Source organism: Mustela putorius, unplaced genomic scaffold, assembly GCF_011764305.1.
Source record: "Mustela putorius furo isolate JIRA1106 unplaced genomic scaffold, ASM1176430v1.1 tig00537227_pilon_pilon_pilon, whole genome shotgun sequence".
Taxonomy (NCBI): Eukaryota; Metazoa; Chordata; class Mammalia; order Carnivora; family Mustelidae; genus Mustela; species Mustela putorius.
In genome coordinates, this window is record NW_025422368.1 from 568,510 (window position 1) to 640,598 (window position 72,089).

Consider the following 72,089-nt stretch of genomic DNA (forward strand, 5'->3'; position numbering starts at 1 on the left):
AGATCTAGAGTTCAGAATGACAATTCTCAAGGTTCTAGCCAGGCTCGAAAAAGGCATGGAAGATATTAGAGAAACCCTCTCGAGAGATATAAAAGCCCTTTCTGGAGAATAAAGAACTAAAATCTAACCAAGTTGAAACCAAAAAAGCTATTAATGAGGTGCAATAAAAAATGGAGGCTCTCACTGATAGGATAAATGAGGCAGAAGAAAGAATCAGTGATATAGAAAACCAATTGACAGAGAATAAAGAAGCTGAGCAAAAGAGGGACAAACAGCTACTGGACCACGAGGGGAGAATTCGAGAAATGAGTGACACCATTAGACGAAACAACATTAGAATAATTGGGATTCCAGAAAAATAAGAAAGAGAGAGGGGAGCAGAAGGTATACTGGAGAGAATTATTGGGAAGAATTTCCCCAATATGGCAAAGGGAACGAGCATCAAAATTCAGGAGGTTCAAAGAACGCCCCTCAAAATCAATAAGAATAAGCCCACACCTTGTCTCCTAATAGTAAAATTAACAAGTCCCAGTGACAAAGAGAAAATCCTGACAGCAGCCTGGGAAAAGAAGACTGTAACATACAATGGTAAAAATATTAGATTGGCAGCTGACTTATCCACAGAGACCTGGCAGGCCAGAAAGAGCTGGCATGATATTTTCAGAGCACTAAACGAGAAAAACATGCACCCAAGAATACTATATCCAGCTAGGCTATCATTGAAAATAGAAGGAGAGATTAAAAGCTTCCAGGACAAACAAAAACTGAAAGAATTTGCAAACACCAAACCAGCTCTACAGGAAATATTGAAAGGGGTCCTCTAAGCAAAGAGAGAGCCTACAAGTGGTAGATCAGAAAGGAACAGAGATCATATACAGTAACAGTCACCTTACAGGCAATACAATGGTACTAAATTCATATCTCTCAATAGTCACCCTGAATGATAATGGGCTAAATGGCCCTGTCAAAAGACACAGTGTATCAGAATGGATAAAAAAACAAAACCCATCTATATGTTGCCTCCAAGAAACTCATTTTAAGCCCGAAGACACCTCCAAATTTCAAGTGAGGGGGTGGGACAGAATTTACCATGCTAAAGGACATCAGAAGAAAGCAGGAGTGGCAATCCTTATATCAGATCAATTAGATTTTAAGCCAAAGACTATAATAAGAGATGAGGAAGGACACTATATCATACGCAAAGGGTCTGTCCAACAAGAAGATTTAACAATTTTAAATATCTATGCCCCCAATGTGGGAGCAGCCAACTATATAAACCAATTAATAACAAAATCAAAGAAACACATCAACAATAATACAATAATAGCAGGAGACTTTAACACTCCCCTCACTGAAATGGACAGGTCATCCAAGCAAAAGATCAACAAGGAAATAAAGGCCTTAAATGACACACTGGACCAGATGGACATCACAGATATATTCAGAATATTTCATCCCAAAGCAACAGAATACACATTCTTCTCTAGTGCACATGGAACATTCTCCAGAATAGATCACATCCTCGGTCCTAAATCAGGACTCAACTGGTATCAAAAGATTGGGATCATTCCCTGCATATTTTCAGACCACAATGCTCTAAAGCTAGAACTCAACCACAAAAGGAAGTTTGGAAAGAAGCCAAATACATGGAAACTAAACAGTATCCTTCTAAAGAATGAATGGGTCAACCGGGAAATTAAAGAAGAATTGAAAAAAATCATGGAAACAAATGATAATGAAAATACAATGGTTCAAAATCTGTGGGACACAACAAAGGCAGTCTTGAGAGGAAAATATATAGCGGTACAAGCCTTTCTCAAGAAACAAGAAAGGTCTCAGGTACACAACCTAACCCTACACCTAAAGGAACTGGAGAAAGAACAAGAAAGAAACCCTAAGCCCAGCAGGAGAAGAGAAATCATAAAGATCAAAGCAGAAATCAATGAAATAGAAACCAAAAAAAAATAGAACAAATCAACGAAACTAGGAGCTGGTTCTTTGAAAGAATTAATAAAATTGATAAACCCCTGGCCCGACTTATCAAAAAGAAAAGAGAAAGGACCCAAATAAATAAAATCATGAATGAAAGAGGAGAGATCACAACTAACACCAAAGAAATACAAACTATTATAAGAATATACTATGAGCAACTCTACGGCAATAAATTTGACAATCTGGAAGAAATGGATGCATTCCTAGAAACATATAAACTACCACAACTGAGCCAGGAAGAAATAGAAAGCCTGAACAGACCCATAACCAGTAAGGAGATTGAAACAGTCATTAAAAATCTCCAAACAAACAAAAGCCCAGGGCCAGATGGCTTCCCGGGGGAATTCTACCAAACATTTAAAGAAGAACTAATTCCTATTCTCCTGAAACTGTTCCAAAAAATAGAAATGGAAGGAAAACTTCCAAACTCATTTTATGAGGCCAGCATCACCTTGATCCCAAAACCAGACAAGGATCCCACCAAAAAAGAGAGCTATAGATCGATATCCTTGATGAACACAGATGCGAAAATACTCAACAAAATACTCGCCAATAGGATTCAACAGTACATTAAAAGGATTATTCACCACGACCAAGTGGGATTTATTCCAGGGCTGCAAGGTTGGTTCAACATCCGCAAATCAGTCAATGTGATTCAACACATCAATAAAAGAAAGAACAAGAACGATATGATACTCTCAATAGATGCTGAAAAAGCATTTGACAAAGTACAACATCCCTTCCTGATCAAAACTCTTCAAAGTGTAGGGAGAGAGGGCACATACCTCAATATCATCAAAGCCATCTATGAAAAACCCACCGCAAATATCATTCTCAATGGAGAAAAACTGAAAGCTTTTCCGCTAAGGTCAGGAACACGGCAGGGATGTCCATTATCACCACTGCTATTCAACATAGTACTAGAGGTCCTAGCCTCAGCAATCAGACAACAAAAGGAAATTAAAGGCATCCAAATCGGCAAAGAAAAAGTCAAATTATCACTCTTTGCAGATGATATGATACTATATGTGGAATACCCAAAAGACTCCATTCCCAAACTGCTAGAACTTATACAGGAATTCATTAAAGTGTCAGGATATAAAATCAATGCAAAGAATCAGTTGCATTTCTCTACACCAACAGCAAGACAGAAGAAAGAGAAATTAAGGAGTCAATCCCATTTACAATTGCACCCAAAACCATAAGATACCTAGGAATAAACCTAACCAAAGAGGCACAGAATCTATACTCAGAAAACTATAAAGCACTCATGAAAGAAATTGAGGAAGACACAAAGAAATGGAAAAATGTTCCATGCTCTTGGATTGGAGGAATAAATATTGTGAAAATATCTATGCTACCTAAAGCAATCTACACCTTTAATGCAATTCCTATCAAAGTACCATCCATCTTTTTCAAAGAAATGGAACAAATAATTCTAAAATTTATATGGAACCAGAAAAGACCTCGAATAGCCAAGGGATATTGAAAAAGAAAGCCAACGTTTGTGGCATCACAATTCCGGACTTCAGGCTCTATTACAAAGCTGTCATCATCAAGACAGCATGGTACTGGCACAAAAACAGACACATAGATCAACGGAAAAGAATAGAGAGCCCAGAAATAGACCCTTAACTCTACATCAACTAATCTTCGACAAAGCAGAAAAGAATGTCCAATGGAAAAAAGACAGCCTCTTCAATAAATGGTGCTGGGAAAATTGGACAGCCACATGCAGAAAAATGAAATTGGACCATTTCCTTACACCACACACAAAAATAGACTCAAAATGGATGAAGGACCTCAATGTGCGAAAGGAATCCATCAAAATCGTTGAGGAGAACACAGGCAGCAACCTCTTCGACTTCAGCCGCAGCAACATCTTCCTAGGAACAACGCCAAAGGCAAGGGAATCAAGGGCAAAAATAAACTATTGGGATTTCATCAAGATCAAAAGCTTTTGCACAGCAAAGGAAACAGTTAACAAAATCAAAAGACAACTGACAGAATGGGAGAATATATTTGCAAACGACATATCAATGAAGGACTAGTGTCCAGAATCTTTAAAGAATTTAGCAAGCTCAACACCCAAAGAACAAATAATCCAATCAAGAAATGGGCAGAGGATATGAACAGACATTTCTTCAAAGAAGACATCCAGATGGCCAACAGACACATGAAAAAGTGCTCCATATCACTCGGCATCAGGGAAATACAAATCAAAACCACAATGAGATATCACCTCACACCAGTCAGAATGGCTAAAATCAACAAGTCAGGAAATGACAGATGCTGGCGAGGATGCGGAGAAAGGGGAACCCTCCTACACTGTTGGTGGGAATGCAAGCTGGTGCAGCCACTCTGGAAAACAGCATGGAGGTTTCTCAAAATGTTGAAAATAGAACTGCCCTATGACCCAGCAATTGCACTACTGGGTATTTACCCTAAAGATACAAACGTAGTGATCCAAATGGGCACGTGCACCCGAATGTTTATAGCAGAAATGTCCACAATAGCCAAACTATGGAAAGAACCTAGATGTCCATTAACAGATGAATGGATAAAGAAGATGTAGTATATTTATACAATGGAATACTATGCAGCCATCAAAAGAAATGAAATCTTGCCATTTGCGACAACATGGATGGAACTAGAGCGTATCATGCTTAGCGAAATAAGCCAAGCAGAGAAAGACAACTATCATATGATCTCCCTGATATGAGGAAGTGGTGATGCAACATGCGGGCTTAAGTGGGTAGGAGAAGAATCAATGAAACAAGATGGGATTGGGAGGGAGGCAAACTGTAAGTAACTCTTAATCTCACAAAACAAACTGAGGGTTGCTGGGGGGAGGGGGTTGGGAGAAGTGGGGTGGGGTTATGGACATTGGGGAGGGTATGTGCTTTGGTGAGTGCTGTGAAGTGTGTAAACCTGGTGATTCACAGACCTGTACCCCTGGGGATAAAAATATATGTTTATAAAAAATAAAAAATTTTAAAAAATAGGCTAAAAAAATTTAGAGGATCTGTGATAAATAACTTGTAAGTGACAGTCATCTTAAAATATGTAAGAGAAGATTTTTCACAATAGCTCCAAATGAATTAGTGGCTAACTTGAGGAGTATGTTATTTTTTCCTTTTTTTAAATTTAAGTTCAATTAGCTGGTATATAGTACGTCACTAGTTTCAGATGTAGTCTTCAATAATTCATCAGTTGTATATAACACCCAGTGCTCATCACATCATGTAACATCCTTAATACCCATCATCCAATGACCCTATCCCCCGGACAATATGTTTTAAGCAAACTCATTGTGTTTGGCGCCTTAATAGGATCAAAATAATCAGAATATTGAGACAGCTTTAGTTTAGGCTGTTCTTGTACAGCTGACCCTTGTACAATATAGATTTGACATTCACCATTCCATTTATATGTAAATATTTTGATAAATACATACAGTACTGTAAATGTAATTTTCTTATGATTTTCTTAATAATGTTATCTTTTATCAAGCTTATTTTATTGTAATATTACAAGATATAATACATGCAATATAGAAAATATATATCAATAAACTGGTTATGTTATCAACAAGTCTTCCTGTCAACAGTAGTCTATTAACAGTAAACATTTTAGAGAGTAAAAAGTTATACATGGATTTTACTTTGCAAGGGGCATTGCCCCAAATTCTATGCTCTTCCGGGATCAACTGTATTAGACTGTCTCAATATGGATATACATATATGTATGTGAACACATATATGTACATGCACACATACTTACAACATACACACATACACATGTACATACTATGTGTGTATATGTATGTGTATACACACACACATATAATTACAACATTCTTGAAATCATATTTGTAACCCAAATACCTTTTAAGAAGCAGTTCATTCTACAAGCTTTACATAAACATATAATATTTTCCAGTTGATCATATACGTAGACTTCCTCCTGCTTATATTTTATTCAGTTCCTTAAGATAGCATTATTCAAACATATTTTCTTCTAAATAGCTAGTTCCTACAGAACTAACTTTAGCAAAACAATCACATTTCTAATAGACAATTTCAAAGATGAGCACCACCACTGATGGCTAATCTCTGTTAAAATTTTATTATAATTACTTTAAACATAATTATTGCTAACAGATTGTATTTTAAAAATATAAATGAATATGTTTTATTATAAATTAATGAGTAATTTCTGTAAATAAACTCACTGTGTTTAAGAAAATAAGCCTGATCACAAATAAAGATAGTAATAACCTTTGAATTGTGTGTTACAATAAGTATAATTCAAATTAAACAATATTTTGTAGTCTTGAGTAAGTAGGAATTATAGACAAGAGAGATAGATTGAAAAATGTGGCTCGATTTCTTTCCTATATCTAGAGGAAAAGGAAGTGAGATGAGAAAAAAAGATATATCTCATGAAGAATATAGGAACATGAACATTAAAAGCAAAGGCTTTTGTGGATAAAACTTGAAAGAGATTAAGATGAGTATTATAGAGATAAAGGGAAAAAAGAGGAAACTATGTACTGAAAGCTACTATTGAATACACTGATATTATATAAGACAACTTTGTTCATTTCCAGTATGTATTATGCAACAGGAAACTCATTTGTTTGAAAAATAAACAATTTTGTGTACTATATTCATGAAGCCTTTCTTCACCTGTGGGTTCTTCAAAGTGTAAATGAAAGTATTAAAAAGTGGAGCCACAGAATTATTGAGGACTGCAATTCCCTTGGAAAAAAAGATGTTCTTTGTTTGACTGATGGTTTAACATACATGAAGATGCAGCTGCCATAAGAAAGGGATATCACAATCATGTGAGAACATGTTGAAAAGTTTTTTCTTCTGCTTACTTGAAGGGATTTTTAGAACTGTTAAGGCAATATAGATATATGATATTATCACCATCACCAATGTGAATATTTGTGTCACCAAAGCAGAGATGTATTCAATTGTCTCTAAGAGCTGTGTGTCTGAGCAGGAGATCTGCAGCAGGGGAGTTGTATCATTGGTCAACAATGTTGGAGGCACAGAAGGCAAGATTTATGCCTAAGAGGAGAGGTGGAAAGATGACAAAAAACCCAGCAAACCAACAACAGAAGACAGGTTGAATGCAGATCTTACTGTTCATGATGGTTGTGTAATGCAGAGGCTTACAGATGGCAACATAGTGGTCATAGGACATAGCAGCCAGCAAGTAAAATTCAGATGCACCAAGAAGGAAGTCAAAAAACACATGAGTTGCACAGTAATTAAAGGAAATGGTTTTGTTTCCAGTTGCCATAGTAACCAACAATTTAGGGATGCATGCAGTAGTATAAGAAATTTCTAGGAAGGAAAAATTCCGAAGGAAAAAAATACATGGGGGTCTTGAGGTGAGTATCCACCAGGGTGAGTGTGATGATGGTCAGATTGCCAGTGATGCTCAGCAAGTAGGTGAGAAGCAGAAAGACAAATAACACAACTTTCAATTGTGGGTCATCAGTCAAACCTGCCAGGATAAACACTATCACTTGTGTGCAGTTTTCCATTACTGACCGTTACATTTACAGGTCTAAATAGAAAAGAAAGGAAGAAAAATTGATGATCCCAATGGAAAAATAACAGTGATTTAAGTGTTTAAAGTTAGTAAAGTGATATTTCAGATAGAAAAAAATGCTCATTCATGTTTCGAAGATGGATATGCCAGGAAGAACTATAGTTTGCATTTCCACAGCAGCGGGACAGAGAATTTCTTTTTTTTTTTTTCTGGTAATTTTTTTTTTAATTTTTAATTTTTAATTTTTTATAAACATATATTTTTATCCCCAGGGTACAGGTCTGTGAATCATCATGTTTACACACTTCACAGCACTCTCCAAAGCACATACCCTCCCCAATGTCCATAATCCCACCCCCTTTTCCCAAACCCCCTCCCCCCAGCAACCCTCAGTTTGTTTTGTGAGATTAAGAGTCACTTATGGTTAGTCTCCCTCCCAATCCCATCTTGTTTCATTGATTCTTCTCCTACCCACTTAAGCCCCCATGTTGCATCACCACTTCCTCATATCAGGGAGATCATATGATAGTTGTCTTTCTCTGCTTGACTTATTTCGCTAAGCATGATACGCTCTAGTTCCATCCATGTTGTCGCATGGCAAGATTTCATTTCTTTTGATGGCTGCATAGTATTCCATTGTGTATATATACCACATCTTCTTGATCCATTCATCTGTTGATGGACATCTAGGTTCTTTCCATAGTTTGGCTATTGTGGACATTGCTGCTATAAACATTTGGGTGCACGTGCCCCTTTGGATCACTACGTTTGTATCTTTAGGGTAAATACCCAATAGTGCAATTGCTGGGTCATAGGGCAGTTCTATTTTCAACTTCTTGAGGAACCTCCATGCTGTTTTCCAGAGTGGCTGTACCAGCTTTCATTCCCACCAACAGTGTAGGAGGGTTTCCCTTTCTCCGCATCCTCGCCAGCATCTGTCATTTCCTGACTTGTTGATTTTAGCCATTCTGACTGGTGTGAGGTGATATCGCATTGTGGTTTTTATTTGTATTTCCCTGATGCCGAGTGATATGGAGCACTTTTTCATGTGTCTGTTGGCCATCTGGATGTCTACTTTGCAGAAATGTCTGTTCATGTCCTCTGCCCATTTCTTGATTGGATTATTTGCTCTTTGTGTGCTGAGTTTGCTAAGTTCTTTATAGATTCTGAACACTAGTCCTTTATCTGATATGTCATTTTCAAATATCTTCTCCCATTCTGTCAGTTGTCTTTTGATTTTGTTAACTGTTTCCTTTGCTGTGCAAAAGCTTTTGATCTTGATGAAATCCCAATAGTTCATTTTTGCCCTTGCTTCCCTTGCCTTTGGCGTTGTTCCTAGGAAGATGTTGCTGCGGCTGAGGTCGAAGAGATTGCTGCATGTGTTCTCTTCAAGGATTTTGATGGATTCCTTTCGCACATTGAGGTCCTTCATCCATTTTGAGTCTATTTTTGTGTGTGGTGTAAGGAAATGGTCCAATTTCATTTTTCTGCATGTGGCTGTCCAATTTTCCCAGCACCAATTATTGAAGAGGCTGTCTTTTTTCCATTGGACATTCTTTTCTGCTTTGTCGAAGATTAGTTGATGTAGAGTTGAGGGTCTATTTCTGGGCTCTCTATTATTTTCCGTTGATCTATGTGTCTGTTTTTGTGCCAGTACCATGCTGTCTTGATGATGACAGCTTTGTAATAGAGCTTGAAGTCCGGAATTGTTGGCTTTCTTTTTCAATATCCCTTTGGCTATTCGAGGTCTTTTCTGGTTCCATATAAATTTTAGAATTATTTGTTCCATTTCTTTGAAAAAGATGGATGGTACTTTGATAGGGATTGCATTAAATGTGTAGATTGCTTTAGGTAGCATAGACATTTTCACAATATTTATTCTTCCAATCCAGGAGCATGGAACATTTTTCCATTTCTTTAGGATCTGGAAAAAGAACAAGAAAGAAACCCTAACCCTAGCAGGAGAAGAGAAATCATAAAGATCAGAGAAGAAATCAATGAAATAGAAACCAAAAAAACAATAGAACAAATCAATGAAACTAGGGGCTGCTTCTTTGAAAGAATTAATAAAATTGATAAACCCCTGGCCCGACTTATCAAAAAGAAAAGAGAAAGGACCCAAATAAATAAAATCATGAATGAAAGAGGAGAGATCACAACTAACACCAAAAGAATACAAACAATTATAAGAACATACTCTGAGCAACTCTACGGCAATGAATTTGACAATCTGGAAGAAATGGATGCATTCCTAGAAACATATAAAGTACCACAACTGAACCAGGAAGAAATAGAAAGCCTGAACAGACCCATAACCAGTAAGGAGATTGAAACAGTCATTAAAAATCTCCAAACCAACAAAAGCCCAGGGCCAGAAGGCTTCCCAGGGGAATTCTACCAAACATTTAAAGAAGAACTAATTCCTATTCTCCTGAAACTGTTCCAAAAAATAGAAATGGAAGGAAAACTTCCAAACTCATTTTATGAGGCCAGCATCACCTTGATCCCAAAACCAGACAAGGATCCCATCAAAAACGAGAGCTACAAACCAATATCCTTGATGAACACAGATGCGAAAATACTCAACAAAATACTCGCCAATAGGATTCAACAGTACATTAAAAAGATTATTCACCATGACCAAGTGGGATTTATTCCAGGGCTGCAAGGTGGTTCAACATCCGCAAATCAGTCAATGTGATACAACACATCAATAAAAGAAAGAACAATGATACTCTCAATAGATGCTGAAAAAGCATTTGACAAAGTACAGCATCCCTTCCTGATCAAAACTCTTCAATGTGTAGGGAGAGAGGGCACATACCTCAATATCATCAAAGCCATCTATGAAAAACCCACCGCAAATATCATTTTCAATGGAGAAAAACTGAAAGCTTTTCCGCTAATGTCAGGAACATGGCAGGAATGTCGATTATCACCACTGCTATTCAACATAGTACTAGAGGTCCTAGCCTCAGCAATCAGACAACAAAAGGAAATTAAAGGCATCCAAATTGGCAAAGAAGAAGTCAAATTATCACTCTTCGCAGATGATATGATACTATATGTGGAAAACCAAAAAGACTCCACTCCAAAACTGCTAGAACTTATACAGGAATTCAGTAAAGAGTCAGGATATAAAATCAATGCACAGAAATCAGTTGCATTTCTCTACACCAACAGCAAGACAGAAGAAAGAGAAATTAAGGAGTCAATCCCATTTACAATTGCGCCCAAAACCATAAGATACCTAGGAATAAACCTAACCAAAGAGACACAGAATCTATACTCAGAAAACTATAAAGTACTCATGAAAGAAATTGAGGTGGACAGATAATTTCATCCTTAATTCAGTTCTACCAGAGACTAACCCATGTGATTACAGCAATTGTTGAGCATTTTTATATGAGGAAATATCACAGGGAAATTAGAGTGCATTTAAAACTTTGAAAAATGCTTCTTCTCTCTTGATTTTATGCAAGAGTTGAGATAGAATCCATTTCCTATTCAATTAAGAGATTTTTATTCTAGAACCAAAACGATTATTGTCATTAAAAGTACATCAGAAAATGTTTTCATAAAACATACAGCACTTGATCCTGTCAATAAACAGGGTTACTATAGCTTTACCATTTTACTCAACTAATCAAATTCAAGTGCCTGATTCTTCTGTCATTTCTTTCATGGCTAATGAGATACAATTTCAGAGAAATTAATATGAAATATCATGAATGGGTTTATTTTCTATTCTTCTTAGTACTTCCATCCCATCAATCTCTGTTATCATCCCTTTCTTCCCATGTTGTACTCTCAAATACATCAGTAGGAACAGTCTGGTAATGTTGGTGTGTGTAATTAAAAAAAAAAAAGTGCAGTTTTCCTCTAAAAGTTATGATTGTGAAAAATGAAAAAAATATAAATGATAGTAGTGGATATATAGCAGATAGAAATAAATAAATAGGGTTTCAGGAAATTGCATGAGCAGGGAGAAAGATAAAGATAAAGCTTATGGAAACCTAGAGATGCTATGGTTTTTAGAAATAGCATGGTGAAGGGTGCCTGAATCAGATAAATGGCAGGCTCTTGATTTCGGCTCAGGTCATAATCTCAGGATCCAAGATTAAGTCCCACTCCATGCTTAGCATGGAGTCTGCTTCTCTCCCTCTCCCTCTGCCCTTCCCCCTGCTCTCTATCTTTTTCTTTCTCTCAAATAAATAAATAAATAAATCTTTAAAAAGAAAGAGAGAATAGTGACTTTATGGGGAAAATTAAAAGAAGTAAATTAGTAAATAAAAATTAAAAGAAAATTAAAACAAAAATTAGTGTAATCTTAAAATTAACAATATGTAAATTATTATTAGTAAATAAAAATTACACAAAAATGTTTACCATAAAATTTCTTTCATCTGTTCTATGCTTTACACTTACCATTTATTCTTTATCTAAAATACAGACTGAAAAGCTGAACAATTTGAGGTCAGCATGGCCTAAAAGAGATGAAGGGTATTTTTTTTAATTTTTTATTTTTTATAAACATATATTTTTATCCCCAGGGGTACAGGTCTGTGTACACTGTACACAGTTAGTAAAGTGATATTTCACTTTACACACTTTACAGCACTCACCAAAGCACATACCCTCCCCAATGTCCATAACCCCACCCCCCTTCTCCCAACCCCCCTCCCCCTGCAACCGATGAAGGGTATTTGGTAAGTTTCAAACACAGTGAATCACAAAAGAGTGCTGACAAAATTTTAGAAGACATGTATTTCTCTATTATAAGGATATTCAAATAATAAGTAATTAAATAAATATTAATTACAGATAACTATGATTATCGCAATACATGGCGTATATTAAGTGAGACCAAAATTTGAGATCAGGATTAAGTTTGAAAGAGGATTTTTCCTAAATTGTCCTCTGAAAAGTACAATCTGTACCAACAATTATGGGGCAACTTATAGTGCTTTTTTTTTTAAATTAATGTATCTAAGGAAGATTTCTTTTTTCAGTATCTTCATATTAAACATGTAAAATAATTAAGGTTTAGTAACGGGACCAAGATAGAAAATATTTTCTGTTTTGAGAATTTTGATATAATTATTTCCAATCTCTAAAACATACATTATTATTTCAAGGACATATACATAAAAATAACCATACAAGTACAAACAAAATTTGTTTCCAGTTATACCTGTAGGCATTTATAGGAGAATTCTCAGATTAAAAAATAAGATCTGTTGTCAGTCATGTTAATAACTGAGTGGATAGAAGTAAGGACTGTTGTTTTTCCTCCACAGTTCTTTTACGTTCACATAATTGTAAAGTGATGAATTATAAATTTTTCTTCATTTACACAAATTACTCCAATGGCAACAACTGTAGGAATGCTTATATCTAAATCACCTTAATCACAGTTTTATTATATAAGGTTATTTATTTGTCCAACTTCAACAGTTACACACACCAACAATCCCCCCAACATGCATTGTATAAAAGTTAACAAGGTCACATTACAAAACCGTTAGAAATCAGAACTAGGTTAGATATTGTGAATATTAGTGAAATTTTTGAAATGTAATGTTTTTTAATACTTAATTTTCATTGTATTCTTTTTCCATGATTTTTCTTAAATCACAGTTTAAAGGTTAGAAAAAGTAGGGCTAATACCATAATGGTAAAAATAGGAGAAAATGGGTTAAAACATATCTCATGGAAATATGACCTAAATAAACTTTAGACATACCAATCCTTTTCAACCATTTGAGTCATAAGTCAGTCTGCCAAAAACACCTAAAAATTAAACACTCTTTTTGGAAAATATTAAACAGACTTATTCAGACAAAGTATCTCTGTTTAAATATTTAACTTTTTTATCATCAGGCTGAACAAACCACACTGACATTCCATTCCTTTCTGAAGGAATCTCCCTTTATCCCACAATCTATGATTATTTTTTGTTTCTATTCATAACTACTTTGTAAATGGCTTTAGAGCTTTTTTTCCAGATTTGTAGAGTAGTATATTAAATTTCCCCATTACTATAATTTACTTATTTATGCTTTGAATGCTTTTCTTAGTATTATTTGCAGTGCCATAGAATTCATGAACACTTGATCCCATTGAGTATTTATGCCTTCTGGGCCCTGAAGGAAAATATCTAAAGATTATGACGAGTTCCCAGAAGTTATGAGATCCAAGAACACCATTCCCAAGGGTTGCAAATTTATACATTATACATGAGTTCTCCCCGGGCACTAAATACTTAAAAAAATAAATTATATATATTTTTTCAAAGCTACTTTTAACTGTGTCTCCAAAGCTTTCAGTATAGATGTCCCTAATCTGAGCTTGCCCTTCCACACAGATGTGTTTTAATATCCCAAATACATAGATAAAAAATTGGAAGTTTTAAAAGCAAAGATTATTTTAGTTGGTAATAACAGGTGACAGTATTAGCTGGAGAATTTATTAGCCAGTCATAGAAAAAAACTGTACCTGAAATAGCTAAAATTTTATGTCCTGTATGTTATTTTGTTTCTATTCTAAATTTAGTCTGTCCTCCAAAAGTCTTTGTAAAATGATCTAGTAGATCTTAAACTTATATTTCATAACACCCATTCTTCACTTCTTCAGTATTAATAGAATATTTATCTATGTCTATAGCTAGACTTCCTTGCAACTTGTTGTGACCATGTGACTAAATTATGAGCAAAGGTTATAAGTGGAGATATGCAATTTCCATGGACTATCGTTTGATGAAAGAGATTTGCTCTTTTCCATTTAACCCCCCTCTCATTGCTGTGATATCAGCACATGGGAAGACAAGCCATTTAGAGCCATGAATATGAGCAACCATACTAGGAGTACACTGGCTGTTCAACAAGAGGGAGTAAACCCAGGTTCCTGACACCATTGCATTAACTTAGAAACACAGTGACTTCATAGAGGAGTTTCAACATACCAGACTGAACATTTAAATAAGATAAAAGTAAAGCTATTAGTGATTAAAGTGCTACAATATTTGTCTTTCTTATAATCTACCAAATCAATGGTATATTTTTTAAGATTTTATTTATTTATTTGACACAGAGAGAGAGAGAGATCACAAGTGCACAGAGAGGCAGACAGAGAGAGAGAGGGAAGCAGAGAGTCCAATGTGGAGCTCAGTCCCAGGACCCTGGGATCATGACTAGAGCCAAAGGCAGAGGCTTTAACCCACTGAGCTACCCAGGCACCCCGAAATCTATGGTATTAATCAAAGCCTGATATTTTACCTCGAGTCTAACAGGTTGGCCAACCATCATTTCACAGATACTGAACAGAGGGATCCTATTGGGTAAGTGACAGAAAGCTTTATTATTTATTATATAGCAGGAAGCAGGAACTTCATATTCTTATCAGTTCCCTTTCTCTGCAGAGAAGGGCTCTAATGGGTATTGTGTTACACAGTGCACCTACATCTAAAGCAGAGGAATCCCTAAATTAGTAAATTCTCAGTCTTTTCAAGAGGAAAACCTTCCTAGTTTTTCCCTACTAGAAGGCAATATCTTTTTTAAAAATTATTATGTTCAGTTAGCAGTCAAAACCACAGGGAGATACTACCTTACACCAGTTAGAATGGCAAAAATTAACAAGACAGGAAACAACAAATGTTGTCAAGGTATGGAGAAAGGGGAACCCTCTTACACTGGTGGTTGCAATGGAAGCTGGTACAGCTACTCTGGAAAATAGTATGGGAATTCCTCAAAAAGTTAAAAACTAGAGCTACCCTATGTCCCAGCAGTTGCACTACTAGGTATTTATCCAAAAGATACAGATGCAGTGAAAATAAGGAGCATATGCACCTGAATGTCCATAGCATCAATGTCCACAATAGCCTAAATGTGGTAGGAGACCAGATACCCTTCAAGAGATGAATGGATAAAGAAGATTGTTCATATATACAATGGAATATTACTCAGCCATCAGAAAGGATGAATGCCCATCATTTACACTGACATGGGTGGAAGTGGAGAAGATTATGCTAAGTGAAAGAAGACAAGCAGATAAAGACAATTATCACACAGTTTCACTCATATGTAGAACATAAGGGATGGCATGGAGGACATTAGGGGAAGAAAGGGAAACCGAATGAAAAGATAGTATTTTTAATATACTTCTAAGGGGAAAAAATCTACCAAATCTGTTGCAAAATATTCCTGAATAGAAAGTCCAGAGCAAAAGCTATCACATGTAGAAATGTTTCAGAATTTCCACCCACAAAATCCATCCCTCATTTCTAAACCAACTCAGCTTCTGCTGCAAATTCACCTAAGTATGTTCCTCTGTTGTCCTCTCTGATTATTCTGCAGGTCTCTTTTATCACTCCCAAGATGCTAGTCACAGAGTTCTCCAAAAGGATGCAAGCCAGTGACTAGCCCTCACACAAGTATAAGCCCTCTTGGGGCTAAGGTCTCCTAGAAAGAGTTTACAATTTTGGAGGTTGGCAGCTGAGTTAAAAATCCATCATTCATATTACAGGTTAGTAATGCTTCTGACATAGCTTTCAGCTGGCTCTCAGGGCTCCCAATTCAATAACTTGTTTTTGGAGGGACTGCTTACGTATATTTAATACATCTGTCCTATTTGTTCAAGCCATCATCCATGTGACATTTGTCTGCTCCACTATATGACTTAAAATAGGAGTGAGGAAGACATTTGGAAGCATTTTGCCTGACTAAAGTAAAAAAACACAAGAAAGAACACATACTGGTGAGGATATGGATAAAAAGGAACCCTTGTACACTGTTGGTGGGAATGCAAATCAGAACAGCCACTGTGGAAAACACTATGGAGATTCCTCAAAAAATTAAAAATAGAACCACCATATGACCCAGCAATTCCACTACTGGGTACTTACCCAAACAATTTTAAAGCATTAATTTGGAAGGATATTGTACCTCTATGTTTACTGCAGCACTTTTTATAAAAAGCCAAATTATGGAAGCAATACAACCCAAGTATCCATTGATAGATGAATTGATAAAGAAGATATAATAGTTATCTTTCTAGTATCTATCATCTATCTATATATCCATCATCTATCTTCAAATATATATATATATATATATATATATATATATATACAATTTGATATTACTCAGCCATAAAAAGAATGAAATCTTGTCATTTGCAACAAGGATAGATCTAGCGGATATAATGCTAAGTGAAACAAGTCATTCAGAGAAAGATAAATAACATACGATTTCTCTCTCACATGTGGAATTTAAGGAAGAAACAAAGAAAAAGAGACAAACCAAAAAGTGGACTCTTAACTATAGAGAACAAGCAGATGGTTATCAGGGGGTAGGTGAGTGGAGGGACGGGTGAAATAGGTGAAGGGAATTTAGAATACACCTATCGTGATGAACAATGAAAAATGTATACAATTGCTGAATCACTATATTGTACACTTAAAATGAATATTGCACTGTCTGTTAATTTTACCGGAATTAAAATAAGTTTTGAAAAGAAGTATTTTGCCTGTGGGTGAAGGTAGTTGTGTGGGGTGACTAGGAGGTGCTGGAGTGGTTCCCTATTATCTCTGTTATCTTCATCTGATGGAGGATGGCTTACCTAAAAGTCAAGCAAATTTAAAATTCTTGTCCTGAAGTATTTGTCTTTTGGAGAAAGGCTCCAGAGACAGTTCTTAGCGGCAAAGATCATTAAGTCTTCTGGGATCTAAAGTGTCCTCTTCCCTGATAATGGGTTTTCTCTCTCTTCCTCTCTCTCTCCACTTCCACAAAATCTGAGTAGTCCATTCCACAACTATAATTTCATCCGGTTTCCAGTCATACCCTTCTCATACTCAGGAACCCCTCATCTAGAGGAGTCAGGGGATGAGGGACAAGGACAATTTTATAAAACTTACCAAGAATTAAGTTTGAATCTATGTGGCCATGTTACCATCTGGAATTTGTACCAACTAAACAGATTTGAGTTTGTTAAGGCAATAATAAAACAATGTATTGGGTGATATTATTAAATACGATAGGTCTGTGTCACAACTGAGACCCTGAGCTTAGAAAAATACCAGTACTTTAAAGAGGTTGCCAGTAAACCTGCCCAGTCTTGCCCAGTACAGGACATTATCTTAATTCCAGTTAGGGAAAAAAAAAACAAAAACAAACAAACAAACAAAAACACCTGCCTTCTACCCTTGAAGAATAAATGATCTCTATCTCCGTTGCTGAATGATTTAAAAACAATTGTAAAAGTAATGTAGAGCAAGAGCTAATACAAGATATGTAAAAAGTCCATGGAAAATTGGCACTCAAAAGTCATGACTGCACAGCTGGTTGCATCAAATAAACTCTTAAGGAGGATTTTTTTTTTTTTAATTAGCTATCTGAACTTGAAGTGTTTGAAAACAGTAAGAAGATAAGATATCAGGAATCCTTGGCATCAAGTATTGATGAGTTACTTAGATTATCACTTAGAAAGAAGCTTCTATTGGGGCAACTGGGTGGCACAGTCAATTAAATATGTGCCTTTGGCTCAGGTCATGATGTTGGGGTCTGGGATTGAGCCTTGCTTTGGGCTCCCTGTTCAGCTGGGAGCCTGATTCTCCCTCTCCTTATTTCCCTCCCTCTGGTTATGCTCACTCTCTCTCTTTCTCTCAAATAAATAAGTAAAATCTTAAAAAAAAAAAAAGAAAGAAAGAAGCTTGCTTGAAAGGATAACCTTTTTCAAAGTAAATAGAGATGATACAAAACAATATAAGCATGTGAAATATATTCACATATCTATGGTGGCTATAACTAATAATGTTTTATGACATATTTGGAAGTTGCAAAGAGAATAAATCTTAAAATATCTCATCACAAGAAAAAAAAATGTAACCATGTATGGTGACAGATTGTAAATAGACTTATTGTGGAGATGATTTTGCAATGTATATAAATATCAAATCACCATGTTTTACACGTGAAACCATAACAGTGTTATATGTCAACACTTCAACTGAAAAAATAAAAAAAGACCAGAACCTCCTTTGTTTTCAGTAACAACTGACATAAAGCTATAAGAGATAATAAATTTCTTGAGGGTAGTCATGGGAACTTCATTTTGCTGAGTATAAATCAAGCTAAGAATTTAAAGCCACAAACTTGTCATTTTCCTTCTCTCTATATAGTTAGATACAACCTTTCTGCCTTGTAGCACGATAGTGAATATATTTCACATGCTTATTGGCTAACATTCAAACCTCAAAAAAGAAAACTTAACTACCAAAAATTATTGTAGTAATTGTTCTAGTCCATTTGGACTACTATAACAAAATATCAGAAGACTCTGTGTCATACATAAAAAGAAATGTATTTCACACAGTTCTGGAGCATGGAAAACCGTGTTCAGAGTGTCATTGTGGTCAGATAAGGGCCTTCTTCCAGTTTTCTGTTTTCTCATTGTATGCTTACATGGTGGAAGGAGGGGGACAGAATTCTCTGGGGTCCTTTCATAAGAGCACTAATCCTGTTAGTGGTTTCACGCCTATGATCTAACTACCTCCCAAAGGCCCTATCCCCTACTACCATCACCTTTGGGAGTTAGAATTTCAAAATATGAATTTTGGGGTTCCTATTAAGACCATAGCAATAATTCACCAACTTACATTAACAAAAGCCTGGGGGAATATATGTGATAATAGATTCTAAGGGTGATATACCAGAAAGAAAGTAAATATAATTCTATATCAGGGTGAATTTATTGATATATTTTTAATGATTTGGGGTTTGTTGGTTTGTTTGTTTTTGGCTCTAAATTAGGGTTTTACTTTCAGAAAGCTAGTTTACCAGCATATCATAGATCAGGGTGAGGACTGAGTAGTGATTGTGGATTTAATGGAAGAGTTCAAACTTCTGATGATGGCTATAATTTTTTGTTCAATTAGATAACTACTTGAATTTGTGAATGACTTATCCTGATTAAAGCTGAAATATTAGAGAAATAAGTCCAAAGATCTATAATGACAGCAATATGGAACATTTTTTAATGCACAGGAGGGTATTAACATCATTGAAAGGTACTGTAATTGCTGGTCTGAAGTGAAAGTGGGAGATAATTTCATTACAGTGAGTTTCCTCATTTCACTGGAAATGATGGGACTATGGGAAAGCAGAGGTCATGTAATAACAATTAGCTGACATTGGCAAGATGGGTATGGTTACTTATTAGTTGGTAGAGGTAGACTGAATATCAAAATTGTGTGATATGCATTAGTTTGAAAAAGACATCATGCTGCTCCTAAGGCTAAAATAGACAATCCATTAAGTTCCTATTTGACCTCAATAATTGAAAGAACTCTAGTTTGGGTGAAAGCAAGGATGATATAGCCATCGAATGGTGTTAAACTCCTTATCCAAATAAAGACTTTAGTCTTCATTCATAGAGCCAGAACCCGTTAAGGAAGTTATCCTTAAGGAGGTGTCATGCATTGATATTAATATCTTAATCACCTTCCAATTTTCCTGAAAGGATATAAATTCTTTTGTCAGGAAAACTGTCCACTGAAGAGGGTAAAATCTGGAACTTTCCGGGATTGTTTCACCTCATCTCTGAGCTAATCTTAATTATTACGATGATAGAATGCCAGGGTACAGACATATTAGAGTGGAGAATAATGAGGGTGGAGAAAGCTTTATTGATAAGTGGCAGCTATGTGTTAGTCTCATTTACAGTGATTCTATTGCGTGTGAGAAATCATCCTGATATATTGTTAAAAGAGATATACTCAGGACCAAGTAGAAATCCATGGAGTTCACCCTCATAAACAAATAATAAATCAAAGCATCTTTCCCTGGAAAAATTGCAGTACTTGATACTACCATCAAATAAATACTTAAAAAATTATGCAGGAATGGTAATCCATTCCACATACCCATTTAATTCAAATATTTGCCTACCCTATCCCAGATGAATTTTAGAGGGTAACAGTAGATTCATATGATGAATTAGATTACGATACCAAATGCAATATGTGTTAAGTTATGGACCACTTATTGGTTTAAATCCAAACAATATTGGCACTAAATATTGAGTTATTGAATTTTAGATTTTTTTGATTAATAGAACATAACAGGTAGATTGCATCACCTTGAAATAGTAAAACAGATAAGAAATCAGACCTTCATCCTTACTTTAGGGCCATCCCTAGCCTTTTGCTATTATTTATTTATTTTTATTTTATTTTTTTAAAGATTTTATTTATTTATCAGAGAGTGGGGGGGGGGGGAGAGCAAGCACAGGCAGACAGAATGGCAGGCAGAGGCAGAGGGAGAAGCGGGCTCCCTGCCGAGCAAGGAGCCCGATGTGGGACTCGATCCCAGGACGCTGGGATCATGACCTGAGCCAAAGGCAGCTGCTTAACCAACTGAGCCACCCAGGCGTCCCGCCTTTTGCTATTATTTAGACATTGGACAAGCAAACCCAAATCTGCAGTACAAGCCCACAGGCTGTTTTTGTACAGTCTTCCATCTAAGAATAGTTTTTACATTTGAAGGTTCAGAAGAGGAAAGAGGAAGAGGTTGAGGGAGTAGGGAGGATAGGAGAATGGAGGAAGCATATAAGGGTATGTTAAAGATATATATATATATTTTTTATTTTTTATTTTCAGCATAACAGTATTCCTTGTTTTTTGCACCACACCCAGTGCTCCATGCAATCCGTGCCCTCTCTAATACCCACTACCTGGTTCCCCCAACCTCCCACCCTGCACTGCTTCAAACCCCTCAGATTGTTTTTCAGATATATTTTTTAAAAATGTATCAGGGACTCAGAACTTCTCAGGCAAAATATTTTTTTTAAATACACATTAAGAGAAATATATGATTTTATTTTACAAATAGACATATTCCAATTTTCTCTTTTATATGATAACAAATACCCATCAATCGTATATGCTTTCATGAAAATATTGCTCTGCCATTCTGTTCCAAAATACATGATATTTTATTTATTTTTTAATTTAAATTCAATTAGCCAATATATAGTACATCATCAGTTTCTGATGTTGTGTTTAACGATTGCGTATAACACCCAGTGCTCATATCATGTGCCATTCTTAATGCATGGTATTTTAACAGTATGTGAAAAAGTAACCAGTTTTCAAAAGAAAGTTGTAGCAAACAAAAGAAATTTAGAAATTGATTGTTTGAAATTATTGCCATAGTTATTATTACTGAAGATTATATAAGCTCAATAATTGTGAAAATTTCTCATCCACCTATTGGGAAAACTTAGAATTATTATAATCTCTATTAAAATATTCCAAGTAAAAATTTCTGTGCACTTTAAAAATGCTTATATAAAAATAAAAGTTTAGGCAGCATATTAACATTAGAGCAGACAGAATTGCAGTAATTCAATATCAAAAACAAATTCAAATAGAACAGAAGAATAATTACTGTGACTCCCTTCTTTTGATGTGATCAGCATTCAGTGTGAAGCATTAGTTTTGAACTATGAAGACCCTTCTTTTTTAAAATTTATTTATTTATTTATTTGACAGACAGAGATCACAAATAGGCAGAGAAGCAGGCAGAGAGAGAGGGAAGTAGGTTCCCTGCTGAGCAGAGAGCCTAATGCAGGGCTCGATTCCAGGACCCTGAGATCATGACCTGAGCCAAAGGCAGAGGCTTTAACCCACTGAGACACCCAGGTGCCCCTATGAAGACCCTCTAACTACCAAGATCAGATAGGCTTAGAATAAGAATTTCATTTAACTTATCACATAATAAACTGATATTTGCAAATATAATAATACATGTTATATCAAATTTAATTTTATAGTTGTACTATTAACATTAAAATTAATTTATATCATAAATCTGTATTATAAACTATATTGATTCTTTTGCTTAATATCTTTGCTTAATTTCTATTTTTCTATTAACATGTTTAAATATTCTATACTATAGTGATTATATAATTTATAAACAAATATACAGATACTGTGAAATTCAAGTGTTTTTGTGTTTTTTTTTCTTTGCTGGTAGAGTATATGATAAAGAATAATAATAATAATCAAAAGAAATTTACAAATTGATTATTTGAAATGGCTGCCATGACCTTGATTTACAGAAACAAAAGAATTCCATAATATTTAAGGACATGGTGGTTAGTAATTCAATACCTCTAAAGGTTATAGGTGAATTCCCATTTTTTATTTTGCCTTGACTCAGTGACAATTTGGGCATTTCTAGAAGTATGTGTTTCTCAGCTAATTTCACAACTCTAGGTGGTGCATCAACTCTATATAGAATATGTGGAAAATTGAATCTGTGAATTCCAGAACAGTGGAAAAGAACAAGGAAAAAATACAGTGTATTTTGTCCTCCTCTGAGAGAATTTTTTTAGGAAATAGATAAAATCACCAAATAAAAAGGCATATTATTTTGGCCTAAATAAGGGACAGATAAAGGGAGAGAATTAAGCTTTGGGGATTAATTAGACCAACATGAAAATTATAGCAAGAAAAATAGTTATTATTATTTTGAATATAAGAATTAAGAGTTCTATGAAGCACTTTATCCTTCTTGCTTTCTTTTACTCATAACCTCAGTAATATCACTAAAATGATTCACTTCACTGAGAAAATCTCAATCTTTTTGATCATGTACTTAAAAGCATCTTGCACTTGTTTGTTTCTCAGTATATAAGTGAAGGGATTCAACATAGGGGCAACAGAAGTACTGAGCAGGGCTATCCCTTTATTTAAAGAGACTCTGTCCTTTGCAGAGGGTTTCACATACATGAAAATGCAGCTGCCATATGAAATGGACACAACTACCATGTGAGAAGAACAAGTAGAAAAGGCTTTCTTCCTCTGTTGAGAAGAAGGTATCTTCAGTATAATCCTGATGATGTTTGCGTAGGAGAGAATCACTAATGTCAGTGTAACCAGGAGGGTCAAAATGGCTGAGAGAAATGCCATTAAATCTATTACATCTGTGTCTGTGCAAGAGAGCTGTAATATAGGAGAAAAAATTGCAGAAGAAATGATCTATAGCGTTGCTTGCACAGAAATCTACCTGGAGACCCACAAGGAGTGGTAGAACAATTACTATAAAACCAGCCAACCATGAAGCAAAGACCAAAAAGTTGCAGACTCTCACTCATGATGGTAGTGTAATGCAGGTGTTTTCAGATGGTCACATAGCAGTCATAAGACATGGCAGCTAGAAGAAAAAATTCAATTCCACCCAAAACAATAGTAAAAACCAGCTGTGTTGCACAACTCTTGTAAGAAATGGACTTATCACCTGTTGCCATACTGGCAAGAAATCTGGAGATGCAGACAGTTGTGAATGAAATTTCTAAAAATGAGAAACTTCAGAGGAAGAAATACATGGGTGTCTTTAGATGAGAGTCCAGTAGGGTGAGGATGATTATGGTTAGATTCCCAATGACACGCAACATGAAGGTGAAAAGAAGGAGAAAAAAAATGACCACTTGTAATTGTGGATTATCAGTCAGTCCAAGAAGAATAAAGGTTGTTACTGTGCTGTGGTTTTTTTATTGCTGACTTCCAAAAAATAATAATTTTAAAAAGTAAGAAAAAATGAGAAATAAAAGGTATAACCTTGCATGAGATACCTATTAGCTTGAGACTGTCCATACATGTGTTGCTCCTGCCACACAACCTCCTTCAGTGTTATGCTAGTCAGCAGTAACAGCCTCTAAAAACTTGCTCATATAATTTGTACTCAAAATTTCACTAACCGAGTGCAACTCTAGGAGTGTCATTAATTCAGGCATTTCAGAAAGATAATGTATGGCATATAAAAATAGAAACCAAAAAAAAAAAATCCAGAAAAATTATCATAATATTTTAACTTGTGTCTTCTGTAGTTGCAATTTTCCCCCAATCTACTAAGTTCAGATTAAGTTATTTTACACCATCAGGTAACTCACTCTTCTTTGCTAAACTTATCTCTTTCTCAGTTCATTACTCCTTATGATAGTATTCTGTAAGTTAGATTTCAGCTGAGGAATCCTTGCCTTTTAAAAATCAAAAACTTGACCTAAATACCTGAGTGGGGATTCAGAACTTTCACCAAACTTCCATAAACTCTTCAAGATTGAAATCTTCATGACCACTTTAGGTCTGCTTTCCCCTTTTTCCTGAAGACTTGGGTGTACTTTTGTCTCACTCATCCTGGTTATTCTTATTTCTCTGATATGGACCCAAGTAGATAGGAAATATATCCTCATGCATGATGACTGTGTTGTTTATGTAGCATTCTTTATTTACTTTTGCAGTAACTGGAGAGGGTTCTAGAAAACAAGCCATTTAAAAAGATATTATCTACTTATACCTGGTAGTTTGTTTTTAGTGTCATTGCTCTGCATGGCTCACCCCCATTGCCATGGTAGTCTCTTCTCTCTCCCTCATGTCCTTCTTCTCTTCTCTTATTCGCTTGTTTTGTGGTTAGCGCCTTAAAATTCAGAATTTTATTAGCCTTTTCAATGTTTTTACTTTCCATCTTCTTCATACCATGCCTACATCCTCAGGTTCATCATCTCAAAAGTGTTTCACCAAATTTTTCTAAAGCATGACCATATTTTCCTTAAGAAGAATGTCATGTCATATGTTGTTTTAAACCTATTATATGCATTTTATTTTTTTTTAATTTTTTATTTTTTATAAACATGTATTTTTATCCCCAGGTGTACAGGTCTGTGAATCACCAGGTTTACACACTTCACAGCACTCACCAAAGCACATACCCTCCCCAATGTCCATAATCCCATCTCCTTCTCCCAAACCCCCTCCCCCCCGGCAACCCTCAGTTTGTTTTGTGAGATTAAGAGTCACTTATGGTTTGTCTCCCTCCCAATCCCATCTTGTTTCATTTATTCTTCTTCTACCCACTTAAGCCTCCATGTTGCATCACCACTTCCTCATATCAGGGAGATCATATGATAGTTGTCTTTCTCTGCTTGACTTATTTCGCTAAGCATGATACGCTCTAGTTCCATCCATGTTGTTGCAAATGGCAAGATTTCATTTATTTTGATGGCTGCATAGTATTCCATTGTGTATATATACCACATCTTCTTGATCCATTCATCTGTTGATGGACATCTAGGTTCTTTCCATAGTTTGGCTATTGTGGACATTGCTGCTATAAACATTCGGGTGCATGTGTCCCTTTGGATCACTACATTTGTATCTTTAGGGTAAATACCCAGTAGTGCAATTGCTGGGTCATAGGGCAGTTCTATTTTCAACATTTTGAGGAACCTCCATGCTGTTTTCCAGAGTGGCTGCACCAGCTTGCATTCCCACCAACAGTGTAGGAGGGTTCCCCTTTCTCCGCATCCTCGCCAGCATCTGTCATTTCCTGACTTGTTGATTTTAGCCATTCTGACTGGTGTGAGGTGATATCTCATTGTGGTTTTGATTTGTATTTCCCTGATGCCGAGTGATATGGAGCACTTTTTCATGTGTCTGTTGGCCATCTGGATGTCTTCTTTGCAGAAATGTCTGTTCATGTCTTCTGCCCATTTCTTGATTGGATTATTAGTTCGTTGGGTGTTGAGTTTGCTAAGTTCTTTATAGATTCTGGACACTAGTCCTTTATCTGATATGTCGTTTGCAAATATCTTCTCCCATTCTGTCAGTTGTCTTTTGATTTTGTTAACTGTTTCCTTTGCTGTGCAAAAGCTTTTGATCTTGATGAAATCCCAGTAGTTCATTTTTTCCCAGCTTCACTTGCCTTTTGCGTTGTTCCTAGGTAGATGTTGCTGCGGCAGAGGTCGAAGAGGTTGCTGCCCGTGTTCTCCTCAAGGATTTTGATGGATTCCTTTCGTACATTGAGGTCCTTCATACATTTTGAGTCTATTTTTGTGTGTGGTGTAAGGAAATGGTCCAATTTCATTTTTCTGCAAGTGGCTGTCCAATTTTCCCAGCACCATTTATTGAAAAGGCTGTCTTTTTTCCATTGGACATTCTTTCCTGCTTTGTCGAAAATTAGTTGACCATAGATTTGAGGGTCTATTTCTGGGCTCTCTATCCTGTTCCATTGATCTATGTGTCTGTTTTTGTGCCAGTACCATGCTGTCTTGATGATGACAGCTTTGTAATAGAGCTTGAAGTCCGGAATTGTGATGCCACAAACGTTGGCTTTCTTTTTCAATATCCCTTTGGCTATTCGAGGTCTTTTCTGGTTCCATATAAATTTTAGCATTATTTGTTCCATTTCTTTGAAAAAGATGGATGGTACTTTGATAGGAATTGCATTAAATGTGTAGATTGCTTTAGGTAGCATAGACATTTTCACAATATTTATTCTTCCAATCCAGGAGCATGGAACATTTTTCCATTTCTTTGTGTCTTCCTCAATTTCTTTCATGAGTACTTTATAGTTTTCTGAGTATAGATTCTGTGTCTCTTTGGTTAGGTTTATTCCTAGGTATCTTATGGTTTTGGATGCAATTGTAAATGGGATTGACTCCTTAATATCTCTTTCTTCTGTCTTGCTGTTGGTGTAGAGAAATGCAACTGATTTCTGTGCATTGATTTTATATCCTGACTCTTTACTGAATTCCTGTATAAGTTCTAGCAGTTTTGGAGTGGAGTCTTTTGGGTTTTCCACATATAGTATCATATCATCTGCGAAGAGTGATAATTTGACTTCTTCTTTGCCGATTTGGATGCCTTTAATTTCCTTTTGTTGTCTGATTGCTGAGGCTAGGACCTCTAGTACGATGTTGAATAGCAGTGGTGATAATGGACATCCCTGCCGTGTTCCTGACCTTAGCGGAAAAGCTTTCAGTTTTTCTCCATTGAGAATGATATTTGCGGTGGGTTTTTCATAGATGGCTTTGATGATATTGAGGTATGTGCCCTCTATCCCTACAATTTGAAGAGTTTTGATCAGGAAGGGATGTTGTACTTTGTCAAATGCGTTTTCAGCATCTATTGAGAGTATCATATGGTTCTTGTTCTTTCTTTTATTGATGTGTTGTATCACATTGACTGATTTGCGGATGTTGAACCAACCTTGCAGCCCTGGTATAAATCCCACTTGGTCGTGGTGAATAATCTTTTTAATGTACTGTTGAATCCTATTGGCAAGTATTTTGTTGAGTATTTTCGCATCTGTGTTCATCAAGGATATCGGTCTATAGCTCTCTTTTTTGGTGGGATCCTTGTCTGGTTTTGGGATCAAGGTGATGCTGGCCTCATAAAATGAGTTTGGAAGTTTTCCTTCCATTTCTATTTTTTGGAACAGTTTCAGGAGAATAGGAATTAGTTCTTCTTTAAATGTTTGGTAGAATTCCCCCGGGAAGCCGTCTGGCCCTGGGCTTTTGTTTGTTTGGAGATTTTTAATGACTGTTTCAATCTCCTTACTGGTTATGGGTCTGTTCAGGCTTTCTATTTCTTCCTGGTTCAGTTGTGGTAGTTTATATGTTTCTAGGAATGCATCCATTGCTTCCAGATTGTCAAATTTATTGCCGTAGAGTTGCTCATAGTATGTTCTTATAATAGGTTGTATTTCTTTGGTGTTAGTTGTGATCTCTCCTCTTTCATTCATGATTTAATTTATTTGGGTCCTTTCTCTTTTCTTTTTGGTAAGTCGGGCCAGGGGTTTATCAATTTTATTAATTCTTTCAAAGAACCAGCTCCTAGTTTCGTTGATTTGTTCTATTGTTTTTTGGTTTCTATTTCATTGATTTCTGCTCTGATGTTTATGATTTCTCTTCTCCTGCTGGGCTTAGGGTTTCTTTCTTGTTCTTTCTCCAGCTCCTTTAGGTGTAGGGTTAGGTTGTGTACCTGAGACCTTTCTTGTTTCTTGAGAAAGGCTTGTACCGCTATATATTTTCCTCTCAGGACTGCCTTTGTTGTGTCCCACAGATTTTGAACCGTTGTATTTTCATTATCATTTGTTTCCATGATTTTTTTCAATTCTTCTTTAATTTCCCGGTTGACCCATTCATTCTTTAGAAGGATACTGTTTAGTCTCCATGTATTTGGGTTCTTTCCAAACTTCCTTTTGTGGTTGAGTTCTAGCTTTAGAGCATTGTGGTCTGAAAATATACAGGGAATGATCCCAATCTTTTGATACCGGTTGAGTCCTGATTTAGGACCGAGGATGTGATCTATTCTGGAGAATGTTCCATGTGCACTAGAGAAGAATGTGTATTCTGTTGCTTTGGGATGGAATATTCTGAATATATCTGTGATGTCCATCTGGTCCAGTGTGTCATTTAAGGCCTTTATTTCCTTGCTGATCTTTTGCTTGGATGACCTGTCCATTTCAGTGAGGGGAGTGTTAAAGTCCCCTACTATTATTGTATTATTGTTGATGTGTTTCTTTGATTTTGTTATTAATTGGTTTATATAGTTGGCTGCTCCCACATTGGGGGCTTAGATATTTAAAATTGTTAAATCTTCTTGTTGGACAGACCCTTTGAGTATGATATAGTGTCCTTCCTCATCTCTTATTATAGTCTTTGGCTTAAAATCTAATTGATCTGATATAAGGATTGCCACTCCTGCTTTCTTCTGATGTCCATTAGCATGGTAAATTCTTTTCCACCCCCTCACTTTAAATCTGGAGGTGTCTTCGGGCTTAAAATGTGTTTCTTGGAGGCAACATATAGATGGGGTTTGTTTTTTTATCCATTCTGATACCCTGTGTCTTTTGACAGGGGCATTTAGCCCATTCACATTCAGGGTAACTATTGAGAGATATGAATTTAGTGCCATTGTATTGCCTGTAAGGTGACTGTTACTGTATATGGTCTCTGTTCCTTTCTGATCTACCACTTGTAGGCTCTCTCTTTGCTTAGAGGACCCCTTTCATTATTTCCTGTAGAGCTGGTTTGGTATTTGCAAATTCTTTCAGTTGTTGTTTGTCCTGGAAGCTTTTAATCTCTCCTTCTATTTTCAATGATAGCCTAGCTGGATATAGTATTCTTGGCTGCATGTTTTTCTCGTTTAGTGCTCTGAAAATATGCCAGCTCTTTCTGGCCTGCCAGGTCTCTGTGGATAAGTCAGCTGCCAATCTAATATTTTTACCATTGTATGTTACAGACTTCTTTTCCTGGGCTGCTTTCAGGATTTTCTCTTTGTCATTGAGACTTGTAAATTTTACTATTAGGTGACGGGGTGTGGGCCTATTCTTATTGATTTTGAGGGGCATTCTCTGAACCTCCTGAATTTTGATGCTCGTTCCCTTTGCCATATTGGGGAAATTCTCCCCAATAATTCTCTCCAGTATACCTTCTGCTCCCCTCTCACTTTCTTCTTCTTCTGGAATCCCAATTATTCTAATGTTGTTTCGTCTTATGGTGTCACTTATCTCTCGAATTCTCCCCTCGTGGCCCAGTAGCTGTTTGTCCCTCTTTTGCTCAGCTTCTTTATTCTCTGTCATTTGGTCTTCTATATCACTAATTCTTTCTTCTGCCTCATTTATCCTAGCAGTTAGAGCCTCCATTTTTGATTGCACCTCATTAATAGCTTTTTTGATTTCACCTTGGTTAGATTTTAGTTCTTTTATTTCTCCAGAAAGGGCTTTTATATCTCTCGAGAGGGTTTCTCTAATATCTTCCATGCCTTTTTCGAGCCCGGCTAGAACCTTGAGAATTGTCATTCTGAACTCTAGATCTGACATATTACCGATGTCTGTATTGATTAGGTCCCTAGCCTTCGGTACTGCCTCTTGTTCTTTTTTTTGTGTTGAATTTTTACGTCTTGTCATTTTGTCCAGATAAGAGTAAATGAAGGGGCAAGTAAAATACTAAAAGGTTGGCAACAACCCCAGGAAAATATGCTTTAACCAAATTAGAAGAGATCCAAAATCGTGAGTGGGGAGAAAGGGGATAAAAAGAGGTTCAAAAAGGAAGAAAGAAAAAAAAAAAAACAAAAAGAAAAGAAAAAGAAAAAAAAAAGAAAGAAAAGAAAAGAAAAGAATTTTTTAAAAAAGAAAACACCTAAGAAAAATGTAAAAAAATATATATATATTAGATAAACTAGTAAAAAGTCGTTAAAGAAGAAAAAGGTAACAGTTAAAAAAAAATTTTACCCGAAGGCGAGAAAAAAAAAAAAAAAAGAAAAAATTAAATTAACTGCAAGACTAAAAAAAATCACAGGAAAAAAGCCATGAGTTCCGTGCTTGGCTTTCTCCTCCTCTGGAATTCTGCTGCTCTCCTTGGTATTGAAACCGCACTCCTTGGTAGGTGAACTTGGTCTCGGCTGGATTTCTTGTTGATCTTCTGGGGGAGGGGCCTGTTGTAGTGATTCTCAAGTGTCTTTGCCCCAGGCGGAATTACACCGCCCTTACCCGGGGCCGGGGTGAGTAATCTGCTCGGGTTTGCTTTCAGGAGCTTTTGTTCCCTGAGCGCTCTCCGTAGAGTTCCAGAGGACGGGAATACAAATGGCGGCCTCCTGGTCTCCAGCCCGGAGGAGCCGAGAGCCCAGGGCCCCACTCCTCAGTGCGCCCTCAGAGAACAGCGCCCAGTTACTCCCGTCTGCCTGACCTCCGGCCGCGCTCCGAGCTCACCGAGCCTGCGGCCGGTTCAAGGTAACACTGAGCTGCGAGCTTACTGTCAGCTTTGTCTCTGTAGCCGGCTTTCCCGTTCCAATACCCGCAAGCTCTGCGACACTCAGACACCCCCGATCCTTCTGTGACCCTGCGGGACCTGAGGCCACGCTGACCCCGCATGGGCTTCGCCCCGGTTTAGCCTCTGGAGCGATGTCCCTCAGCGGAACAGACTTTTAAAAGTCCTGATTTTGTGTGCGGTTGCTCCGCCGCTTGCCGGGAGCCAGCCCCTCCCCCCGGGGTCTACCTTCCCGTCGCTTTGGATTCACTTCTCCGCCGGTCCTACCTTTCAGAAAGTGGTTGTTTTTCTGTTTCCAGAATTGCTGTTCTTCTTCTCTTGGATCTGCCGATGGATTTTCAGGTGTTTGCAAGTGTTTTCAATCCTTAGATAAGCTATCTAGCTGATCTCCAGCTAGCTGAAGCAGTCTCAGCTTGCTACTTCTCCGCCATCTTGACTCCTCTCTATTATATGCATTTTAAAGCTATTACATTTCACACAATCCAGTTCAGGTGTTTAAAAATGTAGAGATATTTCCAATGGTTATAAATAACTACAATAGGATTAAAATTTTTTCCTCTTTTACTTCATTCCTTTCTTACATTTTTTCCTTTCCTTCCCCAGACTCCCCAATGTATCATTTCTCTAAAAATGTCTACATTCTGGGTATTTAAGCATACTTTATACTCAGTGATTCTCAGTGATTAAATTTTTGAAATCCAAGTTTGGTCTACTTTCCTTTTCTAAGTTCAGTCTATTTTTTAAGGTCAAAAGCATAAGAAAATGTCAGTCAACAAAGGATGAATTACATAGGGTACCAAATTATAAAGTTAGAAGTGAATTCATATATGCATACTCCCAAGCTAAATTTAAATTACAAAACTGCAAAAAAAAAAACCCTAAAAAATATTGAAACTACTTGACATCATTATCTTCTTTTAACTGCAAATAAAATACTTGGTGAATGGCAATAAAATAGTCACTATTTCTGACCATTTTTATAAGCCCAGGGACTTCTGTAACCACTTCCGCAATTTATCAGTAAGGGAGAGGAGATTCCTTTGGGATATGAAACTGGATGTTTTATGAAGTGTTTAAATTCTATTGAATTCAATAAGAGGAAATTTCTCAAGTAGTACTAATTCATTTTTCCAATGTCATATTTTACAACATTCACAAAGATCCTGTATACCAAAAACATATGTAATTATAATTATCTGAGGAAAACAACATATTCATTTAATAAAATACATTTCTGAGATTCTTTTGAATGTTATGAAGGATGTCTATTCAAAGCTTGATTCCAACGAAATGAAGGTTCAAAGATTCCTTATTAGAACAAGTCAACTGAGTTGTAAAAAAAAAAAAAAAATAGTTCTAACTTCATGGCCTTTATTTCAATGGCTTACAAATGAATCAAATTTTTTGTCTGGGTTCATGCAATCAATATGACTAAATTAAAAAAAAATTCCCCAACCTTACTGTATTTAGTAGCAATTTCATTACCAACTGTCTGCTTTTGATTTGAGCCCCAGAACACAGGAAATTTCTGAATGTTGCATATCCATCATATTTTTATATTACTTTAAACTACTTTTAACTTGCATTCTTATCCAAAATACATTAACCCCAACATCTCACACGCAACTGTGTGAGCTCATAGATTTTGTCAGGACAAGAAATTTATCTAATTTCATTTCTTCTTTAAAGAGCCATATCTCCAATTTATGTTGTTTGGAGGACATTTTCTGTATTACATATAAAGTAAATGTATTTCTTAAAAAAAAAAACTTAGAGTGGTAAAAAAAGATTTCAATCTCATTGTTTACTTTGAGATATTTCTGGCCTACATGAGAAACATAATTGCTTCATTTGTAGTTTTAGGATTTAATCATTTTTGTGTACTCTACCATTGATCTCAAGAGTATTAAATGACAAAACAATTTTTAAAAGATAGAAACATTTCCCAAGATACCATTGTACAACTATGTTAAAAATACATGGATTATTTATTAAGTATAATCTGTAAACTCATATGTAAAAACAAGATAAAATCTTCTTTTGAGGCAGCTATATGTTGTAAGCCATAAGGAGTTTTTCGAACTTACATCTTACATATCCATAACAAATATACATTCCACACAAGAAAAAATGAAACTCTACAATTCATATTGTGAAAAGATTCTAAGGGGTTTATTACCAAAAGTTTCAATCCTGATTCAATAACGGGCTTATATTAAATTTACCTAAATTAAATCGCACAAGGCCATCATCTTGAGTGGTAGTTTTAAAGACTTAATTAGTTTTAAGATTTGGAAGCCAAGATATTTCATCATTGACAAAGGAAATATTAAGTGTGTGACATTACCATGGCAGGATCAAAATCATAGGGATCTAGATTGAAGGGAAATGAGTTTCTCAAGACAGATAATAGGAATCTAATGTTTACACCTGCTAAGTGTCTACATCCAATCAGCAGGAAATTTGGTTGATTCTACACAAAATTTTATTTCAATTCATTTTACCTATTTTTATCTCTATTGCTAAATACTTTAATACTGTCTTTTATAACAGATAAACTTTTTTAAATTACTGCAATTTTACATATTAGATATTTAAAGATATTTTAATGAAGTAAAAATATATGTGCAGAATGTACAATTATCATACTATATAACTTGGTTACTTTTCACAAACTCAACATTCCTACATAAGCAACGCTCAGATAAAGAAACAGAATGTACCAGTACTAGAGAATGCTCCCTTCTTTTTCTCTTCTGGTCATTAAAGCTTAGCCACTGTTCTTACTTCCAATGCATCAGATCTTTTTTTTTTTTTTTTTTTTTTTTTTTTTTTTTTGCCACATTTAACACAATTTAAATTTATTTCCTGAAAATTTCAATCAAACATGCAGCACAGATGGTAGAAATTTTGTATATTTGAAGCTGCAATGTGCCTATTCTACTCTATGCCATCATTCAGAGATTGATTTTTAAGGCTCTGCTCTCTTCAAAATATATCTACAGTCAGCTTGCAGATGGAGGAAGAGAGATTGGTGAATCACCTGGGAGATTTCTATTGCTAATCCTGGAGGTCATTATCATAATTTTCACTAAGTTTCCATTCATAAGAACCCAGTTATATAGACAAGCCAAAATGCAAAATCTCTAGGATGTCTAGTCTCAACTTGTGTCCATCAAGAAATGCTTCATGATTAGACACAGTGTCTGCTACAGGTGCTAACATTCTAATCCAGTCTACTATTGCCTTCCACCTGGTCTAAATAGTAGCCTGTAATAACCTTCAAAATAATCTTTTCTTCCTTCGCTCATCCAATCTATTTTCGATACAGAAGAAAAAAAAGTATGTTCTCTAAAATTTAACTCAGGTTATGCTACTTTACTGAAATTATGTCCGAAGACCTATTGAATTGCAGACAATGAGTGGCCAGGAAGAATCCTTGGCATAGCTCCTCACCACCCATCTTCATCCTCTTCCACTCTTACCTTCTTTACTGTTATCAGTTGTAACACTGACTCTCTTTTAATTCCTCAAGCTCTTTTTCACCTCTATCCCTACCTCTGCTCTCACTCTACCTCCAAATTGCAGGCCTCTAATTAAATGTCATTTCCAGAAAAAAGTCATTTTCAAAAAAGACCCTATATGAGGAGGTTGTTCTTTAGAGTCTTTATTTCAGTATTTTATTCTTTACAACACTGCAATATTAATTTTTACATATATTTCTTCTCTCTTTCACTTTCCCTTTTATCTTTCTGTTCTCCTAGATAATCCTCATTTCAGAGAAGGGAGTTGTCTGCTATCTTATTTCATCCCTATATGCTTAGAATCTGGGGGTATCTGGGGTATCCCTCAAACTAACTAGAAATTGAATGTGTTGAATAATGTAAAAATTGAATGTTTTGTATATGAGATTGATTCATGGTTATCCTGAAATTGTGTGCATGATGAAATAAAAAATATGAATACTGTTATGCTGAAAATAAATTAATTAATTAAAACAAAGAAATAGATGATGTTATTAAGTAAATTGTAGTATAATAAGAGAAAGCCTGGGAAATGACCATGGAAGAAATTTGGAGAAGAGAGGGAATAATGATGAGCTAATTTTTTAAATATTAAATTCAGGGTGTCATTTATATAAAAATATTCTGATATCGTTCTTCCCAATTTTTAGATAAAATAATCTACACTGAAAACTAATAATTCAAACTGCTTTAACTCTGGAAGCATTTGAAAATAACTTTAAGAGAAAATATTTTAGAATGAGAAAAATATCCGTTAAAAGGCAATGAGTTTATAGCAGCAATGGCCACAGTCGCCAAACTGTGGAAAGAATCAAGATACCCTTCAATGGACAAATGGATAAGGAAGATGTGGTCCATATACACTATGGAGTATTATGCCTCCATCAGAAAGGATGAATACCCAACTTTTGTATCAGAATGGACAGGACTGGAAGAGATTATGCTGAGTGAAATAAGTCAAGCAGAGAGAGACAAGTATCATATGGTTTCACTTATTTGTGAAGCATAAGAAATAACACAGAAGACATGGGGAGATGAAGAGGAGAAGGGAGTTGAGGGAAATTGGAGGGGGAGACAAACCATGAGAGACTATGGACTCTGAAAACAATCTGAGGTTTTTAAGGGGCAGGGGGTGGGAGGTTGGGGGACCCTGGTGGTGGGAATTATGGAGGGCATGTATTGCATGGAGCACTGGGTGTGGTGCATAAATAATGAATTCTGTTACACTGAAAAGAAAATAAAAAATCGTATCTTTTTCATTAAAAAAAAGGCAATGAGTTATCAAGCTATGAGAAGACATGGGGGAAATCTTAAATGCATATTACTAAGTGAAAGAAGACAGTCTGAAAAGGTACATACTGTATGGTTCGAACTATACGATATTCTGGGATAGGCAAAATTATGGAAATAGTAAAAAGACCGTGGTTGCCATGGGATGGGGTAAGGGGTTAGGGATGAATAGATGCAGACAGGATTTGTAGGGCAATGAAAATTCTTTTTGTGATACCATAATGATGGATACATCTCATGCATTTGTCCAAACCCAAAGAGTGTACACACCAGGAGGAAACTGTAATTTAAACTATGGACTCTGGGTGATTATTATGAGTCAGTGTAAATTCATGAGTTGTAACAAATGGATCACTCTGGTGGGGATTGTTGATACTGAAGGAGACTATGCACATGTGGGTGAAAATGTTACGGGAAATCCCTGTAACCCTAATAATCCCTGTAATCCCCTAAACCTACTCTAAAATAATAACAATAGTAATAGTAAAAGTCTTAACTAAAAGAAAGAAATATGAGAGAAAAAAATCTAAGTTTCATATCACAAAAAACAAATAATAATAAATAATAATAAAAAATAAAACCATCTCCAATTCCTCTTTAGTTCCTAATTGTCTTAAAGAAAGCATTACAAATGCTTTAACCTAGTTGTCTTAAAGGAAGCATTACAAATTACCCCTAAAACTGCTTACTATGACCCTAAGGAATTGTGTGTGTACCAAATGACCTCATTATTGTGTTATTCTTCCTCAGAATATTAATTCAGTAAATTTATTATTTTTATTAAAGGCATACATATTTGGGATGCCTGGGTGGTTCAGTCAGTTAAGTGCCTACCTTCAGCTCAGGTCATGATCCCAGGGTCCTGGGATGGAGTCCATCCAAGGTTCCTGCTCAGAGGGGAGCCTGCTTCCCCCTCAGCTTGCCTCTCTCTCTCACTCCCTCTCTCTCTCTCCCTTTCTCTGGCAAATAGATAAATAAAAATCTTTTGAAAAAAAGATACACATATTCAAATTCAAAAGTCAAGAAACTTAGAATTCTATTAATGAAAATTAGTAGCTTCCTGCCCTCAGGAGGCTTTCATGCACCTTAACTCCTATTCTCCACAGCCCTCAGCTATTAACAAACAGGTTCCTATCCTCTATTTTATACGTAACTACTTCTTAATATTTTGAGTTAGAAACTATTTAAATATTTACTGGCTTAAATATGGAAGGTGGGCACTTGAAATTCGTACATTTCCCATCCTTTGTACCCACATCCCTTTTTAATATTTAATATAATTTGAAAATAACTTTATTGTAATGATCAGTTGTATTTTTATACTAATTTACATTATTTTGACAGTGTAAAATTTTCTTCTATCTGAGCCAAATCTTGGCCTATATTCTGTTTCTTTACTTAACAATGTTCTGTTTCCACTGGGCTTCATTTTCTCATTAAAATAATGTAATGTAATTAAATGTAATATAATGTAATTAAAATAATTACATGGTAAGTAAATGTGGTAAACATTTGGTAATGCATCTCAGTGTCAAATTACTATGTTGGGCACCTAAAACCAATATGATATTATACATCAACTATAACTCAATTATTGAAAAATTGCATAACTGTTTTTGTACTCTTCAATATTCTCTGTTCAGGTAGCTTCCTGAAGTGCAGCTATACCCTCAGTAGACTCAAATACATTTAGCAAACTCTACCTTTATTTATTTCTTTTTTTCTCAGTTCTAAGAGTCTCTGAACTCCTTTTCCTTCCAGCATCATCAGAACTCATTGCTTTCAAGGTCTAATCCACAACTATTGTATGGAGATGCTTGTTTCCAATATGGCAAGATGGAGATTCATTTTACCTTTTTTCTACTCCCAAGTGTGGATAGAGTGCGAGGATAATTAAGTTTCTTCATATTGCAGTGCCCTCTTTTAAGAAAACAACCCCCAAATTATGAATGCACATTTATAAATACAGGATTAGGAACAAACATGAGATTTATTTAGGACAAAGACAGTGATAACCAGTCACACATTTAACTAAGCTATTAAAATCATAAAGTCCAGAAAATACACAATTTGCATCAACTATATGATATAGTTCTGTAAGACCCTTTTTCCTTAACATGTTTGTTGTATTTTTTATGATGTTGCCACAGATTTTTTAAATTTATTATCTTAATGGTACAGTTTGGGGCCATTTAGTCCATCCATACTGTTCTGCAACCACCACCCATATTAAGTTCCAAACATTGCTCACCCAAAAGAAAACTCTGTAGCTATTTAGCAATTGCATTTCCAATTCCTTCTTTTACAATCCTCTAGCAATTACTAATCTGTTTTCTTTCTCTGTGGATGTCCAATTTTGGATACTTCATGTAAGTGGAATCATACCATTTGTGACCTCTTATGTCTGGTTTCTTTCACTTAGGATCATGATATTGAGGTATATCCACATTGAAACATGTATTAATACTTCACTTTTTTTCTCTTTGGATAATATCCCATTATACACTTATCACATTTTCTTCATTATACATGTATCACATTTCTTCCATTTCACCTGTCAATGGACATTTCAGTTGTCTCTACTTTTTTACTACTGTGAATAGGGCTGCTATGAACAATAGCATACATACAAGCATTTGAGAACAAGTTATTCGGGTCAATACCTAGGAATGGTGTTATTAAATCATATGACAATTTTATGTTTAACTTTTTTAAATGAAACTCCCAAACATTCCACAAAGAGTATGTCATTTTATATTCCCACTAACAATGCACTGGGCTTCCAATTTCTTCATATTCAACGCCCCCCCCCCTTTTTTTTTAAATAATGGCCATTCAGCAGTTCCCCACTCCCCTGCCCCAGATGGCCATAATTGAAGTGTAATGCACCATGGTTTTCATATGCATTTTTTATAATGACTAATGATGTGTAGCATCTTTGCATGCCCTTGTTGGCGATTTGGAGAAATGTCTGTTCAGATACTTTGCATATTTTAAAATTGGATTACTTGGGATTTTTTTATGTTTTGTTGTGGTTGACTTGTAATAGTTCTTTATATAGTCTGGGTGGTAGAAACTTATCAGATAAGTGATATGAAAATATTTTTTCTGCTTTTTTTTAAATAATTCCATGGCAATGTCCTCTGATGCACAAAAACTTTTAATTAATTAAATGCTTTAAAATATTTTATTTATTTATTTGAGAGAGAATGAAAGCAAGAGAGATCACAGAGAGAGATGGAGAAAGAAAAACAGACTTACCATTGTGGGGAGAGCCTGATGGGGGGGTTCAATCCCAGGACCCTGAGCTGAAGGCAGACACTTAACTCAGATACCCCAAACTTTTAATTTAGATAGAGTCCAATTTAATTTTTTTCTTTTGTTGCTCAGGTTTTTGGTGTCATGTAGAAGAATCCACTGCTAAATACTGATCCGTTAGTAAGATAGACCCCAACATTTTCTGCTAGGAATTTTATAGTTTTGGTTCTTACATCTAGGTCATTGATATATTAATTTGTAGATAGTATGACCCAGGGCTCTAATATTCTTAGCATGTGGCCATCCAGTCATCCCAGCTCCATTTATGTAAAAGACTATTCTTCTCTTCATTGAATAGTCTTGTAACCTACTCAAAAATTAATTGGCCTTAGATGAATGAGATTATTCTGGACTTACCTATTCTATTTGATTTCTCTATACAGAACTAAAAGTTCTTTCCAATTCAAGTACTATTTATTTATCTATCTATCTATTTATTATTTATTTATTTATTTATTATTTTTGTCTAACTGTTCCATCTAGGACTTCCAGCACAATATTGAATAGCAGTTGGAAAAAGTGGACATCCTTGTCATGTTCCTGATGTTTGGGGGAAGGCCTTCAGTCTTTCAGCCTTGAATGGGACATTAGCTGTAGGGTTCTCATGAATGCTTTTCAGCAGTTTGAGGAAGTTCCTTTTTACTCTGCATTTACTGTATTTTTCTTATGAAAGGATTTCAAATCTTGTCAAAGCTTGGCTTTTCCTGCATCAATTGTAATAATCATGAGTTTTTTCCCTTTATTTCATCTTCTATCATCTTCTATCATTGACATATTATGTAAGTTCATTTTTTTTTTAAATGTTGGATCACCTTACATTCTACCCCACTTTATCATGGTATCTTACCTTTAAATACAACTGAATTTGCTTTCTTAGTATTTTCCTGAGGATTTTTGCATTGATGTTCATAAGGGATAGAGATCTGTATTTCTGATATTTTTATCCGGTTTTTGAATCAGAGTAATGCTGTCCTCATACAATCAAAGAGGAAGAGTATTATAATCTCCAGTATTTGGAAGAGTTTGAAATGGATTAGTGTTAACTCTTTAAAGCTTTGGGGAAATTCATCTGGTCTTAGATAGTCTTTATATAGAGGTTTTGAATTACTGTTTCAATTTCTTCAATAACTATAGGTCTATTAGATACCTGTGTCACCTGAGTAAAGGGTAATTTGTGGATTTTATGAATTACTGTGTTTCAGTTACGCTATCTAATTTGTTGATGCACAATGGCTGATAGTACATTCTTATACTCCTATTTCTACAACATCAATAGTCATGAACCAACTTTGATTCCTGACTTTAGCAATTTGAGCCTTCTCTTTTTTTTTTTTTTCTTGGTCAATCCAGCTAAAGTTTTGTCAGCTTTGATGACCCTTTGAAAGAAACAACTTTGGGATTTACTGATTTTCTCTATTTTTTCCCTTTCCTATATTTCATTTATCTCCACTCTACTATTTATTATTTTATTCTTTCTGATGGCTTTGGGTTTCTTTTACTCTTTTTTTTCTTAAATCTGTAAGTTTGAACTTAGATTACTGATATCTTTTTTGTTAAAGAAGATGCTTAAAACTATAAATTTCCATCTGTACACTGCTCTTACTGTATTTTGTAAGTTTTGATAGCTTCGATGTCTGTGTTCATTTGTTCCCAAGTGTTTTCTAATGTTCTTTGTGATTTATTCTTTGACCCATTAGTTGTTTATGGGGTTGTTTTTAATATCCACAGGTTTTTCATATATACCAGAATTTTGGTCTGAAACTACTGAGAAGCCAAAATGAAGACACAAACAACAAATGCCTTATATTATCTAACTACGTTTACATTATCCAATTTGGTAGCCATTAAAAATTGAAATATGTCTAGTCCAAACTGAGATGTGTTATAAATATAAATGTATATCATGTTTCAAAGACAGTACAAACATGTAAAAAATCTCGCTAATTTTTAATATGTATTACATGCTGAAATGACAATCCATGGGATGTATCGGGTTAAATATGTTATTAAAATTAATTTCACTTGTTTTCTTTCACTTTTTAAAAATAAGGTTATCAGAAAATTTGAAATTGCAAATGTGGCTTACATTTGTGTTTTGCATTATATTTCTATTGGACAGTACTGATTTATAATATCTCTTTCTTTTTTAAGTTTAAATTATATACATGTATATATTAGACCTTTTGATATTGTCCCTAGGTCACAGAGACTCTATTCATTAAATATATATAATTTACTTTTTTTTGTTTTTCAAATTGAGTGGTCTCTATTAATCTTTAAATTCACTCTTTTGTTTTATAATTACCCTTCTGCTGTTCAGCCCATCCATTGAACTTCTACTTTAGATATAATTTTTGTTACTAATTTTAAAATAATTCTTTTAATACACATCTATTTACATTTCTTTGTGAATAATTCGTATTTTATTTCAGGCTCATTGAAAAAAAGTTAGTCTCTGATATTTACCCCATATTTAAAATTTTTGATATTTCTAATTCCTCCCTGAAATTCTAGTTTTCTAGCTGGATTCAGTTTTGTTCAGCTGAAGAGCTTCCTGCTACAATTCTTGTAGTGCTGATGTGTTACTGAAACATGCTTGTGGTTTTATTTTATCTGAAAATGTCTTTATTTCCCTTTCATGTTGAAGCAATAGTTTTAATGTATAGAATTCTAAATTGACAATTTTTTTTTTTCTTTCAGCACTCTAAAGATTCCTCTCTGGTTTCTGGCCTCCCTAGCTTATGAAAAGAAGTCAGAAATTGTTCAAGCCATTGTCCTCCAACATTCATGGTATGAATGCTAGCCACACTTTTTCTCACTGTCTTTGTTCTTTAACAGTTTGATTATAATGTGTGTAGGCATTTTATCATGCTTGGAGCTTGCTTGGTTTCTTGATTTTGTAAATTTATGTCACTTTTCAAATTTATGGACTTTGAAAACATTGATTCATCTAAGTGATCATGTGTCCAAGTTGGCAAAATGGAAGGCATTCTGTAAATTCTGTAACTGTCAATCTTGTCCAATAAAGTTCCCCTTAAAACTGTCTGTTGATTAACGCAAGAAAGGGAGCAATAATAAAGAAGGGAAAAGGAAGGTAGGAAAGGATATGATGGAAATAAAGAAGAAGAAAATAGGGAATGAAGAAAGGAGGTGGTCAGAGATAATCTAATTTGGGCCTCAGAATATTGCCAATTATTAAAGACAGAAACATATTAATAACAATGGATTTATAATTAATTTTAATAGATGGTAATTAATAGACAGTTGGTTCTGCTCAGAAAGAGTTACTTTAGTGGAAAATCCAGTTGAATGTACTTATTCCTTTATTCCTTCTTCAACACTCTTATTTTCTTGATGAAGGTCAGATTTCTGACCTATATCATTTGTGTTTTCCCTAAGAACTTTGTTCAACATTTCTTATGGGACAAGTCTGTTGGCAATGAATTCTGCTTTTATTTCTGTCTTAGTCTATCTGGACTGCTGTCACAAAATACCATAACTCGGTGCCTTGAACAACAGACATTTATTTCTCAGTTTTAGAAGCTAGAAAGGCTAAGATCTGGGTGCCAGCAGATTTGGTGTCTAGTGAGAGCTGGCTTCACAGGTTTCATAGACTTGTCTCCAGGTCCTCACATGGCAGAAGTGGGTAGGGGAGCTGTCAGGACATCCAGGAGTGCTCAATACATTTCAAGCACACAATAAATAGGTATTTCAGGAAAGAATAAATGAACTAATAAATTAATGAAGATAAAGGGTGTGCCCAGTATGTTAATATAGTATATTTTGTACAGAGTCTCCTAAGAACATAGTTGAAGGAGATAGAAAGGAGTCTATATTTTGTATCTCTTGTATAGTAAACAAACCAAAGATCCTCAGGGAAATATTGCCTTTGGAGCTGAATTTCTTGGAGAGATATGCACACAGTTTAGGGCATTCCCTGGAAATAAACCATAATCATCTCATAGGATAACAGTTGTTTAATTTTAGTGCTTGTTGTATTAACATAAAAACATTGACTATGAAGAATAAAAGAGATACTTTGGTCTTTAAATTGTTGATTTGAGCTAGAAATAGCTAATCATGAAATGTCCACAAGTATTAAAACTTATTTTAAGAATTATATATTTCAGTGTGCTGCCTGAGAAGAAAAAAAAAAAAAAAAGTAAGCCTAAGTGCTTTATCCTGCAATAGGAATATAAAAACCGTGAACATCAACAAACAAAATCCTTTGCCAGTATAATTATTTTTGCACCTTTAAGAATAAAGGGCACTAGGTGGGTCAGTGGGTTAACCCTCTGCCTTTCACTCAGGTCATGGTCTCAGGGTCCTGGACCCTGATGTGGATCGAGCCCCACATCAGGCTCTCTGTTCAACAGGGAGCCTGCCTCCCCACTCTGTTTGCCTGCCTCTCTGCCTACTTATGTTTCTCTCTGTGTCAAATGAATAAATAAATATATATTTTTAAAAAATTACAGTTTGTGGGATGCCTGGGTGGCTCAATGGGTTAAAGCCTCTGCCTTTGGCTCAGGTCATGATCCGAGGGTCCTGTGATCAAGCCCTACATCAGGCTCTCTGCTCAGCAGGGAGCCTGCTTCCTCCTCTCTCTCTGCCTGCCTCTCTGCCTGCTTGTGATCTCTGTCAAATAAATAAGATCTTTAAAAAAAATAAAAATAAAAACTAACAGTTTGTAAGTTTTTGTGCTTTGCAGACTGATTTATAATCCATATACTGAAAATAAACATCTCTAAAACACTGAGTAATTTATTTATATTAATAGATTTAAGTTATTCTGATCTTATCTTAATTATAAAGGATCTTAAATTAACTTATTAAAACACATCATTTTTGAATAAAAATGTGTTCATGATTTCGAAGGTAGGGAAAATTTTCTTACAGCTTTTAACATAAATAAATACATAAATAAATAAATAAATAAATAAATGTGATAGGCTTGTTAAACATATTATAATACACTGTTCCAGTGTATATCTAGGGAATTGGGGAGCCGGAGAAAAACTAGGTCTGATTTGATAAAATTTTTACTTCTGGGGGTGATAGATCTGTTTTTGACCCAAATTACTATAGCCATTATAGTACAATTACTTGCCTCAGGAATTGTCCCTTAGGTTTGGGAGAATGTGTGTAAGTACTAAGAAGATATCATTACACTTTTGTACTAATAGCCAGAATCTCTAGGACCTTAAGTATTTCGTGGAGTAAACTGTATTATATTCTCTCTGATAAATTTTAGTAATTCATGAGTTTTCATTTGTGTGTACCCTTTTCCCCACAATTTATCCTACCTAAAATACCATACTCTACTTCCTAATCTATCTCCAATGCTTAGCTTTGAATCCATCTTTTTCTTTTTCTTTTTTTTTAAGCATCCATTCTGAATCTCTCCCCATAGTAAGAGTGAGTCTTATTTACTATTAAGTTTATGGCACATGGTATATTGCTATATTCATGCACAAATTCTGTCTCCTCTATATATTGGTAAACTACAATAGTCAGGAACATTGACTTATACTTCTTTGACTCCTCAGTATATAATAATGCATTCTCCATGGATTTATAAACATTATTTACATTCCCACCAATGTAAACAATGTTTATAGGTCCATGGAGGATGCAAACTTGTGCAGCCACTCTGGAAAACAGTATGGAGGTGCCTCAAAAAGTTAAGAATAGAACTACCCCAACCCAGCAACTGCACTACTATTACTACTACATAGGGTACAAACATAATGACTCAAATGGGCACATGCACCCCAATGTTTATAGCAGTAACTATGGAAAGAACCCAGATGTCCATCAATGGATGTATTGATAAAGAAGATATGAGATACACACACACACACACACAAACACTAGAATATTACTCAGCAATCAAAAAGAATGAGTTTTGCCATTTGCAATTATGTGGATGAAACTAGAGGGTATGATGTTAAGCAAAAGAAGTCAAAGACAAATACCATATGATTTCATTCATACATGGAATTTAAGAAGAACATAGAGAAAAGGAACAAAAAATAAGCTAAGATAAAAACAGAGAGGAAGGCAAACCATAAAAGACACTGACTATAGGGAGCAAACAGTGTTGTTGGAGGTGAGGTGGGCAGAGGAATGGGATAACTAGATGATAAGCATTAAGGAGGGCACTTGATGTGAAGAACACTGGGTGTTACATGTAAGTGATCATCACTGAATGCTACTCCTGAAACTTAAAAAAAAATTGTTTAACGAGTGTTTCATATTCATAATGAAGTCCACAAAGAAGCATAACTGATAATGAAGTCATCAAACAAGAAATTTGCCCCCAAGGGATGAAATGCTTATACCCAGGAGTTTTCATGACATTTAGTCTGATGAAAGCTTATGTAATTTCCAACCACAAAATCAACTCAGGGACAAATCAATAGGCAGGGACATTGAATTGCCTTGGGTTTTGAATTGGCTTGGGTTTTGGCTTACCATATTATTTGGGGTCAGTCAGTATTACCTGCAAGTGTCTGAACACTTGCCAAGTGACTGATCATCACAGTAAAATTTGCTAATTTTTTTTTTTTCTGTTTTCCTCTTCAGCTTTGCTGTAACCCATTTCTACACATCAGGTAAAAAGCCAAGAGCTAAATACCAGTCACTGTCTCATCTGAAGAAGACTCTAATCTTAATGGTAAGTTTTTCTCTTTATGGCTTCCCCTAAGGTGCTACCTCTTTTCTACTTCTTTTGTCTTCCTTCTCTTCTTTCCCTATTTCATTTCCCCCTCTCTGAATGCTTATTCACTTTATTTTGCATTTTATTGTGTTATTCTCTTCCTGTTTTGAGAACTATAACCAGAAGGAACACTGAATTTGTTTAATTCTTTTCAAGTTAGTTTTACTATGCAATTAGATAAATTTAATAATGGCATAGGAGATGATAAAAGTGAAGAAATGAAGAGATGAAATGGAGACAAAAGCCACTATACTGATTTATAGGAATAAAAAAATCAGATAGGACCAAGAAAGTGTGTTCATTAGCTGAGTGGATGTGACACAGGCCAAACCTGGAATGAGCTGCAGTTGTTATACTGAATTGCTTCCAGGATGATCTTATACCCAAAGCTGGATTTCTATTTCAACCATCTTAAACATTCATACATCATTTTGTTTCTCTGTAGCACATATGGTCAGTTCCTTGAGATAATGATATTTATATAGTCATCAGGCTGAGTATAAGTACGATGACATTTTAGTCCTTACATACTGAGAAAAGAGGAAATAATTTTTTTCCACATGCCTGTTCATTTCTTCACCTCATTACCATAAATGTAAGCCACATTTAAAGATGATTTATAAGATGGGTTTTTATTTCACCAGATTTGTAGAAAATATTTGTCTTTCTTCAAAAGCAATGTAACAGATTTTGTTAGAGTTTATCTTACATTAATCATTAGTATGTATAACCAATAGCAATTACTAATATTTTGACAATGTTATCTTCACATTTTATCTTTGGTATCTGTACATATTTTTTTCTCAATACTTTTACCAGAGCAAAAGTATATCAGGAGGTCAAGATGGAAAACCGTACAACTGTGACAGTATTTATCTTAGCAGGATTGACACAGGACCCCAAATTGAAGATTGTGTTATTTATCTTCCTACTCCTCACCTACTTGTTAAGCATCTCAGGAAACTTAGTTATCATTACTCTCACTTTGCTGGATTCTCATCTCAAGACCCCTATGTATTCCTTTCTTCGAAATTTTTCTTTCTTAGAAATTTCTTATACGACAGTCTGCATTCCCAAATTGCTTGTGAGCATGGCAACCGGTGACAAAATGATTTCCTATAACTGTTGCGCAACTCAGTTATTTTTTGCCTTCCTTCTCGGTGCATCTGAATTTTATCTCCTGGCTGTCATGTCCTATGATCGTTATGTTGCCATCTGTAAGCCTTTGCATTATACGACCATTATGAACAGCAAAATCTGTATCCAGTTAGTCCTTAGCTCTTGGATCACTGGTTTCCTCATCATCTTTCCAGGACTCATTTTAGGCTTAAGCCTGGACTTCTGTGACTCCAATATCATTGATCATTTCTACTCTGACACTGCTCCCCTCTTGCAAATCTCCTGCACTGATACACGTGTGTTGGAAATGATGAGTTTCATCTTAGCTTTGGTGACTCTGCTGGTCACTTTGGCATTAGTGATTCTATCATACACATGCATTGCCTTGACAATTTTAAAAATTCCTTCTGCCAACCAGAGAAAAAAGGCTTTCTCCACATGTTCTTCTCACATGATTGTCATCTCCCTCTCATATGGCAGCTGCATCTTCATGTACATTAAACCCTCAGTCAAACAGAGGATATCCTTAATGAAGGGAGTGGCAATTCTCAATACTTCTATTGCTCCGCTTTTAAACCCCTTCATTTATACTCTAAGGAACCAGCAGGTAAAGCAAGCATTTAAGAACTTGCTACAAAGATTTCTATTTGTATTCAAATACAATCATAATGAGATATATATAAGGAAAGTTAATAAGGAAAATTGCAAAAAGAAGTGCTTAGATTTGGTCCCAATTTTACCATTGCACCATCCAATATATAGTCATATCTGTCCTTTCACTTCTTTCTGAAGTGTCATGATGTTTACATTAGCTCTTGTTTCTTAATAACACTTCCCTTTCAAAATACTGAAACTTTATTTTTCTGTTCCATTGTAAGAGTTCTAAAATTTGACCTCTTTCTCTTATTCCTCCATTTAAATGTAGCAAGTATTTGAATGATTATTTTAATCAACTTTATGTATTAGTTCATGGAGACTTAATTATTTCCATATCTGTGTAGTATATTTTGTTTTTATATTTGATTTCCTGTAAAATCTTGATCAGTTCAAAACAATTTTATGATGTCTTCTTTGAGATTTTACCTTTGCTTGTCTTATGATGTCCTGATACACATTCTCTATTTAAATAAAGGTATTTAAAAGTAGAAAGTTGCAATTAAAATATCACTGTCATTCTTTGTCCTTATATTAAGAAAATTCACTATGCTAGTATAAGAAAAAATCATATGGTATGCTAGTATAATAAAAAATCATATGGTGTGCTACTTTTATTTTATATTTTATGTGTAAAAGTAAATAAGTAAATGTTGACTCATGTGTCCCAAATCACATAACTTTTTTTTAAAATGTTTATTTATTTATTTGAGAGAAAGAGAGAGAGCATGAGTAGGGGAAGAGGCCAAGAGAGAGAGAAGCAGACTCCACACTGTGAACAGAGCCTGACACAGGGCTTGATCTCACAACACTGAGATCATGACCTGAGCCAAAATCAAGAGTTAGAGACTTAACACACTGAGCCACCCAGGTGCCCCATCACATAACTTTGATTAAGAATAAAAGGCAGCAAATTTCAGGGAAGATGGTGGGAGAGTAGGGGACCTTGTTTCATCTAGTTCCTTGAATTTAGCAGGATATCTATCAAGTTATTCTGAACACACATGCATTTAACCTGAAATGTGAGAAGATTTATCTGGATGTCTACAAGCAGAAAAATGACTACTCTTTGAAAGGTAAGAGGTGAGGTGTGGAACTTTGAATCTTTGAGGGAAATATCAGAAGATAAATGGAGTGGGGAGGGAGCCTCCCATAAGCCAGCCACTGGAAAGTGATCTAATACCTGAACACTAAATCAGGACCCTTAGAAATCTGCTGCAGTGACAGACATCCCTCTTTGAAAAAGGTACAGAGGATAAACAGGGTAGAATTCTAGCTGCATCATTGTGATCTCAGGATTCTAGGAAACTCAGAAATTGTGGAGGGGGGGTGGGAGGCTGAACTGATAGAGCATCCAAACCATGGAGCGGGGAGACTAGTTATGGTCAGTGAGCATAGAGGGGTTTGGTCATTCTAAAACTTAAGCCAGGTCAGTAGGGAGAAGACTCTCTGCCTGAACACCACAAAAAGGACTAGAAGGTGTGGGGTGTTTAACATCCCAGGGGAGATACAAAACCCCTTGCACCCATGACAGGGCAACAGCTCTCAGGGCACTGTGACCCCTGAAAGGACAATGGAGCTGCACCCAGCCATGACCTGGTTGCTGAGGAAGAGGGTGCACATGTGAGCCCATAGCTGCTAGTAATTGCAAAGTCAAAAAGTGCAGAGATGTTCAGAGATCCGCCCAGGAGAGTTACAGCAGGCATGAATAGTGAGAGTCTGTGGAGTTTGGTACACACAGAAGTGGAGACAGTTTAGCCTGGAGGATTTATTGAAGAAAGGGACTACAAACTTGTGGCTCTGGGCCAGAGATTCCCACACAGCTAAAGAGAAGTGGAAAGCCACCAGGGAGCAAAAGCCAGACAGACAGATGACAAGCTCACATTAAGCCCAACCCCCTGACAAGGTGTGGGGCAACTACACCCAGGCAAAGATGCCTGAGAAGCTAAACTGCAGTCTCCCTCCCCAGAAGACAAATTGGAAGAACAAGTGAATCATAAGCTTATTTACACAGGACTGTAAAACTTCGGTGCCAGGGGAAAATAGAGATGTCCAGATATAGAGATGTCCAGATGTTCTGTCATGACTGGTTTATACTTCAGGCTAAAATTTTACATTTCTTTTTATTTCTTTTCTTTTCTTTTCCTTTTTACCATAGTCCTGTATCAGGAATAGTCATTTACCAACTTATGTTTTTAAGTCATTTTTAACTTTAATTTTTGTACTGTGTACATTTTATAGATTTATGCCCCATACTCGTCCGTCTTTCACTGTACTCAACTTTATCTTGACCTATATAAATATATAGATATATAGATATTCTTTTTTAAAGGACTTAGATTATTTATTTACTTATTTATTTAATCTTTTAAAAAATTTTAAATTACTTTTTAGTGTACTACAATTCATTGCTTATGCACCACACCCAGTGCTCCATGCCCTTTCTAATACCCACCACCTGGTTCCTCCAACCTCCCACGCCCCACCCCTTCAAAACCCTCAGATTGTTTTCAGAATCCATAGTCTCTCATGGTTAATCTCCCCTTCCAGTTTCCCTCAACTCCCTTCTCCTTTCGATCTCCCCATGTCCTCCGTGTTATTTCTTATGTTCCACAAATAAGTGAAAACATATGATAATTAACTCTCTCTGATTCACTTATTTCACTCAGCATAATCTCTTCCAGTCCCATCCATGTCGCTACAAAAATTGGGTATTCATCCTTTCTGATGGGGGCATAATACTCCATAGTGTATATGGATCATATCTTCCTTATCCATTCGTCCGTTGAAGGGCATCTTGGCTCTCTCCATGTTTGGCGACTGTGGCCATTGCTGCTGTGAATGTTGGGGTACAGATGGTCCTTCTGTTAACTACATCAGTAGCTTTGAGGTAAATACCCAGTAGTGCAATTGAAGGGTCACAGGGAAGCTCTATTTTTAATTTCCTGAGGAATCTCCACACTGTTCTCCAAAGTGGCTGCACCAACTTGCATTCCCACCAACAGTGTAAGAGGGTTCCCTTTTCTCCACTTCCTCTCCAACACACGTTGTTTCCTGTCCTGCTAATTTTGGCCATTTTAAGTGGTGTAAGATGGTTATCTCAATGTGGTTTTAATTTGAATCTCCCTGATGGCTAGTGATGATGAACATTGTTTCATGTGTATGACAGCTGTTTGTATGTCTTCATTGGAGAAGTGTCTGTTCATGTCTTCTGTCCACTTTTTGACATGATTCTCTGTTTTGCGTGTGTTGAGTTTGAGGAGTTCTTGATAGATCCTGGATATCAACCTTTTGTCTGTACTGTCATTTGCACATATCTTCTCCCAATCCATGGGCTGCCTCTTTGTTTTGTTCACTGTTTCCTTTGTTGTGCAGAAGCTTTGATCTTGATGAAGTCCCAAAAGTTCATTTTTGCTTTTGTTTCCTTTGCCTTTGGAGACATATCTTGAAAGAAGTTGCTGTGGCTGATATTGAAGAGATTACTGCCTATGTTCTCCTTGAGGATTCTGATGAATTCCGTCTTACATTGGTGTCTTTTATCCATTTTGAGTTTATTTTTGTGTACGGTATAAGAGAATGGACGAGTTTTATTCTTCTACATATAGCTGTCCAATTTTCCCAGCACCATTTATTGAAGAGACTTTATTTATTGAAGAGGTTTCCCCACCCCCGGGATATTTTTTCCTGCTTTGTTGAAGATTATTTGAACATAGAGCTGAGGGTCCATATCTGGACTCTCTACTCTGATCCACTGTTTATGTGTCTGGTTTTATGCCAGTACTATGCTGTTTTGGTGATCACAGCTTTGTAGTAAAGCTTAAAATCAGGTAATGTGATGCCCCCAGTTTTGTTTTTCTTTTTCAACATTTCCTTAAAAATCCACAGTCTTTTCTGGTTCCATACAAATTTTTGGATTATTTGCTCCAGTTCTTTGAAAAATACCAGTGGAATTTTGATCAGAATGGTATTAAAGGTATAGATTGCTCTAGGCAGTATAGACATTTTAACAATATTTATTCTCCCAATCCAAGGGCATGGAATGGTCTTCCATTTTTTGTATCTTCTCCAATTTCTTTCATGAGTATTCTCTAGTTCCTCGAGTACAGATCCTTTACCTCTATGGTTAGGTTTATTCTCAGGTATCTTATGGTTCTTGGTGCTACAGTAAATGGAATCGATTCTCTAATTTCCCTTTCTGTATTTTCATTGTTAGGTGTATAAGAAAGCAGCTGATCTCTGTACATTGACTTTGTATCCTGCCACATTACTGAACTGCTGTATGAGTTCGAGTAGCTTGGGGGTGGAGTCTTTGGGGTTTTCCATATAAAGTATCATGTCGTCTGCAAAGAGAGAGAGTTTCACTTCTTCATTGCCAATTTGGATACCTTTTATTTCTCTTTGTTATCTGATTGCTGTTCCTAGGACTTCTAATACTATATTGAACAAAAGTGGTGAGAGTGAGCATCCTTGTGTTCCTGATTTCAATGGGAAGGCTGCAAGCTTTTTTCCATTGAGGATGATGTTTTCTGTGAGTTTTTCATAGATAGATTTGATGAAGTTCAGGAATGTTCCCTCTATTCCTATACTTTGAAGCATTTTAATGAGGAACAGATGCTGGATTTTGTCAAATGCTTTCTCTGCATCAATTGAGAGGACCATGTGGTTCTTCTCTCTTCTCTTATTAATTTGTTCTATCACACTGATTGATTTGCAAATGTTGAACCATCCTTGTAACCCAAGGGTGAATCCCACCTGATCATGGTGGATAATCTTTTTAATGTGCTGTTGGATCCTGTTTGCTAGGATCTTGTTGAGAATCTTAGCATCCATATTCATCATTGATATTAGTCTGAAATCCTCCTTTTTGGTGGGGTCTTTGCCTGGTTTGGGGATCAGGGTAATGCTGGTCCTATCTTTCAGAAAGTGGTCAATTTTCTGTTTCTAGAATTGTTGCTCTTCTTCTCTTCGATATTGTTTTGGATTTGTATTGGTTCAGAATGGTTTGATAAGCTATCTAGCTGACCTCCTGCTACCTGATGTTCTCTCATCCTGCTACTTCTCTGCCATCTTGACTCCTCCCCCTTTAGCATCCAATTTCACCTGGGATATTGGTATGAAATTCTCCTTTTTGGTGAGAGAAAATTCTCCTTTTCTCTGCCTGGTTTGGGGATCGGGGTAATGCTGGCTGCACAGAAAGAAACTGGAAGCTTTCCTTCTGTTTCTATTGTTTGAAACAACTTCAGGAGCATAGGTATTATTTCCTATTTTAATGTTTGGTAGAATTCTTCAGGGAATCTGTCAGGTCCTGGGCTCTTCTTTTGGGGGAGGTTTTTGATCACTGCTTCAATCTTGTTATTAGATATCGCTCTTCAGGTTGTCAATTTCTTCCTGGTTCAATTTTGGGAGTTTATAGTTTTCCAGGAATGTATCCATTTCATCTAGATTGCTTAGCTTATTGGCATATAACTGGAATAATAACTTCTGATGATTGTTTCTACTTCCTTGGTGTTAGTTGTGATCTCTCCCTTTTCACTCATAATTTTATTAATTTGAGCCTTCCTCTTTTCTTTTGGATTTGTGTGGCCAATGGTTTATCAAACTTACTGATTCTTTCACAAAAAAAAAAACAGCTTCTAGTTTCATTGATATGTTCTACTGTATCTCTAGTTTCTATCTCATTGATCTCTGCTTCAATCTTGATTATTTCTTGTGTGTGGAGTTGGTTTGATTTGTTGTTGATTCTCCAGTTTTTTAAGGTGTAGAGGCAGTTGGTGTATTCTGGATTTTTCAATTTTTTTGAGGGAAGCTTGGATGGCTATGTATTTCCCCCTTCGGACTGCCTTTGCTGTATCCCATAGGTTTTGGACCAAAGTGTCTTCATTCTCATTGGTTTCCATGAATTGTTTCAGTTCTTATTTGATCTCCTGGTTGATCCAAGCATTCTTAAGCAAGGTGGTCTTTAGCCTCCAGATTTTTTAGTTATTTCCAAACTTTTCCTTGTGATTGATCTCCAGTTTCAAAGCATTGTGATCTGAGAATATGCAGGGAATCATTTCAGTCTTTTGGTATTGGTTGAGTCTTGATTTGTGACCCAGTATGTGGTCTATTCTGGAGAAGGTTCCATGTGCACTTGAGAAGAATGAGTATTCTGTTGTTTTAGGGTGAAATGTTATATATATATATCTATGAGGTCCATCTGGTCCAATATGCATTCAATGCTTTTGTTTCTTTATTGATTTTTTTCCTTGAATGATCTGTCCATTACTGAGAGAGTCATGTTAAGGTCTCCTACTATTAATGTATTCATATCAATATGACTCTTTATCTTGATTAATAGTTTTCTTATATAATTGGCTGCTCCCATATTGGGGGCATAGATATTTATAATTGTTAGATCATCTTGGTAGATAGTCCCATCAAGAATTATGTAGTGTCCTGTATCTCTGACTACAATCTTTAGTTTAAAATCTAATTTATCTAATATGAGAATTGCTACCCCAACCTTCTTTTGAGGCCCATTGGCATGAAAGATGCTTCTCCATCCCTTCACTTTCAGTCTGGGTGTATCCTTAGTTTCGAAATGGGTCTCTTGTAGACAACATATGGATGGGTCTTATTATTTTATCCAATCTGCAACCCTGTGTAATTTTTATGGGTGCCTTTAGGTCATCCACATTGAGAGTGATTATTGGTAGATACGTTTTTATTCTATTTTTAATTTCTTAAGGAATCTCCACACTGTTCTCCAAAGTGGCTGCACCAACTTGCATTCCCACCAATTGGTAAGAGGGTTTCAATTCTACACTTCCTCTCCAACACATGTTGTTTCCTGTCTTGCTAATTTTGGCCATTTTAAGTGGTATAAGGTGGTATCTCAATGTGGTTTTAATTTGAATCTCCCTGATGGCTAGTGATGATGAACATTTTTTCATGTGTCTGATAACCATTTGTATGTCTTCATTGGAGAAGTGTCTGTTCATGTCTTCTGCCCATTTTTTAATATGATTCTCTGTTTTGTGTGTGTTTTGTTTGTTCTTTTTAGATCCTGGATATCGACCTTTTGTCTGTACTGCCATTTGCAAATGTCTTCTCCCAATCCATTAATTGCCTCTTTGTTTTCTTGACTGTTTCCTTTGCTGTGCAGAAGCTTTCGACCTTGATGAAGTCCCAAAAGTTCATTTTTGCTTTTGTTTCCTTTGCCTTTGGAGACATATCTTGAAAGAAGTTGTTGTGGCTGATATCGAAGGGGTTACTGCTTATGTTCTCCTCTAGGACTCTGATGGATTCCTGTCTCACATTGGGGTCTTTTATCTATTTTGAGTTTATCTTTGTGTACAGTGTAAGAGAATGGTCAAGTTTTATTCTTCTTCATATAGCTGTCCAATGCATATATAGATATTCTTATTTTTTGCAATTTTTTGATATGGTGTCTCCTAACACTAACAGAACAAAAATCAAGCAGGAGCAGGTAGATCACCCTGCTTTATCTTCCCTAAGATAGTATAATCTCTCCCCACTGCACACACTTTTTAAAATTTATTTTGGATCATCTTGGCTTTGTTTGCATAATTGTGGTAGCTTCTCACCACTTTAGAATTTTTCTAGGGTGCATTTTGCTTGCATCATCATTGATATTTTGGATTCTGTTCATTTGCTCAACCATCCCTTGGCAGAATAACTAGGAGGAAGAATCCTCAACAAAGAAAAGAACCAGAGACATTGTCCTCTGCCATAGAACTAATTGATGTTGATATAGGCAAGGTGTCAGAGACAGAATTTAGGATATCAATCATGAAGCCAATAGCTAGGCTTGAAGAAAGCATTAGTAACAATATAGAATCTCTATAGGTAGCATAGCAGAAATGAGGTTTAATCAGGCCAAACTTAAAAATGCCATAAATGAGATGCACTCTAAACTGGATACTCTAACAGCCGGGTAAATGAGGAAGAAGATCAAATCAATGATCTATAAGATAAGCTGATGGTGAATAACTGAGCACTTTTCCCCTAAGGTCTGGAAGATGACAAGGATGCCCACTCTCACCACCATTGTTCAACATAGTACTGGAAGTTCTAGCCTCAGCAATTATCAATGGAATGAAATAAAAGCCATTCAAATTAGCAAAGAAGAAGTGAAACTCTCTCTCTTCACAGATGACATGATACTTTATGTGGAAAACCCAAAGGACTCCACCCCCCCATACCAGAGCTCACACAGCAATTCAGCAACGTGGCAGGATACAAAACAATGCACAGAAATCAGTTGCTTTTCTATATACTAACAATGTAACTGTAGAAAGAGAAATTAGGGAATCAATTCCATTTATAATAGCAACAGAAACCATAAGATACCAAGGAATAAATCTAACCAAAGAGGTAAAGGATCTGTATTCTAGAAACTACAAAACACTTATAAAAGAAACTGAGGAAGACACAAAAGGGTGGATAACTATTCCATGCTCATGGATTGGAAGAATAAACATTGTTAAAAGTCTCTGCTGCCCAGAGCAATCTACATTTTCAGTGCAATCCCTGATATCAAAATACCATTGATGTTTTTAACAGAGCTGGAAAAAATAATCCTAAAATTTGTGTGGAACCAGAAAAGACCCTGAATTGCCAGGGAAATGTTGAAAAAGAAAACCAAAGCTGGGGATATCACAATGCCTGACTTCAAACTATATTACAAAGCTGGGATCCTCAAGACAGCATGATTGGCACAATAACAGACACATGGAACAATGGAACAGAATAGAGAACCCAGACATCAACCTTCAACTCTGTAGTCAACTAATCTTCAACAAATCAGGAAAGACTATCCAATGGAAAGAAGACAGTCTCTTCAACAAATTGTTTTGAGAAAATTGGACAGCCACATTCAAAAGAGTAAAATTGGCCCATTCTCTTACACCATACTGATGATAAACTCAAAATGGATGAAAGACCTCTATGTGAGACAGCAAACCATCAAAATCTTAGAGGAGAACACTTTGACATTGGCCACCACAGCTTCTTTCAAGACCCATCTCTAAAGACAAGGGAAACAAAAGCAAAAAATGGACTTTTAGGATTTCATCAAGATAAAAAGCTCTCCTCAGCAAAGGAAACAGTCAGCAAAACTAAGAGGCAGGCCATGGAATGGGAGAAGGTATTTGCAAATGGCATTACAGATAAAGGGCTGGTATCTGAGATATCTAAAGAATTTCTCAAATCCAACATCCAAAAAACAAATAATCCAATCAAGAAATGGTCAGAAGACATCAACAGACACTTCAATTTATTATTATTATTATTATTTACCCTTTAAATAAATTATAGAGACACAGATAAATAAAAAAGAATAAAATGCAACCTAGAGAGATTACATTTGATACTTTACAAGCTACTCCTTATTCAACTTGAAGCTACCTTTGTTCCTTAGATTTTACATCTATAATAGAATAATTACCATTTTTTAATATTTTGAGATATTTTTAGGCAAATTTGAAAGTGTAAAATAAGCATAAGTATATTCCAGATTTTTAAAAAATAACATGAAAACTTGTAGAGTAAATTATTCTGATTTTACCTTGTAAAAAAATACATTTCAAAGAGGTATAGAAAGTTAGACCCATCACATGGCTAATAAGATAGAATTCAATTTCACTTTTGCTTGATTCCAGAGGCTATGTCTATCCACTACCAGAACTATCCAATCAGTTGGTAACAAAGAATGGTTTGTGTGCATACCAAAATGGTGATGGCTTCAGTTTTGGGGTTAAGCATAAAGACTGAATAAATAAGAGACTCTCAAGCTAATTCCATTAGCTGGTATTGTAGTTTATCACGTGCCTTGTCATTTTATATATGCGACATGCCACTTAAAAATCTGGAAAGCTCTGTAATATAACAGTTATGTACTTGGAGGATGCTTCCTATAGTTTTACCATATGGCCTATTGTGGAATCAAATTGCCTTGAAGTAGATAGTTGATTTTGTTTGCACAAAATAATCTCCCTCTCTCTTTTGCTGTCTCTTCTGGCTTTCTCTCTCTCTCTTTCAGTCCCTCTTCCTCTCTCTCTCTCTCTCACACACACACACACACATCTTTCTCTCTATATTTTAATAATTTTGTATTCTTTCCTATTTTTTTTCCTTTTGGTAAAATGATTTCTATAAATTGTATGTGAGTCCATAAGCCACAATTAGCCAATCACGACTTTGGACAGTCTGATTAGTTCAAGATTACACTTAAATCCAAGACTTTACAAATAATCATATTCTCTCTACAAATAAGAACTCAGTGTTGGGCATGAGATCAAAGTCAGTTCAGTAAAACTCAATTCAATAAATTTTTGTAAATGTTAAAGAGAATATTCTTTTCTGTCATAATTACAACTATAAAAAATGAGCACAAAACTTTCAGAAATCCATTAAAAAGAGCATATTTACCTCATTAAGAAGCCAGGGTAAAGAAAAGCAGAACCAGGAAATAAACTGATAGAATATGAAGACCAACAACTTATTTGATTTTCTGTAACCAATAATAACAAAAGCTAGCACCCCTTGGAATTTCAGGTTGGATTTTCTATATTTATAAACAAGATGAGTCTATCTAATTGACTTATCCTCTAAATGTTCTCTCTACTCCACCGTGTACCTTTTGACCCTTCATGGATTTGTCCTCAGGTACAAAGCAAGAGAAAATAAAAACTAAGAAAACTTTTACTTCCTATTTCCATTTGTCTATTAAGTTTTTACTTAATGTTTATGTAAATATTATCAGGCAAGATATTTCTTAGAAATTTGTTCCTGATATATAGAGATATTGACTATATATATAGATATATAAATACATAGATATAAATCCTCTGTGCCCTGCCTGGTCATCACTCCTCACCCCTCAACCCCTGAGAACCACCGATTTTACTGTCTTCATAGATTTCCTTTCCAGAATGTCAGATATTGAAATCATAAAATATGTAGTTTTTCATAAGAGTCAAGATGGTGAGAAGTAGCAGGCTGAGACTACTTCAGGTAACAGGAGATCAGCTAGATAGCTTATATAAAGATTGCAAACACCTACAAATCCAATGGGAGATCAAAGAGAAGAAGAACAGCAATTCTAGAAACAGAAAATCAACCACTTTCTGAAAGGTAGGACTGGCGGAGAAATGAATCCAAAGCGATGGGAAGATAGACTGGGGTGGGAGGGGCCGGCTCCCAGCAAGCGGTGAAGCAACGGAGCACAAAATCAGGACTTTTAAAAGTCTGTTCCACTTTCCCCCAACTCCCTTCTCCACTCTAACTCACCATGTCCTCCATGCTATTTGTTATGCTCCACAAATAAGTGGGGGAAATTGGAACAGAAGGTGAGCCATGAGAGACTATGGACTCTGAAAAACAATCTGAGGGTTTTGAAGGGACGGGGAGTGGGAGGTCCTGGTACCAGGTGGTGGATATTATAGAGGGCACGGATTGCATGGAGCACTGGGTGTGGTGCAAAAATAATGAATACTGTTATGCTGAAAATAAAAAATAAATTAAAAAAATAAAAGTCTGTTCCACTGAGGGACATTGCTCCAGAGGCTAAACCAGGGTGAAGCCCACGTGGGGTCAGCATGGCCTTAGGTCCCGCAGGGTCACAGAAGGATCAGGGGTGTCTGAGTGTCACAGATCTTGCAGATATTAGAATGGGAAGCCAGCTACAGAGACAGAGCCAAGGAGTGAGCTGTCAGCTTGGGGTTACCTTGAACCAGTTGCAGGCTCGGTGAGCTTGGAGCGCGGCCAGAGGCCAGTGAGACGGGAATAATTGGGTGCTATTCTCTGAGGGCGCACTGAGGAGTGGGGTCCCAAGGTCTTGGCTCCTCCAGGCTGGAGACTGGGAGGCCGCCATTTTCATTCCCGTCCTCTGGAACTCTACGGAAAGCATTCAGGAAACAAAAGCTCCTGAAAGCAAACCTGAGCTGATTACTCAGCCTGGTCCCTGGTAAGGGCAGTGCAATTCTGCCTGTGGCAAAGACCCTTGAGAATCACTACAACAGGCCCCTCCCCCAGAAGATCAACAAGAAATCCAGCCAGGATCAAGTTCACCTACCAAGGAGTGCAGGTTCAATACCAAGGAGAGCAGTGGAATTCCAGAGGAGGAGAAAGCAACGCATGGAACTCATGGATTTCTCCCCTTGATTCTTTCATCTTGCACTTAATTTAATTTTTTTTCTTTTTCTTTTTTTCTTCTTCTTCTATTTTTTTAACTTTTACCCTTTTCTTTTTTTATGTATAAATATAAAGTTTATTTAGCATAGTGTTTAGAAAAATAAGTTCACATCATTTCAGAAATCAAATAAAACACTTAATTGTCCAGGCATAAACCCCTATTACAGTACAACATACATACTTTAGATCTCTTTGGTTGGGTAATTAAGCACAGAAGTGTTCTGGGACATGCTCTGTGTGCCATCACCTAACAGTGCAGTAGAGACTCTGTTACCCCACCCCATGATATACATTCTGTATAGATTTTCTCTTTGTGTAAGGCACAGTAAAACCATATTGAGTATATAAGTGGTCTCCTCTAAGCATACATTACATGCAACAAAAGAACAAAAATTGAGAACCCTGAAAGCCAAAAGAGTCACATGCTACATAATTTTGATTAATAAAATGTATGGTTGTAATATTAAATTAACATGAAATGTATCAACTAGATACAAAATAACTCTTAGGCTCTATCATCTAAGTTCTAGGAAGACTTTGAAACATCTTTCATAAAATGTAATTCTTTTCCCCACAAATGTCCTGAATTATTTATATTTTTATGATGAGATGATCTGTCAAAAACATTGTAAAAGAATGAAGAACTTCTGACTATGTACTAATGCACACTTGCCTAACATGTAGCAGGCAGGCTGCAACACATGCCCAATAATCCAACTTTTGACATGCAAGATGCACGGGCATATACAGGGAGATTTAAGGCCAGTGTGCAATTTAACAACACATTTTTACCTATGGCTATAATGTCTACTTGCCTTTCATAACACAAGAAAGACACTGAAACATATCTACGAGTCAGTCTTTTCATTACTATAAATATACACGAGCTAGGAAATACTACAACACAGGTGTTCTTGCTTGCTTGAGGAACGAATGCACCACCTCTTTAAATGATAAAACTGTTCTTTACTAGCTGTAACTAAGAGCTAAATGCCACATTCTGGCATAGAGTGCATCGAGAGCCTCACACCAAAAATCCTACAGCCAGCAGCAGGGGTTAGGGTTTGCAGGGAGAGTTTTTAACCCTATTTTGATTCCTCTTTGGGGATCATTTGAGGGTCATTTGCAGCATCTTCAGGCATTGGTTTATGTAGGAGAAAGTCTACCACATGAACTCCAAGGGTTCTGAGTATGGCCCTTGGTATTGAAAAAAAAAAAAAAAAAAAAACATTTGCAATTCTGTGCAAGGAGATCATGGGGTTTATCTTATTTCATTCACATATGTATGGGCTATAAACTAATTGGCCCTTATTTTATTGAAACAATAGAAAATAACAGTAAGTTCTTTATAATGTGCATTGATTCTTACCTGGTATATTGTGTAGCTACCTGGAGTCATTGTAGGGGCATAATTACATCATGTTAGGAGTATGAATGGGTTTCCTAGGTAAGTCTTAAGCCTTGTGCTATCTTTCCTTTTTCTTAAGGGAAAAAAAGAGGAAGAATTGTGAATAAAAGAGAGGCTTATTATATTTTTGGAAGACATATGAAACTTTTCCAGTTATTTATATGCTATATATAACTTTTTAAATCTTCCTGTTTCCCTTTTTAAATCAGTATTGTAAAATAATGAACCAAAACTCTCGATATCTGCAGCCATCAAGTGAAAAAACATCATTTTTATGTAAACTACACTACAGAACCATATAATTAATCTCAGTAACATGATCAGCACACACCTACAGAAAAAAAAATAATAATAGCAAAAAAAAAAAAAAAACAAGCTGAGTAAGGAGTGATGGAGTGGAAGAGAACTCTAAAACACCTGACTTTGTTAAAAAAAAAAAAAAGATGAAAATCTGTAGTTTCAGCAGTTTAAGAACATTCACTAATTCCATTAAAAAAAAGGGGGGAGGGAATCTAAGTTCTTTAACAAAACAATGGGAAGAGGTCTTGATAGGGCTCTTCACCTACACCTGTGATTTCCAATTGGAATAACAAGAAAAGTGAAGTCCTCTATGGCCCTTATTCAGCGTGCTTAGTGGATGGGCCTGCTGGGATCAAGAGTATACTCTTTGTTCTTATCTTGAAGAGAGAAAGACTGGTAACAGCTTTATGTTCAATGACTTTAAGTCATCTTCGAAGAGATAATTTTCTCCCATTTCTTGCTTTGTAGTCACCAAAAGACTTCACTCCCTAACTAAATGTATTTGCATTATTCCATTTTGTGTTTGGTCCTGATAGATAGAAACTATAACCACAGCTCACAACATTATCAAGAAAGCTTCTCAAAGAAACCCCAAAAGATTTACTTTTAAACAAGATATGATAATATAGTGTGAATAACAGTTGTATGTCATCATGTAACAACTGATTCAGAACACCTAAAACTAAGTTTCACCAGGGCAGAGTTTTGCTCCAGAGAATTTACATAATTCTTTCTGTAGTTTAAAAAGGCTGTTTTCATAGTCTACAGAATTCACTTTACATGGTAAATCATGATTTTTATTTTCGTCGTAATGAAAAGCATCAACAATATATCAGCTGTTCTTCCATTTACATCATAAACGTACATAATTACATAAGTGAAACTTAATTCTGCAGATTTAAAGCAATTATGTGGTGAAAATAACCCTGTTAGATAAAAAAAAGCCATCAGTGCTTTTGTTGACACTTCTGTACCTTAAGAATAATTAAAAGGCCACAATGTATCCATTTCTTCACAATTGTCAAATTTGTTGGCGTAGAGTTGCTCATGGTATGTTCTTATAATAGTTTGTATTTCTTTGCTGTTAGTTGTGATCTCTCCTCTTTCATTCATGATTTTATTTATTTGGATCCTTTCTCTTTTCTTTTTGATAAGTCTGGCCAGGGACTTATCAATTTTATTAATTCTTTCAAAGAACCAGCTCCTAGTTTCGTTGATTTGCTCTATTGTTATTTTGGTTTCTATTTCATTGATTTCTGCTCTGATCTTTATGATTTCTCTTCTCCTGCTGGGGTTAGGGTTTCTTTCTTGTTCTTTCTCCAGCTCCTTTAGGTATAGGGTTAGGTTGTGTACCTGAGACCTTTCTTGTTCCTTGAGAAATGCTTGTACCGCTGTATATTTTCCTCTCAGGACTGCCTTTGTTGTGTCCCACAGATTTTGAAACATTGTATTTTCATTATCATTTGTTTCCATGATTTTTTTCAATTCTTCTTTAATTTCCCAGTTGACCCATTCATTCTTTAGAAGGATGCTGTTTAGTCTCCATGTATTTGGGTTCTTTCCAAACTTCCTCTTGTGGTTGAGTTCTAGCTTCAGAGCATTGTGGTCTGAAAATATGCAGGGAATAATCCCAATCTTTTGATACCGGTTAGTCCTAATTTAGGACCAAGGATGTGGTCTATTCTGGAGAATGTTCCATGTGCACTAGAGAAGAATGTGTATTCTGTTGCTTTGGGATGAAATGTTCTGAATATATCTGTGATGTCCATCTGGTCCAGTGTGTCATTTAAGGCCTTTATTTCCTTGCTGATCTTTTGCTTGGATGATCTGTCCATTTCAGTGAGGGGAGTGTTAAAGTCCCCTACTATTATTGTATTATTATTGATGTTTCTTTGATTTTGTTATTAATTGGTTTATATAGTTGGCTGCTCCCACGTTGGGGGCATAGACATTTAAAATTGTTAGATCTTCTTGATGGACAGACCCTTTGAGTATGATATAGTGTCCTTCCTCATCTCTTATTATAGTCTTTGGCTTAAAATCTAATTGATCTGATATAAGGATTGCCACCCCAGCTTTCTTCTGATGTCCATTAGCATGGTAAATTGTTTTCCACCCCCTCACCTTAAATCTGGATGTGTCCTCGGGCCTAAAATGCGTTTCTTATAGGCAATATGTAGATTTTTTTTTTATCCATTTTGATACCGTGTGTCTTTTGACTGGGGCTTTTAGCCCATTAACATTCAGGGTAACTATTGAGAGATATGAATTTAGTGCAATTGTATTGCCTGTAAAATGACTGTTACTGTATATTGCCTCTGTTCCTTTCTGATCTACTACTTTTAGGCTCTCTCTTTACTTAGAGAACCCCTTTCAATATTTCCTGTAGAGCTGGTTGGGTGTTTGCAAATTCTTTCAGTTTTTGTTTGTCCTGGAAGCTTTTAATCTCTCCTTCTATTTTCAATGATAGTCTAGCTGGATATAGTATTCTTGACTGCATGTTTTTCTCGTTTAGTGCTCTGAAAATATCATGCCACCTCTTTCTGGTCTGCCAGGTCTCTTTGGATAAGTCTGCTGCCAATCTAATATTTTTACCATTGTATGTTACAGCCTTCTTTTCCCAGGCTGCTTTCAGGAAATATTGAAAGGGGTTCTCTAAGTAAAGAAAGAGCCTAAAAGTAGTAGATCAGAAAGGAACAGAGGCAATATACAGTAACAGTCATTTTACAGGCAATACAATTGCACTAAATTCATATCTCTCAATAGTTACCCTGAATGTTAATGGGCTAAAAGCCCCAGTCAAAAGACACACGGTATCAAAATGGATAAAAAAAAAAAATCTACATATTGCCTATAAGAAACGCATTTTAGGCCCGAGGACACATCCAGATTTAAGGTGAGGGGGTGGAAAACAATTTACCATGCTAATGGACATCAGAAGAAAGCTGGGGTGGCAATCCTTATATCAGATCAATTAGATTTTAAGCCAAAGACTATAATAAGAGATGAGGAAGGACACTATATCATACTCAAAGGGTCTGTCCATCAAGAAGATCTAACAATTTTAAATGTCTATGCCCCCAACGTGGGAGCAGCCAACTATATAAACCAATTAATAACAAAATCAAAGAAACACATCAACAATAATACAATAATAGTAGGGGACTTTAACACTCCCCTCACTGAAATGGACAGATCATCCAAGCAAAAAAGCAAGAAAGGCCTTAAACGACACACTGGACAAGATGGACATCACAGATATATTCCAAACATTTCATCCCAAAACAATAGACTACACATTCTTCTATAGTGCACATGGAACATTCTCCAGAATAGACCACATCCTCCGTCCTAAATCAGGTCTCAGCCGGTTTCTAATACTGGGATCATTCCCTGCATATTTTCAGACTACAATGCTCTGAAGCTGGAACTCAATCACAAGAGGAAATTTGGAAAGAACCCAAATACATGGAGACTAAACAGCATCCTTCTGATGAATGAATGGGTCAACAAGGAAATGAAAGAAGAATTAAATAAAATCATGGAAACAAATACTGATGAGAACACAATGGTTCAAATCTTTGGAACACAGCAAAGACACTCCTCCTGAGAGGAAAATATATAGTGGTACAAGCCTTTCTCACGAAACAAGAAAGGTCTCAGGTACACAATCTAACCCTACACCTAATGGAGCTGGAGAAAGAACAAGAAAGAAAACCTAAACCGAGCAGGATAAGAGAAATCATGAAGATCAGAGCAAAAATCAATGAAATAGAAACAAAAAACAATAGAACAAATTAACAAAACTGGAGCTGGTTCTTTGAAAGAATAAATCAGATTGATAAACTCCTGGCCAGACTTATCAAAAAGAAAGGAGAAATGACCCAAATAAATAAAATCATGAATGAAAAAGGAGAGATCACAACTAACACCAAAGAAATACAAACAATTATAAGAACATACTATGAGCAACTTTACACCAACAAATTTGACAATCTGGAAGAAATGGATGCATTCCTAGAGACGTATAAACTACCACCACTGAACCAGGAAGAAATAGAAAGCCTGAACAGACCCATAACCAGTAAGGAGATTGAAACAGTCATCAAAAATCTCCAAAGAGGGGCGCCTTGGTGGCTCAGCGTTTAAGCCTCTGCCTTCAGCTCAGGTCACGATCTCAGGGTCCTGGGATCAAGCCCCACATCTGGCTCTCTGTTCAGCGGGAGCCTGCTTCCCTCTCTCTCTCTCTCTCTCTCTGACTGCTTCTGTGCCTACTTGTGATCTCTGTCTGTCAAATAAATAAATAAAATATTAAAAAAAAATCTCCAAAGAAACAAAAGCCCGGGGCAAGATGGCTTCCCGGGAGAATTCTAACAAACATTTAAAGAAGAACTAATTCCTATTCTCCTGAAACTGTTCCAAAAAACAGAATGGAAGGAAAACTTCCAAACTCATTTTATGAGGCCAGCATCACCTTGATCCCAAAACCAGACAAGGATCCCAGCAAAAAAGAGAACTACAGACCAATACCCATGATGAACACAGATGCGAAAATTCTCACAAAAATACTAGCCAATAGGATTCAACAGTACATTAAAAGGATCATTCACCACGACCAAGTGGGATTTATTCCAGGGCTGCAAGGTTGGTTCAACATCCAAAAATGAATCAATGTGATACAACAAATTAATAAAAGAAAGAAAAAGAACCATATGATACTCTCAATAGATGCTGAAAAAGTATTTGACAAAGTACAGTATCCCTTCTTGATCAAAACTCTTCAATGTGTAGGGATAGAGGGCACATACCTCAATATCATCAAAGCCATCTATGAAAAACCCACTGCAAATATCATTCTCAATGGAGAATAACTGAAAGCTTTTCCGCTAAGGTCAGGAACATGGCAGGAATGTCCATTATCACCACTGCTATTCAACATAGTACTAGAAGTCCTAGCCTCAGCAATCAGACAACAAAAGGAAATTAAAGGCATCCAAATCGGCAAAGAAGAAGTCAAATTATCACTCTTCACAAATTATATGACACTATATGTGGAAAACCCAAAAGACTCCACTCCAAAACTGCTAGAACTTGTACAGAACTTCAATAAAGTGTCAGGATATAAAATCAATACACAGAAATCAGCTGCATTTCTCTACACCCACAACAAGACAGAAGAAAGAGAAGCTAAGGAGTCAATCCCATTTACAATTGCACGCAAAACTATAAGATACCTAGGAATAAACCTAACCAAAGAGGCAAAGAATCTATACTCAGAGAACTATAAAGTACTCATGAAAGAAATTGAGGAGGACACAAAGAAATGGAAAAATGTTCCATGCTCCTGGATTGGGAAAATAAATATTGTGAAAATGTCTATGCTACCTAAAGCAATTTACACATTTAATGCAATTCCTATCAAAATACCATCCATTTTTTTCAAAGAAATGGAACAAAAAATCCTAAAATTTATATGGAATCAGAAAAGACCTCAAATAGCAAAAGGAATATTGAAAAAGAAAGCCAAAGTTAGTGGCATCACAGTTCCGGACTTCAAGCTCTATGACAAAGCTGTCATCTTCAAGACAGCATGGCACTGGCCCAAAAACAGACACATAGATCAATGGAACAGAATAGAGACCCCAGAAATAGACCCTCAACTCTATGGTCAATTAATCTTCGAGAAAGCAGGAAAGTATGTCCAATGGATAAAAGACAGTCTCTTCAATAAATGGAGTTGGGTAAATTGGACAGCCACATGCAGAAAAATGAAATTGGACCATTTTATTACACCATACATGAAAATAGACTCAAAATCGATGAAGGAGCTCAATGTGAGAAAGGAATCCATCAAAACCCTTGAGGAGAACAAAGGCAGCAACCTTTTCGACCTCAGCTGCAGTAACATCTTCCTAGGAACATCACAAAAGGCAAGTGAAGCAAGGGCAAAAATTAACACTCTTGGGTATTTACCCCAAAGATACAGATGTAGTGAAAAGAAGGGCCACATGTACCCCAATCTTTATAGCAACAATGTCCATGGTTTCCAAACTATCGAAGAACCAAGATGCCCTTCAATGGATGAATGGATAAGGAAAATGTGGTTCATATACACTATGGAGTATTATGCCTCCATCGAAAAGGATGAATACCCAACTTTTGTAGCAAGATGGACCAGACTGGAAGAGAAGATGCTGAGTGAAATAAGTCAAGCAGAGAGAGTGAATTATCATATGTTTTCACTCATTTTTGGATCATAACAAATATCATGGAGAACAAGGGGTGTTAGAGAGGAGAAGGGAGTTGGGGTAAATTGGAAGGGGAGGTGAATCATGAGAGACTATTGTCTCTGAAAAACAATCCGAGGGGTTTGAAGTAGCAAGGTGGGTTGGAGTTCGGGGTACCAGGTGGTGGGTATTATAGAGGGCACGGATTGCATGAAGCACTGGGTGTGGGGAAAAAATAATGAATACTGTTATGCTGAAAATAAATAAATAAATTTAAAAAAAAATAACTATTGGGATTTCATCAAGATCAAAAGCTTTTGCATAGCAAAGGAAACAGTTAACAAAACCAAAAGACAACTGACAGAATGGGAGAAGATATATGCCAATAACATATCAGATAAAGGGCTAGTGTCCAAAATCTATAAAGAACTTAGCAAATTCAACACCAAAAGAACAAATAATCCAATCAAGAAATGGGCAGAAGACATGAACAGACATTTCTGCAAAGAAGACATCCAGATGGCCAACAGACACATGAAAAAGTGCTCCACATCACTTGGCATCAGGGAAATACAAATCAAAACCACAATGAGATATCATCTCACACCAGTAAGAATGGTTAAAATTATCAAGTCAGGAAATGACAGATGCTGGCGAGGGTGTGGAGAAAGGGGAACCCTCCTTCACTGTTGGTGGGAATGCAAGCTGGTGCAACCACTCTGGAAAACAGCATGGAGGTTCCTCAAAATGTTGAAAATAGAACTGCCCTATGACCCAGCAATTGCACTACTGGATATTTACCCTAAAGATACAAACGTAGTGATCCAAATGGGCACGTGCACCCGAATGTTTATAGCAGCAATGTCCACAATAGCCAAACTATGGAAAGAACCTAGATGTCCATCAACAGATGAATGGATCAAGAAGATGTGGTATATATACACAATGGAATACTATGCAGCCATCAAAAGAAATGAAATCTTGCCATTTGCAACAACACGGATGGAACTAGAGGGTATCATGCTTAGTGAAATTAGTCAAGCGGAGAAAGACAACTATCATATGATCTCCCTAATATGAGGAAGTGGTGATGCAACATGGTGGCTTAAGTGGGTAGGAGAAGAATCAATGAAACAAGATGGGATTGGGAGGGAGACAAACCATAAGTGACTCTTAATCTCACAAAACAAATTGAGGGTTGCTGGGGGGAGGGGAGTTGGGAGAAGGGGGTGGGATTATGGACATTGGGGAGGGTATGTGCTTTGGTGAGTGCTGTGAAGTGTGTAAACCTGGCAATTCACAGACCTGTACCCCTGGGGATAAAAATATATGTTTAAAAAAATAATAATAAATAATAAAAATATAAAATTGATAAATAAATAAATAAATAAAAATCAATGATGTAAAAAAATGTAGTTTTTCAAATTGGCTTTTTTCACTTAGTGACATGCACATAAGTTTCCTCTGTCTTTTCATCTCTTGATGAAAATCTATTTTTAGAGATATCATAGTTTATCCATTGACCTTCTAAAGGGTATCTTAGCTGCTTTTACGTTTGGGTAATTATGAATAAAACTCCTATAATGATATGTGTGCAGGTTTTGTGTGGACATGTTTCCATTTCCTTTGGGCAAATACCAAGATGGGTGATTGCTGGATTGTATGGTAAGAGTATATTTAATTTTGTAAGAAATCATCAAACTGTCTTCCAAAGTTGCAGTACCATTTTGTATTCTACCAGCAACAAATGAGTTTCTTTTGCTCCACGTTCATGAACATTGGGTGTTGTCATGTTCCAGAATGCACCATTTTAATATGTGTGCAGTGATTTCTCCTTTTCCTTTTAATTTACATTTCAGTGATTATACATGATGTTGATCATCTTCTCATGTGCTTAATTGCCATCTTTATATCATCATGGGTAATGGGAGTGTCTGGATCTTTGGCCAATTTTTTAATCTTGTTGCTCATTTCTACATTGTTGAATTCTAAGAGTTTTTGTGTATTTGAGTTGACAACATTTTTAAATTGTTTTCTCATTGTCTCCCAGTGTGGCTTGTCCTCTCATTGTCTTTTGCAGAGCAGAAGTTCTTAATTTTAATGAACTCCAGCTTATCCATTATTTCTTTCATAGATTATGCCTTTGGTGTTGTATCTAAAAGATCACTGCTAAACCCAGAGTCATCTGGGTTTTCTCTATGCTATCTTGAGAAGTTTTAAAGTTTTGTCTTGTACATATAGGACCACCCTCCATTTTGAGTTCATTTTTGTGGTCAATATAAAATCTGTGTCTAACTTGGGCAGAATCACATGAGGAAGAACTGAAACCTGGGTTAGCGCTTGGTGCCTCTGATCTCAGGTTTACTGGTATCCTGTAAAAGCTTGGGAACTTTGCCATGGAGCTAAACATAGATAACGGATCTGGAGTTGAAGAAAATGAAAAAGATGCAGGTGTAAAGGGAAGAATTACCAACAAAATAAACCCATCTGTCTCCTACCAACAAAATAAACCAGCAAATGAACAATCTGTGAGCTACAAAATGGTTTCTGCTTTACTGCATTCTCCAAATATCCCAAATAATCTCTCTGGTGGCCCACTGTAACAGGAAACAAACAGGGAAGGGAAATCCTAGAAAAATAACTCAGCCTGGCCAAGTTGAAACATTAAAGCCTGGCCAAGTTGAAATATTAAAAGCCTCCAGAGATATATTGCCAGAATGCCTAAAGAAACTTTTTGAAGTTCATTATTTTGATTTTGGTAATGGTTTCAGTGGTGTGTACATGTATCAAATCTCAAATTATAAACTTTATTGGATGTACTTTGTTGTGCATAAATTGTAAGTTGCATAAAATTGTAAAAATAAATAAAGAAATGGCTCAGTGGGTTAAGCCGCTGCCTTCTGCTCAGGTCATGATCTCAGGGTCCTGGGATCGAGTCCCGCATCGGGCTCTCTGCTCAGCAGGGAGCCTGCTTCCTCCTCTCTCTCTCTGCCTGCCTCTCTGCCTACTTGTGATCTCTCTGTGTCAAATAAATAAAATCTTAAAAAAAAAAATAAAAAAGAAAGAAAGAAAGAAAGAAAGAAACAAGACAAAGAAAAGCAAAACAAAACAGCCTGAACTCAAATTCAGATTCTAATTAATTTAAGAGATGCAATTATTACTCCCTCTTATTCCTCTGGATATTATGATTCCTCTACCTGATTGACTTTTTTTTTTTTTTTTAACTATCCTCTGCAGATTCTCAACTACTTCAGCACAATATTCCTAGATTTTTGCTTGGTTGGTGTGTTGATTTACTTTTGTATTTTAATTGAATCAGGGATTAATGGAATTTTATCTGTTTTAAAAATAATTACTTCTGGCAAATAGTGTTCAGCTACATATTATTGTTTGATTGTCTTTTCAAATTGAACAACCACCATAATCTGACTTAATGTTTTGGGGGACTATGATTGATGTACTACTGATGATGTAGAAAACAAATAATCAAGGGAACAAATGAGTCAGTTACCCGTCAATCTAAAAAACTAAAGAAGTATCAAACTTACTCACTGGTTAACATCAGCTATGTGTCTGGCCTGTAGGTGTTTTTACTGATGAAATTATGACAAGGTGTATATGACTTAACAAGTTCTACATTTTCAATCATCTTTCTCCTCCATGGTTTCCCAGGGTTCTCTTTTAGTATCTCTGCAACTTAGTAGATTTTGCATTATTAGACGGATGAGTAAAGACTTCAAGAGTGCAAACTTAACTATATGCTTTAATGAAAGTTTGTTAATATCTCTAGGACTCAATTTTCTTCATCTATATATTGAAGAGATTGAAGTAGAAACATCTCTAGCTTCTTTATTTTCTTTTTGGCTTCTTTACATTTTAAAATTACCCATACTATGTGTCTGGCTCATGCTTCCTGAAAAATTAATATGGACAAAAAGTGTTCAGGAAATATCAGGTTGTGATGCACATGCTGCCTGAGGATATTAGATTATCAAAATTTAAAGTTTGGGGCGCCTGGTGGCTCAGTGGGTTAAGCCTTTGCTTTCGGCTCAGGTCATGGTTTCAGGGTCCTGGGATCGAGCCCCGCATTGGGCTCTCTGCTCGGCAGGGGGCCTGCTTCCTCGTCTCCCTCTGCTTGCCTCTCTGCCTACTTGTGATCTCTA

General features: G+C 36.0%; 1 protein-coding gene and 2 pseudogenes across 1 annotated transcript; 1 reads left to right on the forward strand and 2 right to left on the reverse strand.

Moving 5' to 3' along the window:
* Positions 1-6,626: 6,626 nt before the first annotated feature.
* LOC106004702 lies at positions 6,627-7,555 on the reverse strand (annotated as a pseudogene).
* An 8,184-nt stretch (positions 7,556-15,739) lies between these two features.
* LOC106004705 lies at positions 15,740-24,111 on the reverse strand (annotated as a pseudogene).
* Positions 24,112-46,867: 22,756 nt separating this feature from the next.
* LOC123390005 (olfactory receptor 6C76-like) lies at positions 46,868-47,932 on the forward strand. The gene has a single exon (XM_045073221.1). It carries the CDS (start codon positions 46,868-46,870, stop codon positions 47,930-47,932), a length of 1,065 nt encoding a protein of 354 aa, XP_044929156.1.
* Positions 47,933-72,089: the final 24,157 nt, after the last annotated feature.

What these genes read in the sequence shown, in the direction of transcription:
- LOC123390005 (XM_045073221.1), top strand. Translation starts at nt 46,868, where the DNA reads ATGGAAAACCGTACAACTGTGACAGTATTTATCTTAGCAGGATTGACA.